The sequence below is a fragment of the Panthera tigris genome, chromosome B2 (assembly GCF_018350195.1).
Source record: "Panthera tigris isolate Pti1 chromosome B2, P.tigris_Pti1_mat1.1, whole genome shotgun sequence".
NCBI lineage: Eukaryota > Metazoa > Chordata > Mammalia > Carnivora > Felidae > Panthera > Panthera tigris.
This window is the reverse complement of record NC_056664.1, coordinates 24,656,873-24,728,961: the sequence shown is the minus strand read 5'-3', so window position 1 is coordinate 24,728,961 and position 72,089 is coordinate 24,656,873. Positions and strand designations below refer to the sequence as shown.

Here is a 72,089-nt window from a genome sequence, read left to right as displayed (position 1 = left end):
ACTAGGGCATGCTTTTCTGAAGAATTCTCTGATTAAAATGTAGGAACGACAGATCTCTGGAAACTGGAAAAAGAAAGCAGGTGTGTGGAACTGGCAAAGGATGGTTGGCATATGTAAGTTAGGCACTTTGGGCACATTTCATGCAACTATCACATTTAATCTTCCCCGAAATCCTATAAAAGAGTTTGTATTTCCCAAATAGAGAGTTGAGGCTCAGAGAGGTTAAGTAATCGACCAAGATTTAATCAAGATCTATCTGCCTTCCAGCCTGTCGTCTTTTCTGCTGTGCTATGTGGAACTCTGCATGGGAGCTCAGATAAGGCGGTGACATCTGATGAATGAGGCAATTAAACAATGGTTTCCCAATCTTTAACTTCTCAAGAAGCAGGAACCCTGCAGCCATCCATCTTCTGCCCTGGGGTAATGGAATAAGAAGCTTTGGGGAGCTCTGCCCTTTTCCAGCTGGGCGGCCTCAAATGAAACACTCCCAGTCATCATGAGCCATCAGCTTCCTCAGACCCAAAATGGGAATAACCACAATGCTAAGATAAAAATAGTAACAATGAAAAGCACCAGAGAAAGAGGGATAAAAGCTTAGGTTTTAGAGTGAGGTAGGTATTTGTAATCCAAGGTTGACCACTTACAAGTTAGGTGACGTTAGGGAAGTTACTTAAATTCTTTGGGCTTCAGTTTCCTTATCTGACATCTGGCAAAAACAATAGTTCCTCCCTCGGAGTAGTGTTGCAAGGATTAAAGTCATGAATAAATGTATGCAGGTAAACAGTGAGCACAGTGATTAGAAGGTTGTAAGGATTCAATAAAAGTTAGCCACCGTGATTACCCACACAAGGATATTGTCACTCTTGAAACTTAGAGCAATAACATGTATGGGAAGGTGTTTTGTAAACTGTGAAGTTTTCTCTCTCATGTTACCATTAGAGGTAGTAATAGTTGTGGTTGTAGTGTGCTTACTATTAATACTTTTTCTTCGTAGTTATGCTCTGAGAAAGACCAAATGAGTCAGCTACTACTTGCCGTGGAAGATAGAGATGTCAACCAAGTATATGTGGGTACCAGGAGCAAAACTAACACCATACAAGGTAAGAGTCAATTTACCGGGAGTGGCCATAACAGGTGAAATGAACATTGAAGAAGAAAACATTGGATCTTACCCATTACACAGTTGATCTTCTTCCCCAGCCAGTGCTGGCATCACCCAGCATTCATTCCTAAACCAAGGATTCATTCCAATCATTTCAGCTGGAAAAGCATGCCAAAGAACAAACTGGACATCTAGAAGAGAACAACTCAGAGAGGTGATACATGTGTGAGACACACAGAAGCTCCACGTCCACAGCTGTCCCCACTAGAACTACATCAGTGTACCCAGCTCTCCCAAAGTTGGCTGAAATACTTTGCAAGGAAATAAAACAGGCTGATGCCTTTCAAGAATTGGTATGGCAAAGTGCTACACGTGTGCAGAGACTGCCTTCTCCTATTCCCATGGCAGACCTCACTCACTGATGGTCTCACCCTTCCCTTCCTGAGGACTTCAGGATCCTTCCCAGCAGAGAGCACCAGGCATATGGTGGTGAAAGACCAAGGTTTTCATACAGGGTTAAATCCAATGGTAATCCCACTTGATAATATCAGCCTACTAGGTATCCAACATTTCTGTGGATGGTGGCAATAGCAGACCCCACTGGTTGTCTACCTAACAGCTATTCCCCTATTTTTCCTCTTTCTTGGCAGAGTCTATATTGCATTATGGAGGTTGAAAAATATCAGTTTCCTAGCCTCCTCTGTGGTGAAGACATCCGTATTTGTTCTAATCCTGGACAAAGGGACACTAGGGGATGTCTCCTGTATAACTTCCAGTGAAAGCTCTCCTCCCTAATAAAAGAGATATGCAGAGAGAAACACTCTTTATGCTTGAGCCTTGCTTGTGTGGAGATGTAATATCACAGGCTGTCAACATGGTCTTGTAACCGTAAGGGGCCAAACCTAGAAATGAAAACCAGTGTTCTGTAGATGGCGGGACAGAGAGATGCAAAGCACCTGGGTCTTTCATAGCATTTTTCATGGCTAAGTTTGCCAAATTTGGGAACCACATACTTCTGCCTTTCTTGTGTTATGAGAATATAAGTCCTTGTTTGAGCCACTTTTCCTTGGTTATGCCGTTACTGTAGCCAAAAGCATCCCCTACCTTAAATGGTAGAGCACACCTCCCAATAAAAATGCTGAATCTGCCAGTTGCTCATTCTCTCAGCTTCCTTCACTGTTCAGAATGGGCATATTATTTGGGCTCCACCCATGAATATGCACCCATGCCGAACCTTGAGTTGAAAGCTAGTGGCATAAAGAAATAGCAATGGTGAAGAGTCCATGGTAGTGAAGGAGGCAGAAGCTAGTCCAGTGTCCACAGGTGCAGTGCCAGTGGCTCCAGCTGCAGTGGCATCTGAGGTCCAGTGATGTCCAGGTCACTCAGGAGTGCCTCAGGTGCAGCAGCAGTGGCATTGTTTGGAGCAGGTCCAGGAAGGGAGTGCCTGGCTGCATAGCTCCAAGCTTGACTCTCCACCCTTCCAAGAGATTTTGAGCTTCTCAATATCTTTTTAATCAATTCCCCTTTTGCTTAAAATAGCAAAATTCGTTTCTGTTGCTTACAACTAAAATACTGACAGATACAACAACGCCCATCCAGTGGTAAGTATGGATGATACTATGTAAAAGGAGCCCATTGTTAGCAAACTGCCCACTCCCTGCCATCTCTTTTGAGCATATAAACAGATAGATCTCTAAGTCTTAGTGTGTTAAAAAAAAAAAAAAACAAGAACATGTTTCCTTTTATATATTTGGATTTCCATGGTGAGGGAGCTATAAAATTAAATTAATCATTAAGATCACCCTCCCAAAACACACATGAAACAATATTTTCTACTTCCTGGAAGGAAACAAGAGCTTAGCTTCTCTCTCCTTTGTGGTTGCTCAGAATGTCCACAGTGACCCAGTTACCATAGTGAGAGCTTCCTTTTCAAAGCACAGTGGAGAGGCAGCCAGTTCAGAATGTGTTCCAACAGTCATGTGATTCTTTCCTGCTCCCATAGACACCAGTTTCATTGTAAGCTGTACATACTGTTGCCTCCTTCCTTTATACTGACCTTATGCTATGGAGGCTCCTAAACCCTTGGTGTAGGGCCAGCTGAGGTTTTGGAAGCAGCTGTTTTTTCCCCTGATCCTATTTTGAGTTCCTTGAAAGGCAAGGCTCTGAGTGAAGCTTGAAGACACAGGGAGAAGATATGAAATCCAAGGGCAAAACCAGGATTTTAAGCTAACTGGGCCTCAGTGGTAGACCAGATGCCTGGCACTGGCTCTTTTGGTCAGGGTAGTGATCTCTAGATGGAAACTCCTGCCACGGGCTTACTTGCCTCAAATCCTAATTTCCAGCTATTCTCCCCATCTCCAACTTCTTTATTCTTCAGTTTATCAGTGATCATAGTAATAATAATAGCCACTTTTTTATTAAGCATATAATATCAGCCTTACTACAGGCGAGATGCTTTATATACATTATTTAATGTAATCCTCTGATCTCAGCAAAGTATTTTTAATCCCCATTTTATGGATGAGAAAACTAAGCTGCAGGGAGGTGAAGAAAACACACAAAGTTCACTTCCAGAGGTCATTATTAGTTATCTTTTCATATGTTCACATTTTATCTCCCAGAGAGACTCCTTGAAGACAGGAATCAAGTCATACTGATTTTTCTAGAACCTTTGGTGTTAGAAGTAATGCACTTTGGTAAGTTGCTCTGTCTTTTAACACATCCTAGTATAGAGGCATGAGAAAAATTGACTTTGGAAGGGAGTTAGCCAATGGTGCACTGGGAAATGTTTAAAAAAAAAAATGGCCCTTCCAGGGACAAAGACTTGATTTGTATTGTTTGTCTATTTCTATTGAGCAGATACGCCCACTACAGCTGGTTTCAAGCTAGTGTGAAGGCTCAGGAGGAGACATGCACATTGGCTCTCAGGAGATAGTAGAGGCTGGCTCCAGCAGCTCACTGGCTTCTGGAGGGTGTATGGGGCATGTAGTCCCAAATGTTCTTTGGCTGTTTGGGTGGCATTTTGGCTGTGTGATCTGCGAACAGGTTCTCAAAAGCATGGTGCCTTAGAAGCGTTTGGAGCTAGTAGATAATTTACCCAAATCGTACCCTGACGCAGAGGTTCATTCTGGGTGTGGCTGTGCCAACTTAACACAGGGCACAGGAGCTTTGTGCCAGTCCAACGGAACACACACCCACGTAACGTGGAGTTATGTTTAGACAGAGAGAAGCCATGTGACCAATGGTAACCCTTCTTTATAAAAGCAAACAAATAAAGCAAAGCCTTTTTGCTGTGACTTAGACTAACAAGGAGAAGAATTTCTTTCAAGAATGATTAACTCCAAAGAAATGCAAAAAATGTCTGACCAAACACAAGGTTTAATGATATGATATTCTTCCTGCCGGTCAGCAGGTTTTTTCGTCATCACCTATGTCTGAGAAACTCCTATTTAAACAAAAAACAATAAACCTCTAGTTTAAGCCCCTGTCAAACTTACCACCAGGAGGAACGTGTTTTAAAATGCTTACAATAAGAGGTGATGGATTTTGTGTTTCTGAAATAATTGTATATAGAACAATAAAGAAACATGTAGATGTGTTGTTAAAAGGGAAACAGATTTCTGAGTTTTAGCACGTCTAAAAAGAGCTCTAGGGGCGCCTGGGTGGCGCAGTCGGTTAAGCGTCCGACTTCAGCCAGGTCACGATCTCGCGGTGAGTTCGAGCCCCGCGTCAGGCTCTGGGCTGATGGCTCGGAGCCTGGAGCCTGTTTCCGATTCTGTGTCTCCCTCTCTCTCTGCCCCTCCCCTGTTCATGCTCTGTCTCTCTCTGTCCCAAAAATAAATAAAAAAAAATAATAATAAAAAAAAACAAAAAATAAAAAGAGCTCTAAATCTTTTATTTTAAGTTAGTGAAATTGAAAACAATACTTCACAGCTCAGCAATAGGCTGACATCATAGGTATGTGTGGTTGGACTGGGGGATTCATTCTTTCAACAAACTCTTATTGAATGTTTTCTATGTGCCAAATACTCGGTAAGGATCCGGGGATTTTAAGAAGAAACCACACAGGTCACTGACCCAGGAATGAGGTTGTTGAAGAAGTTTTCCACGGGCTGACAAACTGCATCCTGAGGGCCAAACCCAGCCCACAGCCTAGGGGTTACTGGAGAACAGTCACATCATTTATTGACATACTATCTATAGCTTCTTCTATAACAGCAGAGTTGAGTAGTTAGGACACAGACTATATTTCCACAAAGCCTAAAACCATTACTATCTGGCTCTTTACAGAAAAAGGGCCAATCCCTAGTCTAGGAAGAGATACTACAGGCCTACACTAAGATCCCGACAACAGAAATAAAGATGAGGACTTATAGTCTGGTGAACTTTAGAAGGCAGCATCTATAGGGAGGAATGGGGGCCAGAGAAAGGGAGCCAGACCAGGCGTCCACTTTACCCCTGGGGCCTAGAGGGAGGAACCTTCACTTCCAAGCCATCTCTTTCCCACCCCATAGGCCCTGAGTGCAGATGCCCAGCATTTTCTGGTGCCCAGTAGGGCAAACTGTCTATATGTTTTTCAAACAAACTCCTATATTAATGGGAATGACCTTTTGTTCTAGAGAGGCTGGGACAATATGCTTGAAACAAACACCTCTTTTTTTGACTTAATAGTTCCTTGATATATTGTTCACTACTTTATCTAATGCTGCCATAGAAATCAAAAGGAGGCCAGCCACTTAAATAAAATATAGCAATATTGAACTTGGCAAGTTAAAATCTATAAATGTGTTTTTCATAATTGTTATCATGACTATACTAATCTAAAATAAAACACTATCAGATAATTTAATCTTTAATAGATAAAAATTTAATGAAGTAGTGGCTAAGTGACTTGACAGTAAATCTTTGCTTTATTTCTTTATCTTAATGACAGAATTAATGATAGGTTCAAGGTAGATAAAGAAGTCTGCTATGGGGGCAAGATCACCTTGAGGAACTCTTAACTGTAGGCCTCGCTCTTACCCCCATGGATCTGTGAGAATGTGCAAAGTACATCAACCTTACAAAACGTCACGGATCATGCCACGTTAAGTCCATCAGTGCAAAATAAACTTATCATTGACTGTTCAACTCAGCAACAGTATCAGGGCCTACTGGGTGTAAGGCATGGCTGCGTCCTGCTCTGGGGTGGCAGAAAGACCATGAAGACCAGGTGTTTACCCTGAATGAGCTGTGAGTCCAGCTGGAAAGGATGGAGGGTCAGTGTGTGTCTAAGTCAAATGTGATCTATTCTTAGTAGAGGTAGAACCATATTGTCATTTATAGCTAGTGCTTGGTCTACCCATCACAACTTCTTAATTCTCCAACAGCACCACCTCCCTCCTGCCCCTGCCCTACTGTGTTGCTGCCAAACAGAGCACCCTGGCTCTGGCCCCCCACCCCAATCCAAGTGTCTCTGTCTCCTGGCCACTGTGAGGGGTCCAGAGTCCTTACCCAGGCTGGCTAAGTTGTTGGTGGGAGGGCACAGCCTTTTCAACCTGGGTGCAAAGTTGGAGGTACAGTCGGAACACGGCCACCATGTGCTTTTCCCGTGGATGGAGTTTTGGGCACTGACGCTGATGATGCTCACAGAGAAGCCAGGAGTGCTATGACCTCAGTCAAATCTCTGCTTCCTGGCATCTCTGCCCAGCCCACAGTTTGCCTTTGAAACCAGTCCAGTTTTGTGTAAGTCTGAGTTGAGTTTCTAGCCCCTGCAAAAAATTCTGACTAATAAAAATGTGACCACAGAAGCCGAGGAGAGGGAGTGGTTGATTCTAGCTGGGGTACTGGGGGTGAGAACCTCCAGCTGAGGCCTGAAGACCGAGTAAGATTTCTATAGGAAAAAGCAAGAAACAGCACAACAGCCAGCAGGTGCCACACATGCAAAAATACAGCAGGCTGTGGCTGGCTCAGGAAATAGGCCCAGGTCTGATGTGTTTGGATGAATGCGAGTAGAGGGGGGGAGTTGGCTGCAGAGAAAGAGAAACAACTAAAAGGCAGAGTGGGGCCAGAATATTTGTGATGAGCTTTGAATGCCTAAATGTGAGGAGTTCCTAAGATCCAAGGTAAGGAGTGTCATCTTTTTAGCCTGTTTTTAAGTAGAAATTACTCTCAAGCAAGTGGCAATCTGTAGGCCAGCATCAGAGAGCTGAATGCCACATTGGGCTGGTTTTTCTCTCATTACAGACCTCCCATTTCTTGGTCCCTCTGTAATCAGGGCTTGCTTACCTGTGCGTGATTACCAGTGTCAATGACAAGCTGTTTGGGAGAAATAAGCCATTTAACATGCACTCTACTCTGAAATATGGTGTTTTGGTTGGGTTTTAATTTGCCTGTGGCTGCAGCTGGAGATTAAAAAAAAAAAGAAAACAGCATGAGTCTGGCATAGAAGCTAAACTTGCAAAGTGTGGTTGTATGTGCTGTTCTCAAATGATCGTAGCCCTTCACTAAATGTGAAGGCATCTCAGTTTCTCGCATGAGTTGATTATCTTTGTTGAAGCAGATCTTAAGTAAAAGGTAGTGCTTAATTCTTGAAGGCAGCTCCTAAGTTCCAGAGTCCTACAAAATACTGCAATAAAAAATGAAAATGGGAGCAAACACAGGACCTCTTTGTACTATTTTTGTAATCCCTGAGAGACTATAATCATTTCAAAATAAATTTTTTTTTTTAATGGAACAGGGTCTGTGGTTAAATACATTGGGGAAATGCTAAGCATCGTGTCCTTATGGTGGAGATTTTTAAAAGCACATGGTTTTCCAAAGGTTCTGAGAAGTCCTGCAGCAAAATAACAATATTCATTTGGAAGCTGGGGGTGACATAGACCTAATTTCACATATAATAGATACATATGACATGGGTTGAATTGTCTGTTTCCTTAAGGGGGTCTAGACCAAAAAGAAAGTTTGGAGAGGCCATGGGTGGACATCAGAATTCAGAAGGGCTCTTAGCTGGCCCTGCTGAGAAGTATGTTTTAAGCCAGTCTGTCCTGCCAGGCAGAGACCATCCATAGATTCAGACACCTAGCATCTTACCTATTGCCCACACACCACCTGGGAGGCCTGGAAACCCTGTGGCCCACTCTACCCTCTACGGACATGAGTGGGAGTGAGTAGGGCACATGTATAGGACAGGGTGGGGGACAGAATGGCTGGACCATAGAAGAAAACACCCTGAAAATGTAATAGGAACACAAATCAGACCGGTAAATAATGATGTATATATACAGTGAAGTGCTATAGGGGACTAAGATAGTGCTTGGCTTTATGAAGCCTAATATTTAATTGATTGGGTGTATTAGGATGATTAGACCAGGATGTAATGAACTATATTGGAAAGAAGTATCTGAGTTACTTATTGGAGCCAAATATATCACAAGAATTCAAAAAAAAAAATCTTAATTGTGTGGGGGCAGACTATCTTGAAAGGCACTCGAAAGGAAATTGTTTTAAGGAGGATCTAGAAGAATGAGTAGAATTTCAAAAGTGACATCCATTATTATATCAGTTAAGAGTGTTGTAATTGCAAGGAATAGAAAATCCAACTGACAGCAGTTTAAGGGTTAAAGATGTTTCGTTATCTCATGGGAAGTATGGAAGCATAGACCCATAATATTCCCTAACTGGTATATCTGGTGAAAGGGCATGAACAAATTTAGCACTCTTGACATGTACTGAGTGGCATATTCTTTTGATTGTCCTCAAGGATGACAAATCATCACCTTGGAAAGGTAGATTTTATTTTTAAGTAATTGAAACTCATGTGGAGCTACATCTCAAGAATAAGGAGACATGTCTTAGGAATGAAGAGACAAGCAAGCTGTGGAATGCTATGTGAGTATTATGACCAAACTTCCTGAAAGTTCCATGAACTGCTTCTAAAAGCAGTTTCAGAATAAGGAAACTCCAGCGTTGCTCTGAACAATCAACAGCATATGTGTAAGGCAACCTCTTTAAAGAAGAGTTCTTGAGGTCCCTGGTTGGCTCAGTTGGTTAAGCATCTGACTTTTGATTTTGACTCAGGTCATGATCTCACAGTTCATGGGTTCAAACCCCATATAGGGCTCTGTGCTGACACTGTGGAGCCTGCTTGGGATTCTCTCTCCCTCTCTCTGCCCTTCCCCCACTCGTGCTCTCTCTCTCTCAAAATAAATGAACATTAAAAAAAAATAAAGAACATTTCTCATGCAAATAGAGAAATTCCATACAGTTGCTCCTTTGCTAATATATCAGTATTAAAGCTTCATAACTTAACATCTTGGCTATGTGTGTCTCTATATACTGTATAAGGCTGATTTCTTTCTATGCATATGGGATACTTATTTACATAGCTACTACAATGACTTGGCATAGAGGGGAAGGAAGGGAAGAATTTTCTGGATTCACTACCACACTCTCATTACAACTCAGTGCCAAGGCATAGAACCCATGCCTGCAGGAGCTGCTCATCTTGGGCATGAATCGTTGGGCTGTCACTGCCAGGTATGAGTCACCTGGGAGTTTTACATGGGTGAGTGTCAGCCCTCAGGGAAGCTGACACTCAGCACAGGGCTGTCTCCTCCCAGATGCGTGTATTAGTTTGTAAGGACATCAGTCATATTGGTTTAGAGGCCCACCCTATGTCAGTACGACCTCATCTTAATTTCCCCTGCAAAGACCCTATATCCAAACAAATTCACGCTCACAGGTACCCAGATTAGGACTGTAATCTATCTTTTGGGAGGACACAATTGAACCCACAATGACTCTGCTTTCTTTGTCCCAGTTAAGCCAATTTTTAACAATTTCTGTGAAATTTTTATTATAAATGCACATCAAGTATCAGCCTCCTGATTGATTCTGTAAATCCTGATTGATGAGACAATCATTAGTTCTCAACTGGGGGCAATTACTCCCTTCAGAGCCAGTTAGCGATATCTGGAGACATTTTTGGTTGTCATGACTGTGGAAGGATGCTACTGGCATCTGGCAGGTGGAGGTCAGGGGTACTGCCAAACATCCCACTGGTCACACAACAGCCCCCATCAACCACGTGTGGTCCAGAATGTCAATAGTACCAATGCTGGAAAATCCTGATCTAAACCAATCCTCCCCTATAGGTTAGAATTTCAACATTCCTTATAGAGCACATGATTCAATCCATCACATCTCCCACGGGATATCATTTTGGCCTCAACCCCAAGACTGACATCTGAGTCATTATCATGAAAATGGAAGGTTGCTCAAACACAAGTCAGGTCTTACTCTGGAAATGGGCGAGAACTAGATGCAACAGGAAATGAGAAAGATCTATTTTAAATTGTGAATATTAATCACTGATATTTATCAATACAGGCATTAAACAAAAACCAACAGTGCTGAGAGCAGATGCAAGAAAAAAGTGTAATACCAGGTCACGTAATCTGGAAAATGCCACTTAATTTGGAATAATGTCGTGTTCTATGAAACTGTGGACAATGTCTGTTCACCACAGTATTGCCAGCATGCAGAATGGTGGCTAGTACATAGTAGGTGTTCAGTAAATACTTGTTTGGTGACATATAGTGTCTTGGGGAGGAGTTTTGAGGAAAATCCTTTCCTCAGAAGCCTCACCCTTTATTACTGAAAACATTTTGAAATGACTCCAGTTACATTTCCTGAATGTCCTAGAAACTGTGTTTATAAGTGTGAATTGCTATGTGTGAAGATTATAGAGTAGAAGTGTGTGTGTGTGTGTGTGTGTGTGTGTGTGTGTGTGTGTGAAAAGTATAAAGTATTAGTCATATACCCATATAAATATGTATAAATAATCATATAGTGCTCAACTTTGTAAACTTCCTACAGTAGTAGTGAAGAGAGTGTTAACTACCAATGTGAAGCCTAAGCTGATGGCTAAGGTGGAGCCCGGAGGAAAACTGTGAAGTAAGGAGAACAATCTGTGAAGACAGGACCTGGGGTGCACAGAAGGTGGCTTAGGAGGTCCCATAAGTGAAGAAGCGTGTCCTGCCCGACTGACCACCAAGTGGGACTAACTGTGGAAGCTGGGGCTCATGCTCCTGGCCAATTCCTTCTGTCTTCTGAGCTGGTGTGGGGCCCCTCCCCACTCACCGTTCCCTCTGGGTTCTGGTCGGGGAGGCCAGCCCCGCTGCTGGAGGGGAGCTGCTGGTGCCTGAGGTGCCCACGCAGAGGGCCCTTCGCCAGCCCCGAGGAAGCCAGCTGGCACCTTCTCTCTTTCCCTGCTTGTCTCCTTAACGCTCTTTAACTCAAAAGGCACCACAAGGAAAAGGTAAGGGCAATACAAGAGACTTAGAGAACCCAAAAGCCTTTGCCTTTGTATCCATTAATTCTGAACTGGCCTTGGGGAAATCTGTCTGCAACAAAGTCCACTCCACATAAAGAACTTTCCCAGTGATGCGCTGGACAAGAACTTTAACCTAAAATAAACACTTTAATAGTGGGGTTTTATAAAGCAGGGCTAGGATGCCCCTTGGAAATGTCTGCAGGAGACAGTCTTTGCCTATCATATCCCATTTCAGGTGCCCCCACGTGCCCCCACTTGCTCCCAGAGGCACCCTATCCTTACACCCGGCAAACAGCAGCTCTCTCATTGCCCCACCCCTTCTGCCATAGAGCCTCTTGTTCAAGATTTAACCCAAAGCTGACTCCCCTTGGAGTGCAGGTGGGTTCTGACCTGGGGACAAGGCTGACAAATGGCTGTTGGTGGGGCAGCCCCTTAAGTCTTGCGTCTGCTGCAGCCTCCTCCCAGCTGCTCCATTAGGCCCTCCGGCCAGGAATTCCAGCCCTCAGCCCTCACCCCCCTGAAGGAACCACCCCCAAGTGCACTGGGGCTTCTGAGCTCCTCCTTAGACTCAGTAGGGCTCCAGGGACAGAGAGGCTGAGGCATGTTGTTTTGCTACAATACTAATAATAACAATAAATGTAACTCTAATTATGTGCCAGTCACTGCTCTGAGTACTTTACCTGCATAAATCCATGTAATCTCCCCAATAATCTTATGAGACATACACCCCCCATTTTACAGGTGATGAAACTGAGGCAGAAATCAACTAATGCCCTGTGCGACACAGTTAATAAGGTACAGATAGATTAAATATGCTTTTGTGAATCTGTTTGAAAGGTTAATCCTTCAATAATGATACTATTTCTGTAGAGAAATGCTTCTATAGAGAAATGTTTTTTCATTTCTGAACAATTCCTAATAAACCTTTAAACACAATCAACCTCAGGACTTCCTAGAGACATTTAAAATTTTTTTATTTTTAATGTTTATTTTTGAGAGACAGAGAGAGACAGAATATGAGTGGGGGAAGGGCAGACAGAGAGGGAGACACAGAATCAAAAGCAGGCTCCAGGCTCTGAGCTGCCATCACAGAACCCAATGCAGGGCTTGAACTCATGAGCCGTGAGATCACGGCCTGAGCCGAAGTCCTACGCTTAACCAACGGAGCCACCCAGGTGCCCCATCCTATCAACATTTTAATAGTGAGGTTTGGGGCTCTGTAGGACCTTGGTGGAGTCCTACCTTCCTCCCTGCCCCTCATATCCCACTACACAGGCACTGCCTCCTCCCTCACCCCCACCACCCCCACACCAGGGCACACTTTCATAAGAAAGAAAATACTTGAATGTCTTCTCACTCAGTTACCTTTTTGTGAGAGCAGATCTTTCTTAAAGGAAGACATTGCCATAAAGAATATCCCCAGTTTGCCAAAATTTTGATGATGTAAGAGTCACTCAATTGCTGTACAATAATAGGAGTCTGGAAACAGTAGCCCCTGCTAGGTCATCATTAGTAAGAGAACAGCAGGCAGAGTCCTAGGTGGGCAGGGAGAGCACAGATAGAAGAAATCTGGTTGCAGACATGTCCAGTAGCAAGATGGGCTGAGGGCAGAGTGTCTGAGTGTAAGAATTCCTGAAATGGTGAGGGAGTTTCACGGGAATGAGTGTAGCATGGCACCCAGTCAGCTGGGTCAGGTTTTATTCACATTGTCCTGTGTCAGAAAGTCTGATCCATTATTTTAACGGAATCAATAAAATGGCACTTGACACTATGGGACCCAGTTTTCTTCAGGGTAAAAGGAGAATTGTGCCCACCCCTGGGGCTTTCAGTCCTAGATTCTGTGAATCAGAGGAGTTTGTCAGTGTGCAGAAACATCAGCAATAAGCCACATGCTTAATGCATTTTAATTGTGTTTCAAGAAGGTACCGTTCACCTGTGATGGCTGCAAAGTCAGAGCACAATTCCCAAGGAGAAATGATTTAGTACAGTCATGAGAAAGAAGCAGAACCCTTTTTACGACTGGCGGTGCACTGAGGACGTCCATCCAAGCGGCTCTGGAAGGAGCAGCAGGACGCTGTCCATACTAGCCAGAACCGATTTGTGAAATGTTTGGGGGGTGTGTGCGTGCGCCTGTGTGCGTGTGTCCGTGCTCGCTGTTAGTTGTTCACTATGGTGCTTGTTTATTTTTCCCAAATCTGTAGCTCCTGGGTCAGTGGCCTGAGGAGCCAGAGTGGTCTGCAGATGATTTTCCACGTCTGGGTCCTGGGGCCTCCAGATACGCCAAGCTAGCGTCCAGCCACTGGTGACTAAGCAGGGAAGAATGTGTCCAGCTGGGTGTGCCTCTCCTGGCAGATGTGGATAGAAAGAATCGGATTCTCTGCCTGCAATGCAAGCCTGTTCTCAGTCTCCAGGAAAGTGGTTCCCCCTCAGGTGTGTTCAGTGGTGAAACTCTGGTATGGGGGAGAGCTGACGAGGGGATGTTCTGTAGCATCACAGGAGACCTTCTTTAGGCTTTCCAAACCAAACAGCATGGTCAAGAGGACACGTGTCACCATCACCCAGACCATCTAGCCAGTTTCTGTGTTGCTATAGACCTGTGCCCAAAACAGATTCTAGAGCACTGCACCAGGTCATGTAGACAAGGCCACAGAAATCTTCTCTGAGGCTGAGCATCCCACCTGCTTGTGGCCACAGAGAAGGGGGGAAAGAATGACCTCCTTTGCCTTGTTGTGGACCCCCATCATGTCCCTCAGGCCTCCACACTCACAGCTGCTCAGCCCTACAGGTTCTGAGCCTGAGCTCCTGACCTCAGGCTAGGGAGTTCAGGAGTCATAGGCCAGGAGCTCAGGGATTCAGGCCCAGGGATCTCCTGCTTCTGGTTCCATCCAGAACCTGGGCCCCAATCTTAGTGGCCCAATCTTGCCTTGTTTCTTATACCAAAGTTCCCAGTTATGTTAACTGAGGCCCAGTGAAGTTTGCCACTACCTGAGATCCTACCTGAGATCCCCTGCTCTTGTCTTGCTTCCTAGAACCAGCTTTGCCACTGACCAGATTTCCTATGTCACTTGCTATCCCCTGGTGTGCTTCTATCTACTCCCCTGGTCCCTCCTAGTCTTGTGTGGGACACTGACCACTCCCTGTTCCTGCGTGTTCTCATGAATCCTGCTCCAGCTCAATGCATCATCTGCCCTTTTGGCTTCTACTGTGCTCTGGGGGGCCAGACTTGTCACTGGTCTTGCTGGTCTGCCACACCTTCCCTGTGGTCCTAGCCAAGGCTGACTATACCGCAGCCTCTGCAGCAGGTCATGCTGTCTACACCATGTGTGCTGGTCCTCAACTCAGCTCCATCTTGGGTTCCCCTGCAGGCCAAACAGGGCCCTGAGGATATTCTGCACCTAACACAGGAGCTGCAGGGGACAGGTATGCCACTAACCTCTGGTTCTCCTGCCAAACTGGTCTTCCTGTCCTGACTCACTATGACACGGGTCCTCAGCAGGGCAGGCTCCTCCAGATCTCAAGCTGGAGATAGTAGCTGAGCTGAAGCCCCTCTGCCCAGTCCCATCTGCAACCAGTCATCTGCCTCACTAACTGGAGATCTGCCCACTCACCTGTTTCTGCCCCTGTCCATCCCCATAGGCACAGGCTGGGTTCTGCTTCATGAAACAATATGCTCACAACAGACAGACAGACTAAGCTAAGAGCACAGACTCTGCAGCCAGACTTCCTGGGGCCATGATCCTTCTTCTGCTACATACCCGCAGCATGAGCCAGCCCTCTGCTTAACTACTCTCTCCTTCAGGTGGTTTGCTTGGTTTCTTTATCTTCAAGATAAGGAGAAGAGCAGTACTTACTTTATAGAGTCATAATGGGAATTAAATGTGTTAATACTTGTTAATCACTTAGAGTAATATTGGTACCAACTCATCAACGTGATAACACCCCCCTCCAAAAAATCTTCATGAAAACATTTTCTCTCAATGAAGCTTAATTTTCAAGACTTTCACCACAACATCCTATTTTGGCCAGAGAACATGTTCTTGCATGTTTTCCCCCTGCCTTACCAGCCCAAAACCCACTCCCTGGTACCCTCAACACCTGCCTCCACCCCAGCAGCTCCCACTATGAGGACCACAGGTATCTCAAAATGCCATTAATATATTTTAGAAATATTTCCCCCTATGGATACATGTATTAAGTGAGACTTTCCATAGAGTAGTTTCAGGTCATTATTGAAAAGAGAGGCAGTGGTTCACTTTTGAGCAGTACTGCCAATCTTTCAAGCCTCAGGCTCTCGATGGAAATCCTTGTTTGGTGTTTCCAGATTGCCTTTTCTCTTTGCTTTTCTTCCTTGACCAGTTAATTCCTCCCTTTGAATATATCTGCTGAGTGATTTATTGAAGCAGAAGAGCTTCATTTCTGTTTCCATAGATTGGAATCCAAATACCAGTTCTTCCTGTCTCTTAACCAGCAACACTGAGGCAGAAGGTGAAAGACAATCCCAGGGAAGGAATTTCAGAAGACCCAAAAGAGAGATAAGGAGCACAAAAGGACCAGGAGGTGCTTGGCCTTCACTGTGGCCACTGCCTACAGGTTTGGAGAACCCTGAGATGCCTCCCACCCCAGGAGATACAGGATTTCAGTAAGAGCACCCAAGTAGAGGGCATGCTAGATTCTCCCTTCCACTACTCCTTGATCTGTGTCCTTACTTTCCTAATAGATTTTTATATGGTATCAAGAGGGATGGTCCAGAATTCAAGGTGGCCACAAAGCAGCTTTCCCGCAAGTGACCAGGAAATCTCAGGTGTGGTGTGGAGTTGGGGCTGTAGGAGACAGATCTGAATTGAGAACCAGGCTTTACCTTTCCCAGCTATATGACTTTAGTCAAGATCCTGAGCCTATAGGAGCCTCCGTTTCCCCACCTGTCAAATGGAGAAAATGATGTTGTATTAGTGTTCTCAGACTGGGTGGTTAAGTGACAAAAATTTATTGCCTCACAATTCTGAAGGCTGGAAGTCTGAGGTCAAGGTGTGAGCATTGTTGGGTTCTAGTGTGAGCTCTTCTCTTGGCTTGCAGATGGCCACCTTCTCAATGTCTTCACATGCCTTTCTTCAATGTACACGTGTGGAGAAAGAGAAAGAGAGAAATCTTCCTTTTCTCGTATCAACACTAATCTTATCATGAGGGTCCCAACCTCATAACCTCACTTCTCCCTATTACAGTGGTCCCCTCACTTATCAGGGCTTTGGCTTTCCACAGCTTCACTTACCACCATCAACCACAGCCTGGAAGCAGGTAATCCGTCTCCTGACTTATTGTCTGAAGGTCAGTAGTAGCCTCCATCATAACACCTGTGTCATTCACCTCACTGTATCTTCTCATACAGACATTTTATCATCTCACGTCACGACAGGAAGAGGGGTGCATAGAGTAAGATATTTTGAAAGAGACCATATTCACATAACTTTTATTATAGTATATTTAACACAGTGTATTATTACAGTTATATAGCACATAACTTTTATTACAGTATATATGCAGTATACAGTATATTTATTACTTTATATTCTATACAACCCACATTATTTATTACAGTATATATTATTGCAGTATATATACAGTATACATAATTGTTCTGTTTTTTATTAGTTATTGTTCTTAATCTCTTACAGTGCCTAATGTGTAAATTAAACTATATCATAGGAATGTACATATAGGAAAAAATATAGTATATTATAGGGTCCTATATACAATTTCAAGCATCCACTGGGTCTTGGAATGGATCCCCTGCAGGTAAGGGAGGACTACTGTACCTCTCAAAGTTCCCATCTCCAAATACCATCACATAGGGAGTTAGGGCTTCAGCATATGAATTTTGAGGGGAACAAACATTCAGTCTCCTCCACAAGGCTGCTGTGAAGTCCAAGAGAGACATAGAGAGTCTGGCCTATAGCAAACATTCAAATATTAGCACCCTTGTCCCATCCACCAGTAAGTGAATATTTTTTTAACTTTATTTATTTATTTTGAAAGAGAAAGAGCATGCATGCACATGAGGGTCGAGGAGGGACAGAGAGAGAGACAGAGAGCAAGAGACCCAAGCAGGCTTGGAGCTGTCAGCATGAAGTCCAATGTGGGACTCAATTTCACAAACTGTGATATCATGACCTAAGTTGCAATCAAGAGTCAGTTGCTTAACTGACTGAGCCACCCAAGCACCCACAGTAAGTGAATATTAAACATTAAAACTTAGCTCAGTTGGAAGCGACACAAGTATCCATCAGTAGGGGACTGGTTAAGCAAGTTAAATTAGCTGAACAAACTCAGTGGATAGCATGTGGCTGTAAAAAGGAATAAACAATTCTGTGTGTGTACTGACTAGAGCGGTCTTCAGTAGACATCATCAAGTCAGCAAGTAAAGGTACAGAATGGCACACACAGTCTCTATAGGGACAGATAAATCAATTTCCAACTTATATCATGTGACAACTTCCAGAAACCAGATGCATAGGAATGAGAAGATCTGTTGACCAGATCCAACCACGGAGCTCTATGACAGCTCCTCCACTCTTGGGCAGAGCAGGCGAGGCCTGTGTTGTTTATCTTTCTCACTTCTCCAGGAGTTACCTGCCCTCTGCTGGCCTGTAGGACCCCTCAGGATGCAGATGTTTCCACCCCTGGCTCATTTCCTTTGGCAACACAGCAGAAGGGAGAGCTTCTGGAAAAACAGCTCCTAGAGTGAAGAAGCACCAGGGAAACCAAAACCCTGGCTGTCAGGAGAAGCACCCTCTGTTGGTACCTCATAGATAGAGCTCCCAAAATGAGTTTTCAGCTTTCTGCCAGTTGGGCACCCTAAAAATTTCCATTGGAAAATGCCTGAGAAGCCATCGAGATCAGGGCTTCTCAAACTCCAAGTGAACTCGAGTCCCTTGGGGATCCAGTTACAATGCAGATTTGGATTCAGTAGGTCTGGGATGGAGCCTGAGACTGTGTGCTCCCATATGATGTCTATGCTGCTGGCATCTCCTTCTCAACTTACAGATGGGGGAGAGGAAGCCCCATAAGACAGATGCTTCACCACAGATTTCACATCCCGTCTCTGGCCTCTCTGCTGAGGGCGCACTTTTCCCATTGAGTCAGCATACCCTGAACTTGAATAATAATGGACCCCTTTTAAAAGAAAAAAAAAACAAAAACTCCACACTTACATTCTCAAGAATGTGCCTTATTCTCTATTCTTTATAGACTATAAACTTTTAGCCTATTTTAAAGTCTTACTCTATAAAAATGTCTTTCAACTGCTAATTACTATTCCAAGGGAGAAGTTCTCTTTTTATAACTGGTAAAATATTTTTTATTGTCATTGAAACAAAAGCACAAAATTAAAAGTTCTCATAGAAGAATGATGTAAATTTCTATACAAACACAGAAAACTCCCCAAGGTTTTTTTATTTAAGAGATAAAGTCAATACAGAAAAATACAGCATTTTCCATTTATGTTTTTAAAAACTCACAAGCTCATCTGTATATGTCTATGGGAATATACAGGAAGGTGTGTGTGTGTGTGTGTGTGTGTGTGTGTCATAAAAAAAAAAGACCTAGGACAATGTACACAAGTTTATAACAGCAGTTACCTTTTGGGAGCAGAATGGGATTAACCAATAATTAGAAGAGATTTTGGTTTTATCTGTAATATTTTAATTTTTTACAATGAGAATGTATTCACAAGGTATTTATATAATTAAAATAAATATAAATATTTAAAGCAGCAAAAAAATTTTTTTCATAGAACTTGTATTCTCCTTGTACAAACCTGCAGACCCCAGTTCAAGAACACTCTACTTCTCCTGACCCTGCCTTCCTAGTGGCTTAGCTCTCTCCTCTCCCTCTCCATCACCCCATTACACAGAGTGATATACGAGAAGAACAGGGGCTCCTGGAACCAGACAAACCTGGCTTTAATTCAAGGGAAGTCAATTTACCACTTACAGGCTGGGAAACTTTGGATAAGTTACTTAACTTCTTTGAGTTTATTATTTTTTTATTATTTTTTTTTAACTTTGCTGGGTCTAAACTCTTTGCTGATCAAATGAAGATGATAGCTCAAGCATCATTTCCTTTCTGACCATTCACCTTCCTTCATTCCACCCTAAGCTGGGCCAGGATCATCTATTAGAAATTTTCCCAAAATGTCTCCTCCCTTTAGGATACTATCTTAGATTACAATTTCACGTACATTCATTGACCAAGGTCCTCTTCCTCCCCTGGATTATGAGCTCCTTGCTAATTACTGAATTCCCTACAGCTAGCATAGTGATGGGCACCTAGGAGAGGCTCAATAGATAGTAGTTAAAACATGAATGAATAAATAACCTACTTTACCAGGTAATTGGGAATGGTAATTGTGGTGGATTAACAGTAGCTGCAAATTTCTTATCATTTTTTCCTCCCCTTGAATCTGGACCAGCCCCTTCATTCACATTGGTCAGTGGGATAAAGTGGATATGACACTGTAATTTCTGAGCCCAGACATCAATATATTTGCAATTTCCACTTTTGTATACTTGTAATTCTTCTTGGAATCTAGCACACCTGATGTGAGAAGTCCACACACATGACACAGCCATGTGGAGGAGAGCTGAGGATCCAGGGACCACAAGTCTGGCTGAACTCCCAGCCAACAGCAGAGCCTGATGTGGAGCTTAAATTCATGAACTGTGAGATCATGACCTGAGCTGAAGTCAGACACTCAACCAACTGAGCCACCTAGGTGTCCCTGGATGGCTGGCTTTCTTTGGAGGAGCTACCCTGACATTGGTCAAGGCCCATGACCCCAAGGAGCACTGCCTGCAGATCCCCCTATCTGTTAAATGTGACTGCTTTAAAGACATAACAACTGTAAATTTTATGCACCTAATGTGGAAGCACCCACATACATAAAACAGTTAATAACAAAATCTACAGTAATACAATAATAGCAGGGGACTTTAACATCCTACTTACATCAATGGACAGGTCATACAAACAGAAAAATCAATAAGGAAACGGTGGCTTTGAATGACATATTGGACCAGATGGATTTATCAGACATATTTGCAACATCCTATTCTAAAACAACAGAAATACACATTCTTTTCAAGTGCACAGGGAATGATCTCCAGAATAGATCACATATTAGGCCACAAAACACAAAACACTCTCTGGACACAACGCTATGAAACTAGAAGTCAACCACAAGAAAAAAATCTGGAAAGACCACAAATATATGGAGGTTCAATAACATGCTACTAAGCAATGAATGAGTCAACCAAGAAATCAAAGAAGAAATCAAAAAATACATGGAGATAAATGAAAATGAAAACACAATGGTCCAAAACTTTGGGATGCATCAAAATCAGTTCTAAGAGGCAAGTTTATATCAATAAAGGCCTACCTGAAGAAGCAATAAAAACCTCAAATAAACAACCTAAACTTATACCTAAAGGATCTAGGAAAAGAAAAATAACAAACAGCAGAAGGAAAGAAATAATAAACAGCAGAAGGAAAGAAGTAATAAAGATTGAAGCAGAGATAAATGACACAGAAACTAAAAGAAACACAATAGAACAGATCAATGAAACCAGGAGCTGGTTCTTTGAAAACATCAACAAAATTGATAAACCTTTAAAAAGAGAGAGACAGAAAGAGACAGAGACAAAGACAGGACTCAAATAAACAAAATTCAAAATGAAAGAGGAGAAATAACAACCAACCCCACAGAAAGGATTGTAAAAGAATATTATGAAAAACTATATGCCAACAAGTTGGACAACCTAGGAAAAATAGATAAATTCCTACAAACATATAACTTCCCAAAATGTCAACAGCATTGTTCACAGAACTAGACTAATCCTAAAATTTGTACAGAAACACAAAAACCCCTCGTAACCAAATCAATCATGAAAAAGAAAAACAAAACTGAGAGTATCACAATTCCAGACTTGAAGTTACACTACAAATCTGTTGCGATCAAAACAGTATGGTACTGGACAAAAGTAGACACATAGATCAATAGAACAAAATAGAAACCTCAGAAGTAAACCCACAGTTACATGGTAAATTAATCTTTGATAAAGCAGGAAAGAATATATAATATATAAGCAGTCTCTTTAACAAATGGTGTTAAGAACACTGGACAGCAACATACAAAAGAATGAAACTGGGCCACTTTCTTACACTACACACAAAAATAAGCTCAAAATGGATTAAGGACCTAAATGTGAGACCTAAAACCATAAAAATCCTAGAGGAGAGCACAGGCAGTAATGTCTCCAGATGTGTCTTCTGAGGCAAGGGAAACAAAAACAAAACTCAGTTATTGGGACTTTATCAAAATAAAAAGGTTCTGCACAGCAAAGGAAATAACCAACAAAACTAAAAGGCAATTATTAAGTGGGAGAAGGTATTTGTAAACTAATTATAGGGTAAAGGGTTAGTATCAAAATATATAAAGAACTTCTACAACTCAATACAAAATAACCAAATAATCCAATTTAAAAATGGGCAGAAGATGGGGTGCCTGGGTGGCTCAGTCGGCTAAGCATCTGACTTCTGCTCAGGTCGTGGTCTCACGGTTTGTGAGTTCAAGCCCCACATCGGGTTCTGTGCTGACAGCTCAGAGCTTAGAGCCTGCTTCTGGTTCTGTGTCTCCCTCTCTCTGCTCCTCCTTTGCTCACGCTCTGTCTCTCTCAAAAATAAATAAATAAATAAATAAATAAATAAATTAATTAATTAATTAATTAAAATAAAAATGGGCAGAAGATATGAACAAGACATTTCTCCAAAGAAGACATACAGATGGCCAACAGACACATGAAAAGATGCTCAGTATGACTCATCATTAGGGAAATGTAAATCAAAACCACAATGAGATATCACCTCACACCTGTCAGAATGGCTAAAAGCAACAACACAAGAAATAACAGGTGGTGGTGAAGGTGTAGAGAAAATGGAACCCTGGTGCATTATTGGTGGGAATGTAAACTAGTGCAGCCACTGTGGAAAAGAGTATGAAGGTTCCTCAAAAACTTCAAAATAGAAACTACTCTATGATCCAGTATTTGTACTACTGGGTATTTACTCAAAGAATATGAAAGCCCTAATTCAAAGGGATATATGCAGCCCTATGTTTATTGCAGCATTATTTACAATAGCTAAATTATGGAAGTAGTGCAAGTGTCCATTGATAGATGAATGGATAAAGAAGATATGCTACAGGGGAGCCTGGGTGGCTGGGTGGCTCAGTCAGTTAAGCATTGGACTCTTGACTCCAGCTTAGGTCATCACCTCACAGTCATGAGCCCCAAGTTAGGCTCCCGGCTGGGGGTGGACCCTGCTTAGGATTCTCTCTCTCCCTCTTTGTCTGCCCCTCCCCCAATTGCATGTGCTCTTTCTCTCTCTCGCTCAAAAAATTTTTTAAAAAAAGAAGATCTGGTGTATATACACAATAGAATATTATTCAGCCATAAGAAAGAATGAAATCTTGCCATTTGCAACAATATGGATGGATCTAGAGAGTATAACATTAAGTATAAGTCAGTTAGAGAAAGACAAATACCATATGATTTCATTCATATGTGGAATTTAAGAAACAAAACAAATAAAAAGGAACAAAAGGAGAGAAACCAAAAAACAGACTCTTAGCAAACTGGTGGATGCCAGAGGGGAGGTCAGTGGGGGGACGGGTGAAATAGGTGAAGGGGATTAAGAGTATACTTATCATGATGAGCACTGAGTGATGTACACAATTGTTGAATCATTACTTTGTACACCTGAAACTCATGTTAACACTGTACGTCAACCACACTGGAATTAATTTTTTTTTTAAATGTGATTGCTTTAGTCTCAAGTATGTATAGCTCCTTGAGGGAAGCGACCAGAGCACTCAACACTCTCTTTGGCTCATAGTCAGTGTCCACAAGTACTTTGTCTTCTATTTGGCAGGCTTCTCCAGGAAAGGATTATCTGGTGACCTGAGGATAAAAGCACTGAACTCAAAGTGGTTTCATCACAAACCTGAGGTCAGTGAATCAATGCTAGTTTGTTTCTTGGACCTTAATCTCTCACACTTCCCACATTGACCCTATGCTGGGAAGGATAAAGCAACCATGAGCTCACGTACCAGAAACCTGCAAGGTCTGGATAAATCCACAAACAGATCAAACTAGAGTAACCAGGGTGGTCTGCATTGTCAAGCCTTTTCCTCACACTGCTCTAGAACAGTACAGAAGGTCATCTTTACTCCTGCCCTGTGTCAAGAGCCTGAGGCACTGATGAAGGTTGAAGTCAACTGCCACAATTTTTCCTGAATAGGTAACAAACACTTTTATTAGAACTTTCTGATATTCTCGGGGTGCCTGGGTGGCTCAGTCAGTTAAGCATCCAATTTTGGCTTGGGTCATGATCTCAGTTTGTGAGTTTGAGCCCTGTGTCAGGCTCTGTGCTGACAGCTCAGAGCCTAGAGCCTGCTTCAGATTCTGTGTCTCCTTCTCTCTTTGCTCCTCCTCCACTCGCACTCTGTCTCTCAAAAATAAAATGGAAACATTAAAAAAAAGTTAAAAAAAAGGAATTTTCTGACATTCTTTTTTGAACTTCATGTAAATTTGAAGTCACTGAGTATCTTTATGACAGTTCATGTTGGACCCACAGTGGCTGTGGGTGCTGAAGTCTCAAGGAACCTACCACTCTGCCTCATTTTGTCAGTGCTTGTGACCTATGCCCCTTCTCCTAGACTGTCCAGCGCTGGACTGGAGTGCTTGGGTGGGTTCTAACACACCCACGGGCTTCCCTGGCAGTTCTTCCCACCTAAAACATGTATCTTTGTTCCTAAAATAATTGGTTCCTTGCCATATGTCAAACATGCTGGATATTGTGGATACAGAGAGGAAAAGACATAGTTTCTGTCACTAAGGAGCTTTAGTCTGGTGGGAAGGCATACATGCCCAAAATAGTATGAAATAGGGGCAGTTTTCGCCTAAGAATGCCAGGGCTGCAATGTCTAAGTGGTACGTACAGGACCATGAGATGGAACCAGAGTCTCCCCTCTTTTGCTTATAACTGACTCCAAGCCAGCCTGGCATCCTCTAAAATACAGGTGTCCAATCCCAGACACAGGGAAGGTTGTGGCCAGGGTGGGGATCTGAAAGCCAGGAACCAGAGTGATTGCTGAATCACTGAATCTCATGTGTACTCACTCAATTTATTTATTTTTTTTTTGAAAAAACATTTTTAAATTTTTTTAATGTTTATTTATTTTTGAGAGAGAGACAGAGCATGGGCAGAGAGGGGCAGAGACACAGAATCAGAAGCAGGCTCCAGGCTCTGAGCTGTCAGCACAGAGCCTGATGTAGGGCTCAAACTCATAAGCTGTGAGATCATGACCTGAGCCGAAGTTGGATGCTCAACCGACTGAGCCACCCAGATGCCCCTGAAAAAATGTTTTAATGTTTATTTTTGAGAAAGGGAGAGAGAGACAGAGCGTGAGTGGGGAAGGGGCAGAGAGAGAGGGAGACTCAGAGTCCGAAGCAGGCTCCAGGCTCCGAGCTGCCAGCATAGAGCCTGACGTGGGGCTCAAACCCACAAACTGGGAGATCATGACCTGAGCTGAAGTTCAGTGCTTAACTGACTGAGCCACTCAGGTGCCCTGTATTCACTCAATTTAAATAGGGACCCTGGGGCACCTGGGTGGCTCAGTCAGTTAAGTGTGGGACTCTTGGTTTCAAATCAGGTCATGACCTCACGATTTTGTGAGTTCGAGCCCTGCATTTGGGCTCTGTGCTCACAGCAGGGAGCCAGCTTGGGATTCTCTTTCTCTCTCTCTCTCTCTCTCTCTCTCTCTCTCTCCCTCTCTGTCTCTCTCTCTCTCTCTCTGCCCCTCCCGTGCTCACGCTGTCTCTGTCTCTCTCAAAAATAAATAAATAAACTTAAAAAAACTCAACAGGGACCCTAACAGGAACTGATGAAGTTGAGAGCATTCCAGCTTGCGTGTGTGCATTCAGTGCTGCAGAGCACGGGGTACTGAGGACCGGCTCAAGGACTTGGCCTCCCCCATGCTAGCAGAAGTAGGGCAGACCAACGTCTTCAGGTGAAGCTGGTCCAGGACCACTCTTTCCCTTTGGTCCTACACTTGAGTGTGGAGAGGATTTGACAAAGCCCTGCCCCTGAGGGGCGGGGCCTCATATTTCAGTCCAGATGGAAACCTAACTGCATAGCCCTGAAAACTAAGAGTCTCTGATTTTCTACTTTTGTTTGTTTCAGTTTCCTCTCTTATGGATTATGACGCATTTACTTTTTGCCATTATTTTATTATGCACTTTTATTAGGCAGGAAATAAACAGATAAAAAGAGAAGGAGGGAGGGAGCTATGATGGACATACAGACAAGTGTTGATAGATAAATGGATGGATGGAAGGAAGATAGCTTCAAGCTGGCATGCAGAGAAGAGGGTGAGGGATGAGCAGAAGAAAACAAAAGAGAGAGACTCAACATGTCAACATGACAACTTTGTGAGCTTGTATTCACCCCCAGCTCTGCCCTCAGGAACTTTCCTGAGCATTCAGCTCTTGAAGGCAGCTGAAGCCGCCCACTGCTGCGTGCCAGGGCTTGGCCTTTCCATTCCCCGTGTGCAGGCAGCCCAAAGCTATGCTCACAATGGAGGCAAACGAGTAGCCAGCCAAGGTGTCCTAAGTGCTCATCAGGTGGGGCAGCTCCTGGAAGTGCGGCAGGTACTGTCAAATTGGCTTCAGGACAGGCTCACAGCAGCCCCACCAGTTGAAGTGGAGAGCTGGCAGATATCACTAAAGCTGACACCAAAATTTGAAGGCCATTCCCCAGAATCATAGAACCTCAGAGCTCCACGGTCACACGTCCCAGGGAGATGGTATGATTTTGCCTGGGTCAGGATACATGCTGCTATTTCATACTTCGCTATTTTGGCCACACACATGCACAAATCTGGATGGTTTTGTGATGATGTCCTGAATGGCCAAGGAAATTGTACAAGAGTGAGTCCTGGTTTTGAGTCTTGAACTAATGTTTTATCCTGTGTTTAATGAATGCCTATTGGGTGAATGAGCGCCTAGATATATACAATAATATACACACCTCTGCATTCCAAAATCCTGAACAAATTACTTTTGATTTTATAAAGTCACAATAGAATTGGTTTTTAATATTTCAAAATCTGGGTTTCAATATCTCAGAACTTCCCATATTGACACCCTGTCCTCTCTCACAACCTACCCCTTCCTCTTCTGAGGAGTCTCATCCCCCTACTCCCTAAGTCTCTGTAGTTTGTAACATTTCTTACCAAACAATTACTTAAAATTATTATTTTCATGGACTCCATGATTTGAAAGTTTTTGTGTGACAAATTATATTTATTAAGAAATAATTTCTTTCCCGAGATTGAGGGGTAAAAATGGCCCCCAAATTCCTTTTCCATCCCTTGGATGGGTGGGTTGATTTGACCACTAGGATAGAGTGAAAGAGAACTTTTGAAATTTCTAGATAAGACCTCAAAAAGCCTTGCAGTCTCCACTTGTGCTGTCTTGGAATATTGCTGTCCTTATAAGAAGCCCAGGTTCTCCTTCTGGAGAGCCTATGAATAGTTCCAGCTAACCAGCAGATGTGGGAGTGAGGCCATCTTTAACCAGCCTGAGTAGACCCTCCAGATGGCCACAGCCACATGAGTGACCCCAGACAAGACTAGAAGAACAGGCTAGCTGAGCCCAGACTAAATGGCAAAATCTTAAGCAAGTATGCAACTGTTGGTTTATGGTACTAAATTTTGGGCAGGCATGTTATGCTGCCTTAATAGATAATAGATAGTGAAATTATTACCAGAAATGAGGTACCTGCATAATAAAAACCACAAGTATATGGTGTCATCTTTGGGACCAGACTGAGTCTGGAAAAAAAATGAGGTAACACATGTTATGTAGTGGTGGAACAATGGGGGGAAATGTCATGTGTAGCAACTTAGAAAATAGAAAATGTATTTAATAAGCTTGTAGCTCTGGGCAGGAACATCTCTACATAGAGTGCTGAAATTCAGTTGAGTGTTTTTGCTGAGTAGAAAAACATACTGCGAAAGCAAGGTGAGCTGAAAGAAATTGTGAGTTTGCAAACAGAATTCACAGCGAATATGGAGGGCCCAGGACTTACAAGGTGGGAAAATCAAAGTCAGCCAAACAAAAAGGCATTGTCCCAGAGCAGCCTGACCCAGTAGCAGATCTGTCTCAGGACACATGGACAGGTGTGGCTCAAGAATATCAGAATCATGGGGGCACCTACGTGGGCCAGTCGGTTAAGTGTCTGACTTTGGCTCAGGTCACGATCTCATGGTTCATGGATTCAAGTCCTGTGTCAGGATCTGTGTTGACAGCTCAGATCCTGGAGCCTGCTTTGGATTCTGTGTCCTCCTCTCCTGCTGCCCCTCCCACACTCGTGCTTTCTCTGTCTCCCAAAAAATGAATAAACGTTAAAAAAATTTTTTTTAAAGGAATATTGGATTCATTGGAAGCCCACAGAGTCTCTAAGAGAGTTGTACTGTAAAAAGCACCAACAGCTCAAACAGACAATGGCTGAGACGGGGCAAACGCAAAAGATCTCTAGATGCCCAACTTTCCATGGGCAGGAATCAGACTGAGAGAGGGGCTAAGCTACCACCATGGACCCTTGCTATGGAAAACGAAGGACTTCTCAGTGAGTTATAGTGAGTCCAGAGGGCTGAGCCAAAAGGCCAGAGAACAGTGGCCATCAGATCCACTCCCAAGGAGCAGAACTAGGCCCAAAACACCAAACATGCCCAACCCCCACTCCCAGCTGGACTTCAGAACTTCTGTGTGTACCCAACTGCCATGTGCCCCAACCCTCCCCCTTTTAATGTGAGGGCCCTGTTTCCCCATTATATATTGGGTAGTAAGGGATAGGGGATTCAGTTTTTACCTCATAACTCTCCAGATCCAAAGAAACTGCATCTGACAAGCTGCCTCCAGGGAGGCTCACGTGTATCTGGACCTGCTCCAGAGCACGAGATGATAGGTTCTAAGCCCAGTGCCCTGAGGGGTGAGCCTTCAGGGACTCTCAGGCTGAGTGAGTGCTTTTCGGGTGTGGGGACAATGTAAATAATTGTGGCCAAAGAGCTGAATGGGTGGATTAAAAATAGCCACAAATTCTTTGCAGCTCTTCCCATCAGAGATGGAGTTTGTGCCCCTGCCCCTTGATTCTGGCCTGGCCTTGCCACCAGCTTTAATTAATAGAAAGTGCTGGAAGTGACACTGGACAACTTCTAGGAGCGGCTGTAAGAGACCTTAGACCCTGCACTCCTGCTCCTGTGGAATCTGCAGCTGCTGCCTCCACATAGGAAAACCACTCCCACCTGGCCACATGCGGTGGAACCAAGGCTCCCCAGACAACATGGCAGCTGACTGCCAGACCTGAGACCATTGCAGACCACCCACCCAATGGCCACCACTGTGAAAGTGACCCCAGGTGAGACCATCAGAAGAACTCCCAGCCAATTCCAGCCCAAATGGCTGAAACACAATGGTTCAAATAAATAGTGGAATTTGAGCAAATAAATTGTGATTTATGTGAGCAATAAGTAGTTGTTATTTAAACAAACAGTTATTATTTTAAGCTACTAAATGAGGGAATGCTTTGTTACAGGGCAAAAGATCATGAAGGCACAAGAAAATAACCCCTGTTGTCACAATGGAATCTATTTTCACTGAATCCAAAGAACCATGGTACTGCTGTCAACACTTGCAGGATTTCACTTCGGCCCCCGTTTCTATCCCTGAGGATGTGGGGACTCCGGGGAGGCTTGGAGGGAATCATCACCCTCATTCTGATACCTCAGTTTCCCAAGGTGTTGCTTAAGGGGCTCAAGGCACCATCCTTCTCCAGGTCTGGCAGTGTGGGCATGCTGTGAGTCTCAAATGTTGAGGCATACTAGAAGTAGCCATCCAAAGCCATGCTTCTGGAACTTTACTGTCCAAGTGAGTCACCCAGTGCCCTCGGTTAACATGCAGATTCCTACTGAGAGTCTGCCTTTCTAACTGGCCCCCAGGTGGTGCCGGGTGCTGTAGGGCCACAGCCAACGACCTGAAGTCTCAGCCCCATCGTGTATTACAATTGTTTGCAGAACTTCACAAAACACGGGTGCCTTGCCCCCATCCCCAGAATTTCTGACTTAATTGGCCTGAGGTGTAGACCAGGATGGGAGTTTTGAACATTCCTTGTTCACTGCACTGTGCAGCCTAGGTTGAGGATGGATTGCTCCTGGCACCTGGGGAAGGGGGTGCTACCCATACAGCCAGCCACTGCCATTTCTGTGAACACTGCCTGACCCCTCCCCTGCAAAGGAGCTACATTCAGCCCTTACACGTAGTTGGAACCAGCCAGAAGGCTGCCAGAAGCAGCAGGCTGTCATGGCCAAACCATGTGCCAGAGTGAAGTGCTGCTCAGGGCTTAGAACACAGATGTGCTGTGCACAGCTGTGTGACCTTGGTCCCAGCTCTGAGCCTCTCTGTCTCACCTCTTCACCTGTGAAGAGAGTCTTCAGGCCATCTTTTGGAGTCAGTAGGTTGGTGAGAGGCAACATATGCCAAGCACTTGGCTCTGTGACAGACTCAGTAAATGGGAGCTCCTATTCATAGATACAGAAGCAAGAGCCTAAACAACCAGGGACAGAGTAATTGAGAGGGGCTGATAGCTGGGGTCAGTGTCTGCCAATGGGAAATAGCCAGATTGGAAGAGATCCCTCTTGGTAAATGCCAGGCCCTTCCATTATCTGTGATCAGTTCGGTATATTAGCTCTGCCCTGCCAGGGAGCCCAGGACCTGAATGACTTCCTTTGAAAGACTCCAAATGTGAAAAAAAATGAACTATTTCAGAGTTTCAGGTCCTCTTTGGAATGTACTTTTTCTGTGTTTGGGGTAAAAGAAACGCATTTTTAAAAACAAAACAACCTTCATTAGATAGGGGGGAATGTGGAATAAACTCCACATCAACAGGAAGATCCCAGATGGCAGATTTATTTGTTCATGTTAAAAAGGCAACTTTGTAAACAATTCTTGTGAGGTTTGGCTTTGCTCTGCTGCTCACGAAATATTAAGGTCTGTCACTTGAGCAAGACAAACAATTCCAGAACCCAGGACCTTCCAGACACTGGTCTGGGGTTGCTTTTGGTTTTGCAGGGGGTGTATCATGATAATGTTTGCTTTGGTGGTGGTGACTATATTGAAGAGGATGGAGAGAGGGGGGAGAGGGGTGAGGGAGAGAGAGGTGGGGAGAGAGGGAGGGGGGGAGAGAGAGAGAGAGAGAGAGAAAGAGAGAGAGAGAGAGAGAGAGAGAATGGCAAGGAAAAGTAGACTACAGAAGATAAGGAGAAGATTTTAAATGGGACTATGCAGAGTCTGGGAGATGGGGCTCCTGTACCTAAGCCCTGCTTCCTCCCCATACTTTTTCCTGCTTTCCCTCCACTCCTGTCTTCCCTCATACTGCTAAATTACAAAAGTATCCAATATTGTATATGTCTAAAAGTAGAAGGTGAACATTCTCATCCTACCCAGTTCCTTGAACAATGGTTCTCGTCTTTTAGTATGTATAAGGATCACCTTGGTTAAAAACCCAGGTTGAAAAGCACATGTTCCTGGGACCCACCCCCAGAGGGTCTGATTTACCAGATCTGGAACAAGTCTGAGAATCTTCACTTAGAGCAAGCCCCCAGCCCACCCCAGTGATTCTGACGCTAGTGACGATTGAACTCTGCGTGAAGATGAGGTGCTTCAAGCTAACTAGTGCTGACTGCTGTCGGGAACTTGATGTGTGCCTTTGACACACAAGCTTGCAGGAATGTACACGTGACATGCGGCATGGAAAATGCACTCACAACACACAGACACACAGACACAGGACTGTACTACATATGGTATATGCTTTTCCCTGCCAGCCGACACAGCCATGAGCCAGGGCCCCCATCTGTCATAAAACCAGCATTTTACTAGACAAATTAAGAGAAGGTTTAGAACATGCTTGTAGACTGCTCTCTCTACCTTGCAAAACCTGCCCACGCAGAGTCAAATAAAGCCACGCCTTGTTGCCAGTGACATTCTAGAGTTGCTGGCTGGTCTTTATCTGCAGCTGGCAACAGATAAGGCTTTCTGCTGCCCTACAAATAGCCTTTAACCTATTCCCTGTGGTCATGAATATTTTCTGGTGAGCAAATACTCTGATGAGTGTTCTCTGTGCCTTGCTGGTCAGAGTATCATGACTGGTTTTTGATGGAACAAACTGTATCACCCCCTGAGGACTGTGGAAAGAGCAAAGATCTTGATGTCAAACAGGACTGAGTTCAATTCGATGCTCCCTTTTATCAGTGGTATATGTTTGGGCAAGTCAATTAACCTCTGAACCTCAATTTTCTCATCTGTTAAATGGACATAACAACGCTTGACTCACAATAGTGTCATGAGGATTTCAATCAAATGACACAGAGAGAACGTGACCCACAGTAATCTTTCCGCAAATTCATTCCTTCAGCTAGTATTTATTTTATGCCTGTTTATTGCACCCTGATGCATTGCTTAGCCAGACCTTCTTTCCTTTGCCACAAGCAGTGTTAGATGCAGCCGTGGGAGCTGGCACAGAGGCAGAGTGAACAGAACTGACAAACGTGCCTGCCTTGATGGAACTCATGTTCTGGTGGTGGCTGTCATTTTCATCATTATTATTTCATGGCCATCTACCACAATAATGCTGTAAATTAATTTTGTCTTTGTGATGGAAGTAAATGATGAGTTGGATGTATAGGCAAGATGTCCAGGCAACTTCTCTAGGGACCAGGCTGTAGATGTGTCTAAACCCTATTGGAATAAATCACAAATAATTCAGGTTTACATGTATGACCCTTCAGCTAAATGGCTATATATAAATTAGTCTTACACCCACCAAAGTGGCTGATTCCTTCAAGTGGAAAGCAAGACAACCCCCCTTGAATATGCTCATCTTTCTTGGTTAAGGGACTATAGCCAAACTCAAAACCAGCCAGATGAATTGTCTACCTGGTCAACTGAAACCAAATAATGCACACTATGGGGATATTTCCTGGGACTGAGTGGTTTGTTTTATTGCATAAATTTTAGACTGTTTAGTATGTATTCAAGAAGTTGTTGTGTCCAGAAAATTTCAAAAGAAAACCCAAGAGAGAATCAAAACCCCAGAAAAATGAGGAATGTTTTTGGGGTAATGAAAGCCAGGAAAAATAATTTTTAAAGCTGTTTTGAATAAGACTCTGTGTTATTTCAATTCTTTGCGTGTGTGAATGACTAATTGTAATTCAGTCACAAGTGACAGAAAAAGTGAAAGACAATTCCGAGCACAGTAAGTTTAGACGCTATGTTATATGCAATGCATCTAACAAACCCCTTGCTGGAAAGAAAGACATTTACAATTTTTACCCAAGGAAAATCTGTTTCTGGGGTACCTGAGTGGCTCAGTTGTTAAGTGTCCAACTTCAGCTCAGGTCATGATCTCACAGTTTGTGGGTTTGAGCCCCGCCTCTGTGCTGACAACTCAGAGCCTGGAGCCTGCTTCAGATTCTGTGTCTCCCTCTCTCTCTGCCCCTCCGCCACTCACACACTGTCTCTCTCTCTCTCTCTCTCTCTCTCTCTCTCTCAAAAATAAACATTTAAAAAAATTTAAAAAAAAAGAAAATCTGTCTCTTCCCACTAAATAAACACGGAATAAACATTAAAAGAATATTGGCCTGGAGGTGCCAGCGTGGCTCAGTTGGTTCAGCGTCCATCTCTTGATTTCGGCTCAGGTCATGATCTCTTGGTTCATGGGACCGAGCCATATGTTGAGCTCTTGTTGATGGCACAGAGTCTGTCTGGGATTCTCTTTCCATCTTTCTCTGCCCTTCCCCTGCTCACACACTCTCTCTCTCAAAATAAGTAAATAAACTTAAAAAAAAAAAAAAGAATATTGCCTTGAAGGAGGGGTACATTTGTAGTTTCCCAGAAACCCTCATGCCTGGGTCTAGTACTGTTGGAATGAGGTTCTGTCTTTGTGGGATAAGGGTCTCATCAGATGGGATTAGGTCCTCATTTATTTATTAATTAAAGAATGTTAACCCAGGGGCACCTGGGTTGCTCAGTCAGTTGAGCATCTGACTTTGGCTCAGGTCATGATCTCACTGTTCGTTAGTTCAAGCCCGGCATTGGGCTCTGTGCTGACAGCTCAAAGCCTGGAGCCTGCTTTGGACTCTGTGTCTCACTTGCTCTCTGCCCCTCTCCCACTTGCATTCTGTCTCTGTCTCTCAAAAATAAACATTAAAATAAAATGTTAACCCATTTTTTGTGCACTTCTTTATTAATTAAAATCAATTTTTTGAGCCCTTATTTTAACGTAGGTACTAGGAATGCAAAAGCGAGTTAGCCTCACCCGGCCCTCACCTAGCTCAGAGACTCAGGAAGTGAGAACTACAGAACAGTGTGGTACTACAGGATTCGTGAAAACCCAGCCCAGCTGCAATGCCCAGCAGAGGCTGGCAGAAAACTGAGAGCGCAGCCCAGGCGATGCATTATTTAGCCAGACCTCCCTTCCCGCTGCCATCAGTCAAGTGTCATGTTCTGCCAAGGAGAAGAGCCAGCAGGGTGGCCACACTGTGAGAGAGTAGAAAGCTCTTAGGGTCTGTAACAGGGGGGCACTGACACGAGAGGGGACTTCCCTCTCCCGGCAGCTCTCTTGTTTTAGGCCAGGGGTTGGTAAACTTTTTCTGTAGAGGGCCGGATAGTAAACATTTTTACCTTTGTGGGCCATGTGGTCTCTGTAGCAACCACTCAACTCTGCCTTTGTAACATGAAAGCAGGTCACCTAATGGATATGGCTGTGTTTTGGTGGAACAGCATTTACAAAAGCAGGGCTGGCAGGGGCCTACGGGCTGTGGCTCTCGCACTCCTGCTCTGGCCCCTGACTCACAGTTACCAAGTGGCTTCACTGTCCCCTGCTCCAGGCCTGTTTATTTGCTCACACAGACACTCTAGGGCCCCACAGGCTTGTGAAGGAAGAAAGCAGCATTTCCTCCATCTATCTGCCAGATTTATGTGCACAGCATGTATCTCGAGAGTCCCCTTCTGTTTGGCCTTCAATTCTGACATCAACTTTCACTAGCCGTCTAACTTTGGGCAAAGCACGAACCCTGTGAACCTTGTTCCTCCTCTGTGAATGGAGATAAAAATACCATCTGCTCCAAGTCAGACGGCAAAGGCTCACGTCAGCTTTTCTTCCTTCCTCTGACAGCACCCCACCTTCTCTCCTCCATAAGAAGTATGCCCAGGGGTGCCTGGTGGCTCAGCGGGTTAAGCATCAGACTCCTGATTTCGGCTTAGGTCATGATCTCACGGTTCATGGGTTCGAACCCCGTGTCAGACTCTCCACTGACAGTGTGGAGCCTGCTTGGATTCTGTCTCTCCCTCTCTCCCTGCCCCTCCTCTGCTCTCTCTCTCTCTCAAAATAAATAAATAACATCAAAAAATGTGTCCAGAAGATGCCAGTTCTCAGGCTGTGAGGTCAAATTACCATTTGCCCTGGAGTAGCCCTTTATTCAGGAGGAACTTTATAAACATCAAGAAACTATTTTTCCAAAACCCATCTTAAAAAAATCCCAGTCACAATAAAAGCACATTGTGCTCTTCAACGTTTGCTTTGAAGAAGTGTTTTTCCACTGGTGTTTTAACTGAAGGGTTTTGTTGCTTCCTTCATTTCTCCTAGTGGTGCTTGGAGACAGAGCCCACATACTGACTTGTCACCCTTGACTTGCTCTCATGGATAAGACTTCATTGCCCTTGGGAGTTGGCCAAGCAACCAAATAGCTTCTGTCTCCTGTGTCTCAAAATCCTCAAGGCGGTGCAAGCTGCATTTTTCCAGGACCGGGACAGGATGCCAAAGTGATGATGTCACGGCCCCGGCAGCCGGCCCCTCCGTTTCCTGTTTCTTTCCTCCTGACAGACTCATGAATCATATCAGCTTTATCATTTGACTCCGAGCTCATTTCCCTGTTCCACAAACGTTGGAGTTCGAGGAGGTGGGAGCCAAGTGTAATCAAAACATGAAGTCCCAAGTTGCTTTTTCCTTGTAAAACTGGAACCCATGTTCTCCCGTCTTGAAAGAAAGCACAGCATCTGGCTTCATTTGGAGTTTTCCAGCCAAGCACTCAGCTCCCTGGGTCAGACGGTGGTGATCTCATCTGCAAAGCTGGCCGCTCACTGTGCCAGAGGCGGGCAAGGTCCCGGGCAAGGTGGCAGCAGGGACCTCGTGCATGGCACTTGGCGGGTGTGTGTGCAATGGGGAAGGTCTTCACAAAAGTAAATCCAGGAGTAGGTAATAAGACTTTTACAAATGCAGACACAATCTGTGATCATGGTTTGCCCTTCTCCCAGTAACATTTCTCCTCTGTGTCTGCACCGTGGTGCCTCCACATCCCTGCCCTCATATAAACGTGTTAGTAGGAAAGAGAAGTCTACCCATGAGTTTGACACTGACACACCAATGTCTTGTAAATTTGAGGACGGTCTAGGGAGGGTCAGACACAGGAGTTACTCAGGTACTCAGCATCCTGGAAGGTGCTAACTTGCTTGCAGGTCATTTATCCCATAGTGTTTAATTTATTCAGCATGTATATTGTGTGAGCCTCAGGCTCCACTCTGAGGGTTTTACTTCAATTTGTTTTGTCTTTGTAAATAACCCTACAAGGTGGATTCAGTTGTGGTTGCCATATTGCAGAGGAGGAAACTGAGGAACCGAGAGGTAACTTGACGAAGATCACGTCCCAGAGTCTGTCTTGATGTGGAGGATCCTGAACACTGTGGGTGGATGCGTGCCATGGTGTAAGATTATAAGAACATCAGTTTCTAAAATGCGTGTACATAGCTCAGAAATTCCATGTATATTTTAATAAAATAACATTTGGTGTCATGAGAGTTGCCGTTTATGTTTACTGGAGCCACATTGATGTGGCGTGAAAGTATACAACTTAGTACATAGACAATGTAAATATGCCTTATGCAAATAATATTACTGCTTAGCACTCCAGGAGCCTCTGTGTCCCAGGCTGGGGCCTGCATCCTTGACTGGTTCCAGAATGGACCCCTCAGCAAATGCAGGAGTTGCATGTGAAGAGGGAGTGAAATCTTTTATTCCTAGTTATGATTCCACAAGCTGGCCCTCCTGGGCTGCGAAGGGACTTTGACCGAATAATGCTATTTTCTGCAAATGTTGGTGAGGCCAGGCTTGTATCCATTTAATTGGCTTTCTCAAATCTTCTTTGGAGTATAGCGATTTTGAGAAAGCTTGTGACTACTGAATTCTGATTCACCCTGCACCTATCTAAGAGGAGGAGGGATTTACTGGCCAGGAAGCCTGTGGAAGTCAGACACTAGCTTACTTTAACTCAGGGACTGTGAGTCGCCTTCAAGTGACCAAGTGACCAAGCTCAGTGAACCCTGCCTTTCAGCTCCCTCTTCCCCCCACAACCCCTCCGTCCTGACATCTATGCCTCATCTTCCAAAAGGAAGCAGGCTGAATTTAATTTTGACTTTAAATGAGAAGCTGCAGATCATAAGTATATGTTTTGTGTTTATTTCTTGTGTTTATTTGAACATATAACATTAAATTTACCCTCTTCATCACTTTTAAATTTACAGTTCTGTGCATTATGTACATTCACACCACTGTGCAATCATCACCACCACTCCAGAACTTTTACGTCTTCCCAAACTGAAACTCTGTCCCTATTAAATACGAAATCCCCCCACCCCAGCCCCTGACACCCCCCACTCTACTTTCTGGCTCTATGAATTTGACTGCTCTAGGGACCTCATATAAGTGAGATCATCCAGTATTTGTCCTTTTGTGACTGGCCTATTTCATGGAGCATAATGTCCTAAAGATTCATCCATGTCTTGGCATGTATCAGAATCTCCTTCCTTTTAAGGCTGGATAATGTCCGACTGCATGCATATATCACATTTTGTTTATTAATTTCTCTCTTGATGGACACTTGGGTTGCTTTCACATTTTAGTTATTATGGATAATGCAGCTGTGAGCACTGATGTACAAATATCTCTTCAGAATTCTTCTGAGTATATACTCAGAAGTGGAATTGCTGGATCATACGGTCATTCTATGTCTCATTTTTTGAGGAATCCCATTGTGTTTATTTTTTAAAAAGGCCATGGAACATGGATACATGACTTCTCACATTCCTATCATCAAAATTTTTTTAAAAATCACAATAAAGCTCAGTTTCATTAATTACTTCAAATCTGAAGTAATTCACTGATAGGGCTGCAGTTTTGTCTTTTCTTCCTCATCCACTTCTGTGAGATATTTTATAAGCTTCTTCTCTTACCATACTGTCTACATTAGCATATACTCAGCATTATAATATAAAATAAATAAGAGCTCTACTAGACTTACTCCTTAAAGAATATTCTAAGCAGTAGATTATTGCTTTGCTTTCTATCCCCACAGCACTGTTTACTAAGACACAGTGTAGGCTTTCATTTTCCTGGTCATTTACTCACTCAACAAATGTTAGGCCCTTTGCCATCTGTTGTGGGCACCATTAGTCACCATTGAGTGTCTTAATCCGTGAGGACCCATGCCTGTGCATTATTGCTCTAAACCCATACGTTGCCTATGCAAATGGCCCCAGAAATTGGAGCAGGATGAAGATGGGCCTAAGAGCTGGGGAGGCCATGGAGACTTAGAGAGCCTGTGTCTTATTGGAGGGACAGCCACTTGTTTATTCTGTGGGAACGCAGACCCAGTTTTCCAAATTGTTCTAACTTCCAGGAGTGGCAAGAAATCTAGATTTTAAACGGTTTAATTTTTTTTAACATTTATTTATTTTTGAGAGAAAAAGACAGAGCATGAGGGGGAGAGGGACAGAGAAAGAGGGAGACACAGAATCGGAAGCAGGCTCCAGGCTCTGAGCTGTCAGCACAGGGTCCGACACGGGGCTCAAACTCACAAACCGTGAGATCATGACCTGAGCTGAAGTCGGTTGTTCAACCGACTGAGCCACCCAGGCACCCATAGATTTTAAATGTTTTAAAATGCTAACCACTTAGGAAAAAAAGTTAACACAGTGCACAGGCCAAATAAAAGCAATTTGCAGGTCAAATGAAGCTCATGGGTCACTAACTTTGAACTCTCCCTCAGTTGAAATGCTTTCCTGCATCACAAAGGCCATATATGAGGAACATCTTGTTTTCCCAGAAGGTATGAATGAACCAAGAAATGAAAATAGAGGTGGACTTCCATGAAGCTAATGGAGCTCTACTTCTCTCAGCCCTGTACTTGCCTGGGCCCCTTCTCTGGGGCTACGTATTTAGTGTTTTCCAAAGTAAGAAATTTCTACCACAAGAATTGCTCTTTCCATTCTGACTTCCCCTGTCACATTTCCCCTCATCTCAGGTGGCACTGGACTGGCCAAGGAGATGCTTGAGAAACTAGCAAGGGGAAGTTGAGTTGAAGGTACATTTAGAGTTAAGAGGGATGTATTTGTGTGGTGAGGACAATGCTCATGGGCCACAGCAACACTTCCCCACTCTGACCTTTGACTGGCCCTAGGGTGAGAAGTCTGCAGGACCAAGTCATTAGACCCGCCCCTGGGCCCAAGCCCCAGATTCTATACCATACCTTGGATCCTGCAATTTCCTGCTAACACCTGGGGTTTGCTTTGGCCTCTCATCTGAATCTACCCTCTTATGGATGGTCAACCATCACTGAGTGTGCTCCCCTGGGAAGAAGGGCTATGAGGTGGCTGTTTCCAGGGAGTATGAATGGAACATGAGCATACATATGTGTGAGGCCCTGAAAGGTGTTGCATAGAGTCTGAGGTGGGTGAAGAAAGGCAGGAACCAGCCTTCAATGGGAATCCTAAATCCAAATCTAGTTTTCCCAGTCACTATGAAGGTATATTTTTCAAAGAAGAAGAAAACATATCTATTCAATAGTTTATTAGTGTGATTTCTAATATTTAACCTTTCTAATACAAAACCTTTAAATATTTAAACATTTAGACCTCCATTTGTACTCAAGCCTGGGACCCCACAATATTAGGAGTGTACCTGGATCACAGTAACTTTTATCCATAGTTGTTTAGGTCATTACTGTTGTGCAGCTATTGTTCTAAAACTTAGTGTCATAAAACAACCATCTTATTATGCTCATGGATTCTGAGGGACAGAAATTTAGACAGGGCACAGCTTGTCTCTGCTCCACAATGTCTGGAACCTCATCTGAGGACACTCCATGGTAGAAGTGACTCTGGAATAGGGTCTGCTGGTTGGTGCCGGCCGTCAGCTATGGTCTCAGCTGTGCTGTGAACTACAGCATCTAATGTGGCCTAGGTTTCTTCAAAGGATGGCAGCCACAGTAGAATCAAACTTCTTGTATGGTAGATCAGGGCTAGAATCTACCCTGGGGTGCCAGGGTGGCTCAGTCGGTCAAGCGTCTGACTTCAGCTCAGGTCATGATCTCTTCATTCCCAGGTTCTAAGACCACATTGGGCTCTGTGCTAGCAGCTCAGAGCCTAGAGTCTGTTTTGGATTCTGTGTCTGCTTCTCTCTCTCTGCCCCTCCCCTGCTCACACTCTGTCTCACTCTCTCACTGTCTCAAAAATAAACATTAAAAAAAATTAAAAAACAAAAAGGCAAGAATCCCTGAGAACAAAATGGTAGATATAGAAGTATTCTGTTGGTTACAACCAAATCACAAGCCCACCAAGATTCAAGGGGAGGAGACATAGACTCCATCTCTCAGTGGGTAAGTATCAAAGAATCTGGGGGCTGTGTTTTAAAACGATCACTCAGGTTGGGGCACGTGGGTGGTTCAGTTGGTTAAGCATCCACCTTCATTTCAGATCTGATCTCAGTTTGTGATTTTGAGCCCTGGGTGGGGCTCTGAGTTGACAGTGCAGAGCCTGCTTCGGCTTTTCTAGGCTTCTCTAACTCCCTCTCTCTCTGCCCCTCCCCTGCCTCTCTCTCTCTCTCTCTCTCAAATAAATAAATCAACATTAAAAAAAAACCCACAAAAACTTTTAAAACTACCACTCAGGTTAAAATATCGTTAGCCATTCTGGTGTTTCAATATCTTCCAAGAATATATCTACTGGCAATTGAAAGAGCATTCCAAGGACACTTGATATCTCTTTGAAATGTTATCTCAAAGTAAAGGAAATACAGTACAGTTTTTCCTCATTTCCTCACTTCAACAGAAATCCTAAAAATTTGTGTATCGGTCATGAATTTTTGAAGCTAAATTTTTCTAAAGTATCAATGATAAAAAAAATGCTTTTGATAAACTATGTTATAGGAAAGAACGAATTATATCTTTCTATTCTCTATATCAAAAACATCATGAAATTTTACCATCCGAAGAGACAATAAAGAATGTGCTGCCCAAAAAGTGCAGGTGTTTTACACTGTTACATCATTAGCACATCTTTAAGAATATTCAGGACACAAAGTGGTAATTAATCCCAAGGAAGGAAAGACCAACATAAGTTAAGTGTAGTCCAGGATAACTTCAGGGAAAATGAGGGAAAGATAGGATTTCAATAGGTAGAAGAAAAATGGAGGCTGAGGGCAGAGCTGAGTCAGCTGGCCAACCCATATTGTCAGTTACACCTGACATCAGGTCTGATTGGCTCAGTCTCCACTCTGATTGGTCAGTGACTGCTACAGCAGTTGGTAAATGTTTTGCACATCATCCCTGTCAGTTAGAAGGGACAATATTAACAAAGACACAGAGAAGAATAATCTCGGCCTATTTATAAAACGGTAAGGAAATTAGACCAGCTTGAGTCCAGCTGGGATAGTTATGGGGAGGACAGCTGTTTAATTACGGTAAAACCAATTGTGAAGAATATTGAATGTCAGTCAAAGGTTTTGTACATAATTCTGCAACCAGTGGAGGGTAGTGAATGATTCTGTAAAGTAAGGACAAAAATGGAGACTATTTTTTGTATTTTAGGAAGATTGCAGCAGTAGTTGAGTGAGGGGAAAACTAAGGCAATCTTTTTAGGAGGTAGTTATAATAATTCAGGCATGAACTTATCAGATGTTAACTAGGGGACTAGTAATTTGGGCCTGTTTGTGTATCACTTCTTTAACTTAAGTTTTGTATTATTGGCTTAAAATGGATTATGTATTGAAGACCTCTACTTAAAATGCCTCACTTAAAATCCTCTGGTCCCACCTCCTTCCAGCCACTGATGCTGATGCAGTGAGCAGTTCTATTCAACCAGCTTTATGCTGAAGCACCTTTTGAGTGCATCTTTTCTCTTCCTGTCCCTGGTTTCTCTGATGCAGTGGCAAACTGGGGTGCCCAGCCAAACTACTGGGCACTCACTTATGTACAACTAAGAAATGCAGGGTTATTAACATCTTATGGCCAACCATCAACCACTGGGGATGTGCGCCGTAGGGTAAATGCTTTCCCTTTTCTCCCCACCCCACAGTGATATATTTCATGGAGCTTCCCAAAGTTCCTGTGGGGTCAAACAGTCACTATAGAGATGGCTACCTGGATTATACTGGCTTTCCTTCTAACTCTCCCACCTCGTTCTAACACTCCCCTCCTGCTCTCTGTGAACACATCCCCAAATAAATCACCCATGCCCATGCATAAGCCTTTGTATTATGCTCTTCTTTGGGGACGCCTAGGCTGAACTAGAACAGGATCTTTACTTCCGGGTCTTTTGAAACCACCATGGTGGAACCTCACATCATGCTCTGCTCCCATTAGAAACATCAATATGGCCAATAGCTAATAACTCCTTTTGACCTTTTAAATTTAAAACTTGAGCTTGTAGAGCTGATTCAGTCCCATATACTAAGCAGCAGTTTTGTTTGTTGTTGTTTTGAGAGAGAGAGCATGAGCAGGGGAGGGGCTGAGAGAGAGGGAGGGAGAGAATCTTAAGTAGGCTCCATGCTGAACTTGGAGCCCAATGCAGGGCTTGATCCCATGACCCTGGGATCATGACTTGAGCTGAAATCAAGAGTTGGATGCTTGACCCACTGAGCCACCCAGGCACCCTCTAAGCAGTGGTTTTAAGCAGACAAGGAGGTAATTCGGAGTCCTGGGAAAAACAGAGAATCTCGAGTTATGAGATCTGGATTTAAGCTTTGCTACTTACTAGGTGAATGAGCGAGGCAAATTATATAATTCTAGTTTTCAGTCTCTCCATCTATAAAATAGGAACTTTAGTAACTACTTACCTTCTTAGGGTTCCTATAAGTACCAAACAGGAACAAGGTATGTGTGCTACACTTTTGCTAATTTGAGTGCTCAACTTATATTCTCCCTTCCTCTTGGGTATGTGATCCCAATTTCGTTTGGATGAATATTCACCATTTCCCAACACATCCCATGTTTCACACCTCCCACCTCTGTGCCCCACACTAGGGTAGGCTCTGATTGACCAAATACCAAGAGATTATTTGTCATTTTCCTGGAAATGTTGATTGGAAAAAAGCAAGACATGAGATTTGGGAGAGAAACTCCCTCACTCTTCTGAGAGAGTAATCAAAAAAAAAAGAAAATCTCTCCTTGCCCTGAATATGAATGAGACAGCACATAACTCCTAGAAATCTGTAGACATCATCTAGTGGCCCTAATGAGGATAAACCTAAAGATGAAACAGAAAGGAGCTGTGGTGAGATTACTGAACTTCTGAACCAAGCCACATCCAAAGCCTACATGACCTTTGATCATTTCAGATAAGTGAATCATTTTTTTTTTAAATAAGTGAGTCAAATATTTTATTTAAGCCAGTTTGAGTCAGGTTTTTCTTTTACCAGGAATAAAAGAATTCCCAACTCATAGAGTATGTAAATAAGCTTTATAACTTGCAACTCACTATAAAAACATTAGTTTGTACTGTTTTTATTATTACTAGTTAGCAAAAATACCTATAGTCCATGCAGCAGATTGAGAAAAATTCTTTTCCTGTTTTCATTTTAATCTAGTACAAACTTTTGGGAAGAAATTTAAATGACTGCCTTATGGTGATTTCAGAAATAGATCCCAGCTAGGATAACTATATATATAGAAATAAGCAAATTTAAAAACAAAAAAACAAAAAAAAACAAAAAAAAAAGACGCTATAAAACTGACTGAATTTTAAAAAATATATTAAACTCACAAGTCATAAAAGAAAAGACTGTCAGAATTAGCTACATAAAAATACAAAAACTTCTATAATTCAGGGGAAAAAATGACTATAAACAAAGTTAAAATGCAAAGACAACCTGGGGGAGATGTTATACAGTAGATAAACTCCCAATATATAAAGAGTTCTTATAAATCAATAAAAGGAAACTGCCTCAATAGAAAGATAAGTAAAAGGCTTCATCATGAAATTTAAAGACCATAAGAAAAGATGCTAAACTTAAGATCAAAGAAAGTCAAGGGTAATCTTTAAAAGATATTACTAATAATTGTGATAACTAACACATATTAAGCACCAGGCACTATAAGAATTCTTTCACAGAAATTTAGGTATAAGAATAATCATCATAGAGTTAAACAAATGAAAACAACTTGAATGTCAAGCAATAGAAAACTGGTAAAATACATTATGATACATTCCTATACTGAAATACATTGGCGCCATTAAAAGGGATCCAATAAGCTCTTAAGTGTTAACATGGAAAGAAGTATAATACATTGTTGAGTTCATCAAACAGAATGATCCCATTATATTAAAGTACATATTTACATATACATTTATGGTCTAGAAGTAAATGGCAACTATTAATAATGATTATCTCTCAGGGGCACCTGGGTGGCTCAGTCGGTTAAGCTCCAGTTGGGCTCAGGTCATGATCTCACAGCTCGTGTGTTCAAGCCCCGTGTTGGGCTCTTTGCTGACAGCTTGGAGCCTAGAGTCTGCTTCAGATGCTATGTTTCCCTCTCTCTCTGCCCTTCCCCTGCTCACCCTCTGTCTCTCTCTTTCAAAAATAAATAAACATTAAAACAAAACAAAACAAAAAAATAATGGCTATCTCTCAAGTATAAGATTACCTAGGGACCATTTTGTGTAGTTTTTATAAAATGTATGTAGTATAAAAATATTTTTATTTTAAAATAAATAATTAAATGAGCATGAATCAGAAAGAAATCTGGGTTGGGTAATATGTGGCCACCTTGATGGCTGAATGCATTCCTCTTGTCATCAGCCTTGAATGCTGATGAAGCGTCTGGCAGATGATAGTGACTATCATGTTTAGAAAGAGTGGAAGGCAAGAGGAGGGGCAGCATTAAGAGCTACACTCCACTGTCCCAAAGTTGTGCATACAGCAGCACTGGTGGGTTGGAGAGGGCATGAGGAATGGCTTCCCAGGGAGGTATGAGCAAAGAAAACAGAGCTTTCCCAACCAAGAAACTAGGAATGAAGAAATTTCACAATCAGCTCCGGGTGAAGGAAGGGATTTAGCTTTTTTGTGTTCGTTCTCCTAAATGCCCACCTACAGCATTCAGAATTGGCTCCTTGAAAACTATGAGAAGTAGTCATTTTCCAGGTTCTGGCTGTGAAGGCCAGAGGCTGTCCCATCTCCTCTGCTACCAAACCAGGAATCTCTTGTACCTGATCTCATCCCTTCCTGGTTCTTTGGAGTTGCCTTTGGACTAATTTTGATAACATGTCAGCACTGCTATGAACAGCCAAAGCCTGGTATGATCCTATGAGGTAAGGCCCTTGGCTGAGTTGACATCTCCCTGCCCCTGTAGCAGCATTCTCACACAGAGTCATGATACCAAGACTTTTCTTTCTAGGAAGCAACTTTATTTGTGCCAGCACTGGCTCAGTTGGGTTCATACCCAACACCCCTGAACACCAAGTGGCATAGTTTTTTATATATTTTCAACTTTCTTTTGTCTCCCATATATGGTAACACACAAACATGCAATCTGATTAAGTGGTCTCATGTTACAAGGTCATGAGGAATATCACGTAGGAATATAGCCAGGTTGCCTTGAGGTTTTTTTAGTTTACATTCCTTAAGGAGTGGACCCTACCACACCTCCACCTCCAGAACCTGGAGTCTGGAGTTCTAGATAACAAGCACAAGGAGGAATTACACAAACAAATAAGCTTTATGCTCTCTTAATCCATGCCTTGTCACTGACTTAGATGAATTACGAGAAAGTTCTTTGGTTGAATCCTAGGCCTTATAACTCAAAAGGATCGGACAGTATCAGTGTGTAATTTTTTAGATGAAAAAACGGAAAACTTAAATGTTACCTAATTCTTCCGAGGCCATGACAAACTTTAGATCTGACGGGAGAATCCAGTCCTCCTCTCGTAGCATGATTTCCACTCTGCCATGCCACATTTTTGGCTGCCACATTTCCAGCAGCAGAGTTTCAGAGTTCCAGGGATTTATAAAGAGTAATCTTTTACATCTTCACTCAAAATAGTGAATTGGAAATGAAGCTGTAGGACTGAACACTTTTACTGTAATGCCTAGTGTTGTTAATAACAAGAGTACTTAAGTGTAATACAGTCAAACAATGTGACATTTGTTTACTCATCCATTTATGAAACATTTATTCAGCATATACAACATGCCAGGCCCTGCTGCAGGAAAAATGAAAACTTACAGCAGTAGCAAGGAACCACATAACCTGGCAATAATTTTAAGCCATCCATCCTTATCCAGTCAGTCTGGTCCTGCCCATTAGATCCCTGACCATTGGTCTTGGCCACCCTTGAACAAATAATTAGTACATCAGTGCAAAACACTCAGTTTCTTGAAGACCCTCTGGCAACATTCACTTACAATAAACTCTTGGATATGGTCCCTGTGGATGGTAGTCCAATGGAAATCTCTGAAAGTCAGGACATACAGAAGTTTTTACTTCTTACATTTCATCTATCACTGGGATTTCTGCATCCTTTACAACATTTACTGGAAGTCCTGCCAGGTAGACAGGACAAACTGCATCATCAATTAAACAACAAGACCCAGTCCTAACCCCTGGAATGATTTTAGACAATTGCAGTGGCTCAGCAAAGACTCCAGCTAGTAAATTTTGGCTACAAAATAAGCATGGCTATATGTTAGTAAACTCATAAACCACCACATCTTATGGACAGTTGTCTGAGAATGGGCTTTCCTTGTATCAGAATGGCTACCTGTACATTTCCTGAAATGTGTGGAGAAGCACCAAGGCAGGCTGACCATTGACATCACTAACAGCTGGTTGTGTTGCAAGTGTCTCAACATGTGCCAAAGAGTCTGTGTCTACTGAAAGAAAGTGTGCATTGAAGTCAACGACAGCAGGAAGCATCCTGTGGGAAGCTCTCTCATCTGTTACCTGCAGTCCCTAAAATCACCTTCAACATACTAAAGGCAAAAATCCTGTCTCCACCACAGATTCACATTACGGAAAAGTTACACACTGATTTTTTCTTAAAATCTAGGTGACAAATTGGTCACTTATAACCAAGAATGAAGAAAGTTCTTTACATAAAAGGGAAATGACACCAGAAGGAAAATTTTAACTTTAGGAATGAAGGAAGAGAAATGGAAATGGAAAATATTTGGGTAAATATAATCTATTGAGTTCTTTTCCTGAATTCTTTAAACTATGGGTGATGGTTGAAGGCAATAATTGTAACATTATCTAATGGGTTTTCAACTCATGTAGATGCAATGTACACAATAACTACAGGGAAGAGTAAAAGGACATACAGAGTGATGAAGTTTTTGTATTCCTCTTAAAGTAACAAAGTATTAATTCGAATAAACTGAAAAATAAAGGATATATGTCATAACCCCCAGCATAATGACTAAAAATCTATAAAAAGATATAGTAAAAGCCTCAAAAAAAGATATGTTAAAGCTTCAATAGATAAACTGAAATTGAATACTAAAAAGTAATCAAATAATTTAAAAGAAGGAGTAAAGGGAAAACAGAGGAATGAAAACAGGTGGAAACAAGAGAAAAATAACAAAATGATAGACCTAAATCTTAACGCTTCAGTAATAAATACAAATGGCTCCAAAAAGACAAGGAACGCCAGAGTGGTTAAAGAAAAAGAATCAACTATATGCTGTCCATGAGAAAATCACTTTAAATGTACTGACATAAGTTAAAAGAAAAAGATGGAAAAAGAAATTACATGAAAACACTAATCAGAATAAATCCAGAATTACTATAATAATATAAGACAAGTAGACTTTAAAGAAAGGAAAATTACTGGGACAAAGAGAGACATTTGATAAATGGGTCATTCTACCAATAAGACATAACAATCCTAAGTGTATATGTACCTAAAAACAGGACTTTAAAATACATTATTTAAAAATAGGTACAACAGAAGGGAAAAGTAGAAAAACACAATTATAATTGGAGCCTTCAATACTTCTCTTTCAGGAGCTGATAAAACAAGTGTATAGAATAGAAAATCAGCAAGATATAGAACTGAACCAACTGATCTACTGACATTTTTAGAACACCTCCAAGGAACAACAGAAGAACACACATTCATTTCAAGTGTACATGGGACATTCACTAACATAGACCATATTCTGGGTTATGAGAAAATCCTCATAAATGTAAGAGAATAAAAATCATGCAAAGTATGTTTTCTGATCACAACAGAATTAAACTAGAGATCAATAACAAAAAGATGACTAGAGTATCTCCAAATCTTTGTAAATGAAAACACACACACTTCTAAATAAATAATACATGAGTCACAAAGACTCTCAAAAGAAATTAGAAAATAGTTCTTGGGGGGTTTTTGTGTTTTTTTTAGAGAGTGCACATGCACACATGCATGTATGAGTGAGTAGGAGAGCGGCAGAAGGAGAGGGAGAGAGGAATCCTAAGCAGGTCCCATGTTTAGCATGGAGCCCAACGCAGGGCTCCAACTCATGACTGTGAGATCATGACCTGAGCTGAAATCCAGAGTCAGATGCCTAACCAACTGAGCCACCTGGGTGCCCCTAGAAAATATTTTGAATTGAATGAAAATGAAAACACAACATATCAATATTTGAGGAATCCAGTTAACACAGTGCTTCAAGAGAAATTTATAGGTTTAAATACTTAAATCAAAAAAGAAGAAAGATTTTGAATAAGTAATCTAAGCTTCTACCTTAGGAAAAAGGGCAGGTCAGCAAATAGAGGGAAGGAAAAAATAAAGATAAGAGCAGAAATTAGTGAAACTAAAAAGAGTAACAAGAGAAAATAAAAGAAAAAAATTGTTTCTCAAATAGATCAATAAAATTCAGTAAACTTCTAGACAGACATAAAGAAAAAACAGAGAAGATACAATATAAAGAATTAAAAAAAGTAAATCACTGTAAATTCTATAGACAGCAAAAAGATAATGAATAATACAAAACTATGTACATAACTTTGACTGCTTAGATGAAATGGACCAAGTCCTCAAAGGCCACAAAGTATCAAGACTCACCTAAGAAAAAAATAGGCATCCTGAATAGTTCTATCTATATCTGTTAAATAGATTGTAGTTTAAATCTTGCCAAAAAAGAAAAATCTAGGCCAAGATGGTTATATTAACAAATCTTGCCCAATGTTTAAAGAAAAACACCCAATTCTGCACAATCAGCATCATACAGGAAATTCTAGTCAATGCAACAAGGGAAAGAAAGAAAGAAAGAAAGAAAGAAAGAAAGAAAGAAAGAAAGAAAGAAATGACATATAGATTTAAAAGGAAGAAATTAAATTGTCTCTGTTCTCAGACCATAGCTGTTGTTTCAGGAAACATGATGTCTATATGGAAATCCCAAGGAATCTATAAAAAACTTGTAGAATTAGCACATGAGTTTAGCAAGATGGAAAGATACAAGGTCAACAGAAAAAAATCAATTTTATTTATATATATTGGCAATGAGTAATTTGAAATCAGTTTATTTTTTTAATGTTTATTTATTTTTGAGAGAGAGAGACAGAGTGCAAGCAGGGGAGGAACAGAGAGAGGGAGACACAGAATCTGAAGCCGTCAGCACAGAGCCTGGCATGGGGCTCCAACTCACGAACCATGAGATCACGACTTGAGCCAACGTAGGAAACTTAACTGACTGAGCCATCCAGGCACCCCTGAAATCAGTTTTTTAAAATGCCATTTATAATAGCTCTAAAAAAAAGATAAGTAGTTGAGTATAAAGCTAACATGCAGAATCTATGTGCTAAAAATTACAAAGTGCCAATGAAAGAAATGAAAGGAGACCTAAATAAATAGAAAGCCACACAATGTATGTAGCCATACAACGTTCATCTCAACAATACAGTTAAGATGGCAAATCTCCCCCAAATTGATCTATAAATTTAATGCAATTCCAATAAAAATCCAAGAAGGACTGTTTATATAGACTAGGTGATTCTACAACTTATATGAAAAGGCAAAAGGACTAGAATACCAGAAAGTTCTTGAAAAAGGATTAAGCAATTTTAAGACTTGCCATAAAGTTGCAGTATTCTAAAATAGTGTGATATTAACAAAGGAATAGACACATAGTTCAATGGAACAGAACAGAGTCCATAAATATACCCACACAATATAGTTAATTGATTTTTGACAAAGGTACAAAAAATATTAAAAACAATAGTCTTTTAACAAATTGTGTTGGAACAATTAGATGCCAATATGCATACAAATTAACTTTGACCTAAACATTGTATCATAAACAAAAAAATTAACTAAAAACTAGACTATATGGGTCCTTTCCATAATTTGGCTATTGTTGATAATGCCGCTATAAAACCAAAAAACAGACTCTTAACTATAGAGAACAAACTTATGTTACCAGAGGGGAGGAGGTGGGGGAAGGGTAAAATAGGTGACTGGGATTAAAGAGTGAACTTGCTGTGATGAGCACCAGGTGTTGTATGTAAGTGCTGAATCACTAAATTGTACACCTGAAACTAATATTACACTATATGTTAACTAACAGGAATTTAAATAAAAACTTGGAAGAAAAAAATATATAAAATGGGTTTCACAACCAGGTAAAAAAATTATTAAAGTGGGTTTCCTGTAAAAAATTTAAAATAAAAAATAGACCATAGATCTAAATGGAAAATGTAAAACTATGAAATTTTGGGAAAAAGCTTAGGATAAAATCTTTGTGACCTTAGATTAGGCAAAGAACTCCTAAATAAGACATCAAAAGCATGATTCATAAATGAACAACTGACAATTTTGACTTCATCAAAATAAAAAACTTATGCTCTGCAAAAGTCACTTAAAAATGAAAAGAGAATCTACACTTGTAGAAACTACTACAAATCACATATGTGGTAAAAAATTTGTATCCAGAACCCAACAAAACTTAATACTCAATAGTAAGAGAACAACTCAATTAAAAAATGAGAGCAATTAGGCAAGAAAAAGAAATAAAGGACACACAAATCAAGAAGAAAGAAGTAAAACTGTCACTATTTGCAGATGACATAATATTATATGTAGAAAATCCTAAAGAATCCACTAAAAATATTAGAATAAACAAATTCAGTAGAGTTTCAGGATACACAATCAAAATTTAAAGAAATCTGTTGTGTTTCCATACATAAATAACAAACTAGCAAAAAAAGATACTAAGAAAACAATTCCATTTATAATTCTGTCAAAAAAATAAAATACTTAGAAATAAATTTCACCAAGGAAGTGAAAGATCTGTATACTGAAAACTATAAGACACTATGAAAGAAATTGAAGAAGACACAAGTGAAAAGATATACTGCGCTCATAATTGGAAGAATTAATATTGTTAAAATATCCATGCTTCCCAAAGCAAATTTGGGAACAAACAAATTCAATGCAATCCTATCAAACTTCCAATAGCATTTCTCACAAAAATAAAACAGTCCTAAAATTTGAGTGGAACTGTGAAAGACCCAAAATAGCCAAAGCAAGCCTGAAAAAGAAGAACAAAGCTGGAAGCATCACTCCCTGATTTCAAACTATATTTCAAAGCTGTAGTGGCAAAACAAACAAACAAAACAAAACAAGACAAAACAAAACAAAAATAAAAAACAGAGACACATAGACCAATGGAACCGAGTAGGGAACCCAGAAATAAGCTCATGCATATATGGCCAGTTAATTTACAACAAAAGAGCCAGGAATATAGGATAGGGGAAGAACAGTCTCTTCAATAAATGGTGCTGGGAAAACTGGATGGCCACATGTAAAAGAATGAAATTGGACCAGTATCTTACACCATACACAAAAATTAACTAAAAAGGGATTAAAGATTTGAATGTAAGATCTGATACCATAAAACCCCTAGTACAAAACATAGGCAGTAAGCTTGACACTTGTCTTGTGAGAATATTTTGGATTTGGTAAAAAAAAAATTTTTAAATATATTAAAAATAAATAAATAAATAAATAAATAAATAAATAAGTTGGGCTACATCAAACTAAAAACCTTCTATACAGCAAAGAAAACCATCAGCAAGATGAAAAGGCAACCTAATGAAGGGGAAACAATATTTGCAAATCATATGTCTGATAAGGGGTTAATATCCAAAATATATAAAGAATTCCTATAATTCAATAGCAAACAAAGAAACCAATTAAGAAATGGGCAGAGGACTGTTATTCAACATAGTATTGGAAGTCTTAGCCTCTGCAATCAGACAACACAAAGAAATAAAAGGCATCCAAATCGGCCAGGAGGTCAAACTTTCACTCTTCAAAGATGACATGACACTCTATATGGAAAACCCAAAAGATTCCACCAAAAAATGCTAGAATTGATTAATGAATTCAGCAAAGTTGCAGGATATAAAATCAATGCACAGGAATCAGTTGCATTCCTATACACGAACAATGAAGCCACAGAAAGAGAAGTCAAGGAATCGATCCCATTTACAATTGCACAAAAAACCATAAAGTACCTAGGAATAAATCTAACCAAAGAGGTGAAAAATCTATATGCTGAAAACTATAGAAAGCTTATAAAAGAAATTGAAGAAGACACAAAAAAATGGAAAAAGATTCCATGCTCCTGGATAGGAAGAACAAATATTGTTAAAATGTCGATACTACTCAAAGGAATCTACATATTCAATGCAATCCCTATCAAAATAACACCAGCATTCTTCACAGAGCTAAAACAAATAATCCTAAAATTTGTATGGAACCAGAAAAGACCCCAAATAGCCAAAGCAATCTTGAAAAAGAAAACGAAAGCAGGAGGCATCACAATCCCAGACTTCAAGCTATACTACAAAGCTGTAATCATCAATACAGTATGGTACTGACACAAGAACAGACACTCAGATCAACGGAACAGAATAGAGAACCCAGAAATGGACCCACAAACATATGGCCAACTAATCTTTGACAAAGCAGTAAAGAATATCCAATGGAATAAAGACAGTCTCGTCAGCAAGTGGCGCTGGGAAAACTGGACAGCGATATGCAGAAGAATGAACCTGGACCACTTTCTTACACCATATACAAAAATAAACTCAAAATGGATGAAAGACCTCAATGTAAGACAGGAAGCCATCAAAATCCTTGAGGAGAAAGCAGGCAAAAACCTCTTTGATCTTGGCCGCAGCAACTTCTTACTCAACACGTCTCCAGAGGCAAGGGAAACAAAAGCAAAAATGAACTACTGAGACCTCCTCAAAATAAAAAGCTTCTGCACAGTGAAGGAAACAATCAGCAAAACTAGAAGGCAACTGACAGAATGGGAGAAGATATTTGCAAGCGACATATTGGATAAAGGGTTAGTATCCAAAATCTACAAAGAACTTATCAAACTCAACACCCAAAAACAAATAATCCAGTGAAGAAATGGGCAAAAGACATGAATAGACACTTCTCCAAAGAAGACATCCAGATGGCCAACCAACACATGAACTAATGCTCAACATCACTCATCATCAGGGAAATACAAATCAAAACCACAATGAGATACCACCTCACACCTGTCAGAATGGCTAACATTAACCACTCAGGCAACAACAGATATTGGCGAGGATGCGGAGAAAGAGGATCTTTTTTGCATTGTTGGTGGCAATGCAAGCTGGTGCAGCCACTCTGGAAAACAGTATGGAGGTTCCTCAAAAACTAAAAATAGAACTATCCTACGACCCAGCAATTGCACTAGTAGGCATTTATCCAAGGGATACAGGTGTGTTTTTTCGAAGGGACACATGCACCCCCATGTTTATAGCAGCACTATCAACAATAGCCAAAGTATGGAAAGAGCCCAAATGTCCATCAATGGATGAATGGATAAAGATGTGGTATATATATATATATATATATATATATATATATATATATATATACACACACACACACACACAATGGAGTATTACTCGGCAATCAAAAAGAATGAAATCTTGCTATTTGCAGCTACGTGGATGGAACTGGAGGGTATTAGGCTAAGTGAAATTAGTCAGTCAGAGAAAGACAAAAATCATATGACTTCATTCATATGAGGACTTTAAGGGACAAAACAGATGAATATAAGGGAAGGGAAACAAAAATAATGTAAAAACAGGGAGGGGGACAAAACAGAAGAGACTCATAAATATGGAGAACAAACTGAGGGTTACTGGAGGGGTTGTGGGTAGGGGGATGGGCTAAATGGGTAAGGGGCACTAAGGAATCTACTCCTGAAATCATTGTTGCATGCTATGCTAACTAATTTGGATGTAAATTTTAAAAAATAAAAAATAAAATAAAATGATAAAAAAAAATAAAAGAAGAAAAAAAAAAGAAATGGGCAGAGAATGTGAATAGAGATTATCCCAAAGAATATATAAAGATGGACAACAGGTACATGAAAAGATGTTTAACATTACTATATGTCAGGTAAATGCAAATCAAAACTACCAAGATAACACATCACATCTGTTAGAATGGCTATTATCAAAAAGACAAGAAATAACTGTTGACAAGCGTGTGGAGAAGAAGGAACCCTGCGCACTGGAGGTGGTAATGTAAATTGGTATAGCCACTGTAGAAAACAGTATGTAGCTTCCTCCAAAAATTAAAAATAGAACCACTTTATGATACAGCAATTCCACTTCTATGTATTTGTCCAAAGAAAACAAAAATATTGACTTAAAAAGATGTATGTGTGCCGTGTTTATTGCAGCCTTATTTATAATAGCCAAGATATAGAATCAACCTAAGTGCCCACTGATGGATGGATGACTGAATACCACATTTTCTACATATATGTATATGTATATACATGTATGTACATAATGGAATTTATTCAGTCATTAAAAAGAATGAAATATTGCTATTTGCTACAACATGGATGGACCTTGAGGGCATTATGTTAAGTGAAATACATCATGTAGAGAAAGAAATACCATATAATCTTACTTATATGTAGAATCTAAAACAAAAAACAAAACAATAAAGCAGTGAGCTCATGGAAACAGAGAACAGACTGGTGGTTACCAGAGGTGGAGAATGGAGGGGTGAGGGTGTGAAGGAGGCTAAATGGGTGAAGAGAGTTAAAAAGTACAAATTCCTAGCTACAAATAGGTCATAGGGATATATAGGGATGGGGGTCATAGGGATATATAGCATGGGGGACAAAAAGGAAAAAAAAATAAGCAAAAGATTTCAAAGAACACTTTACTGAAGAAAATCCATAATGGCAAATAAACATGTGAAAACATGATTTTAACACCATTTTCCGCTTTGTGAAATGCAAATTAAAACCTAACGGCATACCATTTACATACCCCTATTAATTAGAATAGCTAAAATTAAAAAATAAATAAGAACACAATACCTACCTGGCAATCCTATACTTAGGGAGAGAAATGAAAATTTTGTTCACATAAAAACCTCTACATGAATATTTATAGCAGCTCCATTCATAACAACAACTGGAAGCAACCCAAATGCCCAAATGCCTTTAATCCAAATGGCTTAATAGATAAAGAAATGGTGGTGAATCCACAGGATGGAATACTACTCAACAATAAACAGGAATGAACTATTGATACACATAACAACATGGGTGAATCTCAAAAGCATTACAATGGATGAAAGAACTCTGACTCAAAGCTTACATATTGTCTGAATCTATTTATGTGACATTTTGGAAAAGGCAAAAATGTAAGAATGAAGATCAGTGGTTGTAAGGGGTAGAGATGGAGGTGGGAGTGTAACTACAAACGGATGGGACAGGGAGTTTTCTGAGGTGATAGTTTTCTGTTCCTGACTGTAATGGTGATTGCGTAAGTGTGTTAAAACTAAGAGAACTGGTATACAACATTCAACTTCTCTATGCTATGCTCACCACCAATGTAGGTATCACTCGTCAACATGCAAAGGCTATTACAATACCATTGACTATATTCTATACCTGAAACTAATGTAACATCATATGTCTACTATATGCAAATTAAAAAAATAAAATAAGATAGTCATGGGGATGAACAGTACAACATAGAGAATAATCATAAAATTATAATGGCTTTGTACGGTGATGGTAACTTACACTTAATATGGTTGGTATTTTGTAATGTAGATGATTGTTGAAGCTGTATGTTGTACACTTGAAACTAATATAATATTATGTGTCAACTATACTTCAATTAAAAATTTAAAAAATAGGGGCGCCTAAGTGGCTCAGTAGGTTAAAGTGTCTGACTCCTGATTTTGGCTCAGGTCATGATCTCACGGTTTCTGAAATCAAGCCCTTCATTGGGCTCTGTGCTGACAGCGTGGAGCCTGCTTGAGATTCTTTCTCTCTCTCTCTCTCCTGCCCCTCTCCCCCTCTCATGCTCTCTTTCTCTCTCTCTCTCTCCAAAATAAATAAGTAAATAAATAAATTTAAAAAAATTTTTAAATAAAAAAATAAAACAACTCAGAGAACTGTATAAGCAAAAAACAGAGTCAAATTTACAGTTTTTAAGTTTAAAAAAATTAAAAACGACTTTGGAAAGAGTACCTTATAGCAGGGCTTCAGCAGTGTCTCACATATATTCCCGTAGTTAAGCAACAACAGTTATCAACAAAATATCCTCCTTCCCTCCCCACCCCTCCCCCACAGAAGGTTGAACTATCAACCAAGACATTGGGACAATGCTTGGGTCAATAGTTTCTTCTAAATAATAAGTCTTGGGCCAAGACTTTCTTCTAAGTAAGTGCTAACTCAATAACAAAATGTGGCATTATGGCCAGGGCTATGGTATCACAATATGTGAAGACAAAAAAGTCCAAGATCTAATCAGCTCATGTGTGCACCTCCCCTACCCCAAGGGACAGAGTCAAAAACCATGTTCTATGGACCTTAGCACTCTGTGTGTCTCACATTTTATCATCAGGAAATCAGTCCAGTGGGGACTTCTGAAGCTCGTGCCAACTATAATTAATAACACAGATTTTCTATCACATGTGCCCTGACTAGTGTCTCTGGAAAAGAAAAATGTTATTTAGAATTTGTGAAAATTTGTAGGCATTAGGTATTTGTCAAAACTCATATAATGGCACACCAAAAAGAGCAAGTTGTATTTTGTGTAAATTAAAAAAAAAAAATGTTAACCTTTGGGAAAAGCCTATCTCAAACTGTAACGTAAGACACATTTTAAGTGACTATTTCACGTCTTTTTGTTTATTAGAGCTCAAATTAAAGTGATAGGTGGCAAGAATGTATACCATGAGGTTGGTTCTTTTGTGGTTTAGTTTATTACCGGAAACAGAAAATACAAGTCAGCAGAGAGGTCAAAAATGGAGGGTGGGGAGAGTCTGACCTGTTAGGAACCTAACAGGAATTAGGAATTGTTAGGAATTGTTCTGTTTATGTATTTCACAACCATCCTATTAATGGGGTAGTATCTTCCATGTTTATAAGCTGTTTAAGGACTAAATCCTAATAGTGATAGATCAAGTGAACTACATAATGGTGATCACAGGTGATACCAAAACTCCTCTGGGGCTGCTGGAACCCTGGAAGATCATAATGGCTTTAGGAAAATTATTAACTAGTCTGGCTTTCCATGAGATCTAAACCCACCAAGTGGTTAGCACGTTTGGAGTGTGAGTGCATTTTACAGAAAGCTCCAAGGTGCTCCAGGGTGGTGGTTCCCTGGGAAGCAGAGTGGACATCCAGGAGCTTTGGCTGGTATGAAGGAGTTCTCCAGAAAATGACTGATTAAGAAAAGTTCACATAGAGTTAAACAGTACATTCTGTCGGCTGTAATGATGTTGTCAAGGACACCATAAATAATCCAATGAATATATTAACACCATAAGTGAGATTTCTTGGTTTCTGGTTTGCATTTACTTCAGCGTTCCTTAAGGGTGTGGTCCTTCCCTGTTCACCCAAAGTCAACACTAGGTTCAGATATTTTCTTACCTCAAAATTTCATTTTCTGAATTTATTGAGCAATCATTCCCCATTCACCTCCAGTGCCAAGAAGTGGGTATCTCAGGGTAATCTCCCCTCAACTAGCTTCATTATCTATGAATCCTCTAAACTATCTTAGAAGCAACCCCAGGAACAGGTTTAAACCTGTTGTAAACCCAGTGTCCCCCAACATGCTGGACCCCATGGCACTAGTGGGTGTTCAGTGTTGGCTCGGAACAGTGTCAATTATGGCTGTCATTGAGCTCCAGCCAAAGGTCCCGCAAAGTGACAGATGCTGCTCTGAATGATGAATTCTTCATCCCATGATCACTCCCAGTGGGGAGAAAATAAATGGCTTTTCATTTTTTTAAATTTTTTAAATATTTATTTTTGAGAGAGAGAAAAAGGACAAGTCAGGGAGGGGCAGAGAGAAGGGGACAGAGGATCCCAAGCAGGCTCTGTGTCATAGACAGTAGAGAGTCTGATGCAGGTTCAAATTCATGAACTGTGAGATCATGAACTGAGCTGAAGTTGGACACTTAACTAACTGAGCCATGCGGGCACCCCCAAAATAAAGGTTTTGAGAGAATTAACCAATCTCACTACTGTCTCTTCACTATAATCTGAACCACCCATTTTCAGCAAAGCAAGAAGAGTGGGGTGGCATTTAGATACCAATAATCTCCATTGACAACATTATAAAAAGCAAGAGGAGACACTGACCAAGGACCAGAGTTGGCTCTAACACCCACATGGCTGGTGATGGAACTAGGCCAACCTCTGATTTGGAGCTGTCTTCTGAGGTCAATGTAAAAAGCCACATTCACTGCACTTTCAAAAAAAAAAAAAATATCCTTGGAAAAACTGTGAGTGACAGTGTAGTATTGTAATGCCTTCTACATGTTTCTACACAAAATAACACTTCCCTTTACTACTTTTCCTCTAAGTGTTCAGTGGGAGAAGATACAATCCTGATTAGTTTAGAGTATTTTCCCTTCTGAGTAGACAACTGACTTTTTATTTTTCACTGACTTTTTTCTATAGGTATGAGCTCCTTGCCACCCCTCCCTCACCCCTGTTATCTGTCACGTCCCTTCACTTCTCTGGCAATACTTCTAAAAGCTGTGTTTCAAGTGACACTTTGCAATCTTAAACAAAAGATGTGTACCTTTTGAAAAAAAAAAAGAGAATCAGAGCTTCATCTCATATTTGCCCTTCACCCCAGTTTGCCTCCACCCAGCCTGCAGCCATGGAGGTACAGGCCAAAACTCACCACAATTCCATTGCTGATTAAACTGTAAGGAACATAGGGGTGCCTGGATGCCTCAGTTGGTGGAGCGTGGGACTCTTGATCTTGGGGTCGTGAGTGTGTGGAGATTACTTCAAAGTAAATCTTCAAAAAAAAACTGTAAAAAACATAAAAGTATATTATTACATATGACATTTGCCATAGGTTTCTCAAAAATGCCTTTTATCGAGTTCAGGAAATTCCCTTCCACGTCTAATTTGCTAATTTTCATTTAGTTTTATCTGCAGGTATTGGAGATGTTATTAACATGGTTATTACGTAGGTAGATATTTTAGTATCAAACTATCTTTGAATAGGGCCTACTTTCATATGCATGTGTTCATAAACTGCTGGATTCAATTTGTTAATATTTTGTTTGAGATTTAAGATTAGCATATAATTTAATTCCTTGCATTTTTAAAATCTGGTTTAAATATTAACAACTTCCATAATAATGCCTTCTTCCTCCGTGAGTTGGCCAGATACTTCAATTTATTGTAGGGAGAAATTAAATCTTAATCCACCATATGAAGAAGTCAATAGATAAAGTAAAATTGATTAGCCACAAAATAGCAATGTAAGAATTACTGAAGAATAAGAAAGTAAATATGAGAAGAAACATCTGATGGGATTGGAAGGAGTTGCTTCTAGAGAAAAGAGCGATAAAACTGGGCACTGCTTGATTTGCTTTTATTTTATTTTGTTTGTTAAAATAATCATTCTAGGGGTGCCTGGGCACCTCAGTTGGTTTAAGCGTCCGACTTTGGCTCAGGTCATGATCTCACAGTTCCTGGGTTCAAGTCCTGTGTCAGGCTCTGTCCTGACAGCCTGCTTCAGATTCTGTCTCCTTTTCTCTCTGCCCCTCCCCCACTTGTGCTCGGTCTCTGTCTCTGTCTCTCTCTCTCTCAAAAATAAACATTAAAAAATTTTTAATAAAAAAAAATAAGCCTTTTAGGGGTGCTTGGGTGGATCAGCTGGTTAAGCTTTTTACTTCGGCTCAGGTCATGATCCTGTGGTTCATGAGTTTGAGCCCCACATTGGGCCCTCTGCTGTCAGCACAGAGCCTGCTTCAGATCCTCTGTCCCCCTCTCCTTCTGCCCCTCCACTGCTTGCTCTCTCTCTCTCTCTCTCAAAAATGAATGAAGATTAAAAAAAAAGTAATAATCCTTTTAATATTACTTTTCTTTTAAAACCATGAATATGCATTACTTTGATAAAAACTAAGGAGCAGATTTAGTTTCACAAAACTCAGAGACATTTATGGTGCAGAATCTATTTTGAGATCTGTGACACCTTCTTCCTTTTCTCTAGTGAACATATATTAAAGTTGTGGCTTGTTTGTCCAAGCTCTTTCCAGCCAGTACATTTTGCATTTCCCTCTCTCTGAACACGTGAAACTTCTTCCCTCCACCTTGCAACATCCCCAAATATTGGATTTCTCCCAAGCAAACGTTGGAAGACATTTTTAACCCCCTCCCCCTATTAGAAAGCATGCAATAAAATCATTTTTATATTCATTTAAAATATCCTACGAAGGACTTCTGGTCTGGTGACAGAATTCTGTAGAGGTCAGGCACTGGTTGGTTGGAGGTTTTTTTTTTTTTTTTTGGCATCTGGTTGAATGATAGGTGCTGTGGCTTTGGTTGGACAACTAATTCAGTATACACTGATGGATGCTGGAGGGATCCTTGAGTGATGATGCTGTCAGGAAGTACTTCCTAGACCCAATTTGGGCTGATTGGGAAGTGTTGCCCTTTACAGACACTGGTCCACCAACCAGTTTCATGGTAAGGCTGACTCTGGAGATGAGCTTATACACGCCACTTGTTGGATGATCATTTTAAATCAGAATTAAGACTGATGAGAGGTAAACTGCAAACCAATCATGACAAAAGGTATTCCTTTGTTGATTTGTTCTTTTTGTTTGTGATGGAAACTGATTATCTTTTTTTTCTGTTAAAACAATTAAAGCAGTAGCTTTTGAGTTTTGTGGGATTTTTAAAAATTGGCGCCATTGGTTTGCATATTTGCTTTATTTTGTTGCTAAATGGGAAGGAGGTGACATTTTCTTTAAATTAAAATTTGCATATTTAATCAGCATTTCAGATTCCTTGGAGCAGACTGTTGCTCCCTTCCATCTATTTGTGTTATTGTCATTGTTGAGACAGTGGAAGAGTTGAAAACAGTAGACTTTAGCTTGCTGGGGTACTTTTCATTGAGGATTGAGATCACAAGCAACTATCATCTTGGGACCCGTGGGGTGGGGGGAGTTCTTAAAATCAGGACTTCAGACTCTAAGAATAAAACTGCTTCCTTCTGTTATTTGTTTTTCTTGTCAACCTTTTCGAAGAATTTAAGACTAACTCTCTTAATTCTGGAGGCTGACTGGCTATGGTATTTGAAGACTGTGATTGAGTTAAGACAACGGATGCTAGATAACAGGAAGAGGAAAGACGAGGTTTGGGGACTATATTGACATTTAGATTCTGATTAGATTGGAAAAGGGCAATTATAGTTGATGTGGTCATATTATATTTGATTGGATTAAAGTGTGGCTGGTTGGATTATCTAATTGAAAAAGGAGGTGGCCAAGCAATCTGATTTATGTTATATCTAATAAAGGTAATCACACAGGGATCCTGGAGAGAAGAGGGTATCAGTAACTTTGTATATCTGGGGGTGGCAGGGGTGGGGTCACTGGAGGCTGCTAGAGGTTTTCTATAGGGGATAACCCTGAAGATGATCTTGAAGGCTGGCACAGTGGACAGCAGGCTTCTAGGAAGGGTATGTCCAAAGGAAACAGTTATGAAAGGGCATCTGGTACTTAAGAACACTAAAATGTTCCAGGTGGCCACTGTATGGTGTGGAGTGTTGGGAAATGGGTGGATGGGTTTGGTGATTAGGGACCTGGTAGGAAAAAATTTAACATTCCAGTTTTATCTCAAAATAGAGAGTTGGAGGAGATTTTCAAGAAAGGGAGTGACATTATCAGATGTATTTTTTATGAGGACCACTGGATTATTTATAGAAGATAGACAAGAATGAGAATACGCTGGGGCACCTGGGTGGCTCAGTCAGGTAAGCCTCCGACTTTGGCTCAGGTCATGATCTCACGGTTCATGGGTTCCAGCCCAGTGTTGGGCTCTGGGCTGACAGCTCAGAGCATGTAGCCTGCTTCAGATTCTGTGTTTCTCTCTCTCTCTGTCCCTCCCCCACTCATCCTCTGTCTCTCTGTCTCTCTCTCAAGAATAAATAAACATCAAAAAAGTCAAAGAAAAAGAAAAGAAAAGAATGAGAATATACTGATGATAGGGCACTGATGAGGAGGCTTCAGGTGGAAAAAAAAGCACAATTGTTATCTTAAGGCCAGTGGTAGGAAAAGAGAGAAAAGGAAAACATATGAAATATTTTCTTTTAATTGGTTATGTGTGGAGGACAGTAGTCCAGGAAAATGCTTAGAATTCTTGTTTGGCCAATTTGGTGAGTGGTAACACCACAATATTTTCTCCTTGGCACATAGGTGCCATATTTTACTATCATATGAGAAAAGGTTTCTTCTTGAGGTTGTGCTCACAGGCATCACTGCTTTTAGAAGGACGTGATGAAAGTCTGGCATATATTTCACAGCCAGTTTTTCTAAACGTGGTTCCTTGAGGCACTGGTTTTGAGAAAAGTAAACAGATACTCTGTAGAGGAAGAAATGTTGAATAATCCAAAAAACTTTTGGGAAACATGAAATATTACACCCCCCTTGGAGAGTCACAGTGGAAACATATCAGAGACTCACAGTAAAAAGACTCTTAAACTTTCTTTGACTCTGACTTTCCCGTATTTACTTGAGTTTAGAACTCCTTTTTCACAGAACACATATTTGGGGGGATTTAAGTAGACCAAATGCAGTGTTTATGTTATGAAATTTGGGTAGGATTCGATTATCCACAAATAACTGTGTTTGAATCAGAAGACAGAACTGTATCCAGTGGTGTGCTGCTAAATGTTTACTGGCCAAACTAGGGGAGGTGGGGGAGGTAGGAGAGAGTGGAGGTGTGAGAGATACAGAAGGAAGCACAAAATAGTTGTCTTGGAGAGCAAGACAGCAGACTCCCTGAGGCAGCATGATAGAATTACCAGGCAGTTTTGAATCCCCATTGGAGGGCTGAGGTCATGAACTTCAAGTGAGGCTAGCCAACAATAGCAATGCTGTTTTCCTCAGCCCTGCCGTTTAGGAGTTATGAAGACAGGGGCTACATTTAACCAGGATTAGAGCTTTTCCAGGCAAGAATAACAGGAAGGAAAGGAGCATGAGAGATGAGAATCCATGCAATGTCTGGTGGGTAAGGAAGGAGTAAGCAGAGGGGGGTATGATGGAGAAGTGCTTTGGATCAGAGGTCTCGAACTATCAGAGGACAGTTGGAGTTAGGTTATTTATTCCAAGAGTAAGCAAACTGAAAGGAAAGGAGGTTCTAGAGTTCAGATTTGGGAAATGGGGCACTTGCTCATAGTGATAAGAGCTAGGGCATGGCAAAGGAAGAGGCCATCAGAAGTGAGAAGGTCTAGGTGTCTGGTAGGTTCTGTGGATGACATCCAGGATTATGACGAATAGAGGATGGAGGAGGACGGCAGTTGAGCCAGGTGTTAAACCTCAAGGATTCTGGAGGAAAGGGAATTCCAGAGATGACAGCAACAGCTGGGGTAGTATCACTGGGTTGCATGAGCTTCAAGGAAGCTAGGAGTTCTAAAAATGTAGAAGAAATGTTTTTGAAACTGCAAAGACATCCCACTTTTAGAGTGTGAGATGATGTGGATGTCAGAGGACATGGATGTGGATGTGATGTAGATGTCCTCTACTTTAGGAGAAATGGTCTCCTCAGGGAACAGCCGGCTTCCAGCATGAGACAAGAAGGTAAAGGGAAGGTCCCAGAGGTGGCTGAGGATTTAGGAGAGTTTTTTGATGAGGAGTGTCTTTCCAGAGGGTAGAGTGGAAGAGTTTGGGAGGGTGGGGATGGTTGGATGAGACCTTGTCTTGAGTTTGTGGGGGTGAGGCTCCAGAGGATGACGAAGCTGTAGTGCATGAGGCAGGATGGACTGGTCTTGAGGGAAGATGGTTGATTCAAGTTGAGTCCAATAAAATTAGGGAGAGGCTTCATTCCACTTTGGCTGAAACACCAAGAAGCATCCCTAGATGCCTCGTTTTCCACAGCAAGCAGGGCCATACCTACATTGCTTTTGCACACTTTAGTACTGGGCATTAGGTGGACTCAACAAATACTCACTGCAGAAATTATTCTCAAGGGACAACAACTAATACGGTCCTGCCTCACTTCTAACATATTAATAGGATCTTAGCTAACATTACCACCCTCTAGGAAAGTACTAAAAGATGCTTTTGTCTGACCCTTCTCCCCTCACTCACTTACCTCCTCAAGAAGAGTGGTGTATCTGATTGCGGGGACAGGTGCCTTCTCCTCCAGGGCCAACCTGGACATTTTCCTCTCAGACTCTGCTTTCCTGTGGTCAATACACCCAAATCCAGTCCCAGGCCCATTGCAGGCCTGCTTTCTTGGTTCCCCAACTCTTGCTTGATGGGGGTACCCAGACAGATAAGGGTACCTGGACGGGTGAAAATTTGCTCTGTAAACCAACCCTCTCCACGTACAGCTCTCAAAACCCAGCTTTGCAATGTCCAACATGGGAGCTATTAGTCACATATGGCTATTTAAATTTAAATTAATTAAAATAAAAGTCATTGTCTTGATGGCACTAGCCACATTTCAAGGGCACAATAGCCTCACATGGCTACACATCGGTCAGCACAGCTACAGAACACTTCCGTCATTCCAGAAAATTCTAGTAGAATGCACCTCTCTGAAACATTAATCAAACCATTGTTATTGGCCCCTTTCTAAGTCAAGTGTTTTTCATTGCAGCAGAATCCATGAGCTAGCCCGGAAACTCCCCGGCATCAGACAGGAACTGGAAACGAGAGTGGGCGTGCCGAGCTGCCAGCATGGCGCAGTACAAGGGCACGATGCGGGAGGCCGGCCGGGCCATGCACCTGATCAAGAAGCGGGAAAAGCAGAAGGAGCAGATGGAGGTGCTGAAGCAGCGGATCGCCGAGGAGACCCTCATCAAGTCGAAGGTGGACAAGAAATTCTCGGCTCATTACGACGCCGTGGAGGCCGAGCTGAAGTCGAGCACGGTGGGCCTGGTGACCCTGAACGACATGAAGGCCAAGCAGGAGGCCCTGCTCAAGGAGCGGGAGATGCAGCTGGCCAAGAGGGAGCAGCTGGAGGCGCGGCGGCTGCAGCTGGAGGCACTGCGGAAGAAGGAGCGCAAGCAGGAGCAGAAGCGCAAGATCTGCAGCCTGTCCTTCACGCTCGACGAGGGCGACGAGGGCAACGTGGATGAGGAGGTGGCGGCTAGGGAGCAGCCCACGTCGGCGGGGCTGAGCAAGAAGAAGAACCTGGGGAAGAATCCAGATGTGGACACGAGCTTCCTGCCTGACCCCGACCGCGAGGAGGAGGAGAACCGGCTGCGGGAGCAGCTGCGGCAGGAGTGGGAGGCCAGGCGCGAGAAGGTGAAGCGCGAGGAGATGGAGGTCACGTTCAGCTACTGGGACGGCTCCGGGCACCGGCGCACCGTGCGCATCCACAAGGGTGGCACCGTGCAGCAGTTCCTGAAGAGGGCCCTGCAGGGGCTGCGCAAGGACTTCCGTGAGCTGCGGTCGGCGGGCGTGGAGCAGCTCATGTACATCAAGGAGGACCTGATCCTGCCCCACTACCACACCTTCTACGACTTCATCATCACCAAGGCCCGGGGCAAGAGTGGGCCGCTCTTCAACTTCGACGTGCACGATGACGTGCGGCTGCTGAGTGACGCCACCATGGAAAAGGATGAGTCACACGCGGGCAAGGTGGTGCTGCGGAGCTGGTACGAGAAGAACAAGCACATCTTCCCCGCGAGCCGCTGGGAACCCTACGACCCTGAAAAGAAGTGGGACAAGTACACGATCCGATGACCCCCTTCCCGCTCCTCTGAGGCTCCCTGTCATGTCCCACCCCCACCTCGTCCTGCATATGGAGCCTTGGCGGCCCCCTGGTGACCTCCTGCCCACACCGAGGCAGCGACAGCCAGCAGAGGAAACGGTTTTGTGTACCCTGGAAATTCCAACTTAATTTGGTGACCTTCATTTCTTTCCCGAAATTTAATAAAGAGCCGAAAGTTCTCGTGATTCAAGTGTTGTCATTCTGTTGCTGATGGTTACTTTTGGTTTGGTTGTTTTGCAGGGGGTTGGGGGCGATTTTTAATGTTACTGTGTGAATTCATGATATGGCCACGTTGAGCTATATTGGAACCATGACTGGGCATACCATGGGACACAAGTGAGAGCAAGGGGTGCATTTTTGATCTGGGTCACGGTATTTAAAGAAGTACTCATGGGCATGGACTTTGGAGCCAAACTGCCTGTGTTTGATTCCCAATTTAACTTCTTTACCTGCTGTATAATTTGGGACAAATTAATTGAACCTCTGTGCCTCAGTTTCCTCTACTGTAAGTAGGGTAACAATATCTCTTATGTCATAAGATCTCTTTGGAGATTAAATAAGTATTTGTAAAGCACTTAGAACTCAGTAAATGTCTGTTATTCTTATGGTCTTGGTTAATTTATTTAAAGAACCACTATGACGCATTTCAGAACCATGTGAGGACAAAAGGTTGACCTGCCCACAACTTTAACCAAGATCAGGGGAGTTGGGAGGGGGCAGTGGCTCACGAACTGGGAGAGCAGACCCTTTTGAGTGATCCTTAGCTGGATTGTTTAGCCCCAGGGATTGGGAGTTAGTTAGTATAGCCTAGAGATCAAGATTTCTGTTTGCCTTTTGCCTCAAGCTCCAATATGGCTCTGCACAGTGCTGTTGAAGATCCTGTCTTTATTTGCCTTAAAGTTTTGATACTTGATTTAGTGTGGATTTCCTTGTGTTAATGTTGATTATTTAAAATATTGCATTAGGGGCGCCTGGGTGGCTCAGTTGGTTGAGGGTCAGACTTCAGCTCAGGTCATGGTCTCCCAGTTAGTGGGTTCTAGCCCCACATCGGGCTCCGTGCTGACAGCTCAGAGCCCAGAGCCTGCTTCAGATTCTGTCTCCCTCTCTCTCTGCACCTGTCCAGCTCACACTCTGTCTCCCTCTCTCTCAAAAATAAATATTAAAAAAATCTTTAAATATTGCATTAAAATATTTATCTTCATTACAGAGTTTTTTGGGTGTTTCCACTCCCCACCTCCAACATTTGCCTTAATGCCCAAGGGAGATGCCTCACTCACTTTACCCCAGTCCCAGCTTGGAGGGTAGGAGGGACCCTTCTTTTCTCAGAGTTCTTGACTTAACCCATAAACAAGAACTTCTGCCAGAATGTTGGCCCTCTGGACTGTGGGTCCCAGCATTGGGACTATTAGGATCATTGGGGAAGCTTTTAAACCTTCCAATTCCCAGGTCACATCCAGAGTCAGGATCTCAGTGGGACGTAGACATTAGCATGTTTCGAAGCTCCCCAGGATTCAACGTGCAGTCAGTTTTGAGAAGGAATGTGTTAGGGTTGCCTTCTCTCTACCTCTTACTAACTCCTTCCCTGAGATTCCAGACCATACGTACACCTGGGTCAGAGCTCAGGACAGGCTGAGGGCCTTATCTCTGGACTCTGATTTACTTGGTGGTGGTGGTGGGTGTGTGTGTGTGTGAAAGGGTACTACCCAAAGTGTGGTCCTTGGAGTGGCAGTGTTAGCCCTTGGCAGCTTATCAGAAAGCAGAATCTCCGGTCCTACCCCACACCTACTGAATCAGAATGTGTGCTCCAACAGGATCACCAGGTGATTCATATGCACAGTAAGATTTAAAAAACCTGTAGCCGGCTAGATGTCTGTTCTATAGTCTACACTTTTTTTTTTTAATAGTGATTTATCTTTGAGAAAGAGAGAGAATGAGTGGTGAGGGACATAGAGAGAGGAAGACAGAATCCAAAGCAGGCTCCAGGCTCTGAGCTGTGAGCAGAGCCTGACTTGGGGCTCAAACCCATGGATCGTGAGATCATGACCTGAGCCAAAGTTGGTCACTTAATCGATCGAGTCACTCAGGTGCCCCTCTATAGTCTGCACTTCTAACATCTTAACTCAAGACCTAGACTTAGAGGGTGCTAATAGTAGGACCCCACATCTTCGCTTGCAGGTCCAAGCTACATTTTCTAATCCAGCTTTAATTTGAACATTGATATCCTGGCCACAGTCCAACCCTTGCATCTGTTTCTTAATTGGTTTGGTGTTACTTAGACTCACTTAGTTACTTAATCCTTCCATGCATGACAAAACCCACAAAGTTCACAGTGGCTTAAGCAAGCTTATTTCTTTTCCTGTACAAATCTAGAGATAAATTTGCATAGCATCAATCAAGGACCCAGGCTACTTCCATCTGTTCTTTTACCAAAGTGGTCTCCATACCCGCAGATACCTCATGATCCAAGATGGAAGCTCCAACTCCAACCACCACATACACATACCAGGAAACAGAAAGAAGGTAAGGGGAGAAGGAAAGCCCAGAGGCATAAAATGACTGTCTCTTAAGGATACGTGTAAACTGACAAATAATACTTTGATTTAGATCCCTTTTGCCAGAGCTTGGTTCTTTGGCACACTTTGCTGCAAGGAAAGCTGGGAGACGTAGTCTTTTTTTTTTAATTTTGAAGAAAAAATTATTTTTTAATTCAAGTATAGTTAAGATACAGTGTTATATTAGTTTCAGGTGTACAATATAATGGATCAACAATTCTAACATTACTCAACGCTCATCATGATAAGTGTACTCTTTAATCCCCTTTAACTATTTCATCCATCCCCCTACCCACCTGCTCTCTGGTAACCATCAGTTTGTACTCTTTAGTTAAGATTATGTTTTTTGGTTTGTCTATTTTAATTGCTCATTTGTTTCTAAGATTCCACATACGAATGAACTCATTATGGTATTTTTCTTTCTCTGACTTATTTTACTTAGCATTATACTCTCTAGCTCCATCCATGTTGTTGCAAATGGCAAGATTTCATTCTTTTTCATGACTAATATCTATATCTATCTATCTATCTATCTATCTATCTACATACATATTAACATATCTTCTTTATCCATTCATCTATTGATGGACACTTAGGTTGTTTCCATAATTTGACTATTGTAAATAACGATGCAATAAAAATAGGGCTGCATATATCTTTTTGAACTAGTTTTTTCATATTCTTTCTAAAAATTTTTTTGTTTTTTTATTATTTTTTTAAATATGAAATTTATTGTCAAATTGGTTTCCATACAACACCCAGTGCTCATCCCAACAGGTGCCCTTCTCAATACCCATCACTCACCCTCCTGTCCTTCCCACCCCCCATCAACCCTCAGTTTTGTTCTCAGTTTTTAAGAGTCTCTTGTGTTTTGGCTCCCTCCCTCTCTATCCTTTTTTTTTTCTTTCCTTTTCCTCCCCCATGGACTTCTGTTACATTTCTCAGGATCCACATAAGAGTGAAAACATATGGTATCTTTCTCCGTATGACTTATTTCACTTAGCATAACACTCTCCAGTTCTATCCACATTGCTACAAATGGTCAGATTTCATTCTTTCTCCTTGCAAAGTAGTATTCCATTACGTATATAAACCACAACTTCTTTATCCATTCGTCAGTTGATGGACATTTAGGCTCTTTCCATAATTTGGCTATTGTTGAAAGTGCTGCTTAAACATTGGGGTACAAATGCCCCTATGCATCAGTACTCCTGTATCCCTTGGGTAAATTCCTAGCAGTGCTATTCCTGGGTCATAGGGTAGATCTATTTTTAATTTTTTGAGGAACCTCCACACTGTTTTCCAGAGCGGCTGCACCGGTTTGCATTCCCACCAACAGTGCAAGAGGGTTCCCGTTTCTCCACATCCTCCCCAGCATCTATAGTCTCCTGATTTGTTCGTTTTAGCCACTCTGACTGACGTGAGGTGGTATCTGAGTGTGGTTTTGATTTGTATTTCCCTGATAAGGAGCGACATTGAGCATCTTTTCATGTGCCTGTTGGCTATCTGGATGTCCTCTTTAGAGAAGTGTCTATTCATGTTTTCTGCCCATTTCTTCACTGGGTTATTTGCTTTTGGGTGTGGAGTTTGGTGAGCTCTTTATAGATTTTGGATACTAGCCCTTTGTCCGTTATGTCATTTGCAAATATCTTTTCCCATTCCGTCGGTTGCCTTTTAGTTTTGTTGATTGTTTCCTTTCCTGTGCAGAAGCTTTTTATCTTCATGAGGTCCCAATAGTTCATTTTTGCTTTTAATTCCCTTGCCTTCGGGGATGTGTCAAGTAAGAAATTTCTGTGGCTGAGGTCAGAGAGGTTTTTTCCTGCTTTCTCCTCTAGGGTTTTGATGGTTTTCTGTCTCACATTCAAGTCTTTCATCCATTTTGAGTTTATTTTTGTGAATGATGTGAGAAAGTGGTCTAGTTTCAACCTTCTGCATGTTGCTGTCCAGTTCTCCTAGCACCATTTGTTAAAGAGACTGTCTTTTTTCCATTGGATATTCGTTCCTGCTTTCTCAAAGATTAGTTGGCCATACATTTGTGGGTCTAGTTCTGGGGTTTCTATTCTATTCCATTAGTCTATGTGTCTGTTTTTGTGCCAATACCATGCTGTTTTGACGATTACAACTTTGTAGTAGAGGCTAAAGTCTGGGATTGTGATGCCTCCTGCTTTGGTCTTTTTCAAAATTACTTTGGCTATTCGGGGTCTTTTGTGGTTCCATACAAATTTTAGGATTGCTTGTTCTAGCTTTGGGAAGAATGCTGGTGCAATTTTGATTGGGATTGCATTGAATGTGTAGATAGCTTTGGGTAGTATTGACATTTTAACAATATTTATTCTTTCAATCCATGAGGACGGGATGTTTTTCCATTTCTTTATATCTTCTTCAATTTCCTTCATAAGCTTTCTATAGTTTTCAGCATACGGATCTTTTAAATCTTTGGTTAGGTTTATTCCTAGGTATTTTATGCTTCTTGGTGCAATTGTGAATGCGATCAGTTTCTTTATTTGTCTTTCTGTCGCTTCATTATTAGTGTATAAGAATGTAACTGATTTCTGTACATTGATTTTGTATCCTGCGACTTTGCTGAATTCATGTATCAGTTCCAGCAGACTTTTGGTGGAGTCTATCGGGTTTTCCATGTATAATATCATGTCATCTGCAAAAAGCGAAAGCTTGACTTCATCTTTGCCAATTTTGATGCCTTTGATTTCCTTTTGCTGTGTGATTGCTGATGCTAGAACTTCCAACACTATGTTAAACAACAGCAGTGAGAGTGGACATCCCTGTCATGTTCCTGATCTCAGGGGGAAAGCTCTCAATTTTTCCCCATTGAGGATGATGTTAGCTGTTAGCTTTTCATAAATGGCTTTTATGATGCTTAAGTATTTTCCTTCTATCCTGACTTTCATGAGGGTTTTTATTCAGAAAGGATGCTGAATTTTGTCAAATGCTTTTTCTGCATCGATTGACAGGATCATATGGTTATCTTTTCTTTCATTAATGTGATATATCACATTGATTGATTTGCGAATGTTGAATCATCCCTGCAGCCCAGGAATGAATCCCACTTGATCATGTTGAATAATTCTTTTTATATTCTGTTGAGTTTGATTTGCTAATATCTTGTTGAAAATTTTTGCATCCATATTCATCAGGGATATTGGTCTGTAGTTCTCTTTTTTTTTTGGTGGGTCTCTGTCTTGTTTAGGAATCAAAGTAATGCTGGCTTCATAGAATGAGTCTGGAAGTTTTCCTTCCCTTTCTATTTTTTTGAACAGCTTGAGAAGGATGGGTATTATCTCTGCTTTAAATGCCTGGTAGCATTTCCCTGGGAAGTCATCTGGTCCTG

General features: G+C 41.7%; 1 protein-coding gene across 3 annotated transcripts; it reads left to right on the top strand.

Annotated features, from left to right (window-relative positions):
• The first annotated feature begins 41,219 nt into the window (after positions 1 to 41,219).
• On the top strand, positions 41,220 to 66,373 carry FAM50B (family with sequence similarity 50 member B). Of its 3 annotated transcripts, none has more exons than XM_007073149.2 (2): positions 41,220 to 41,309; positions 65,073 to 66,373. In XM_007073149.2, exon 2 carries the CDS (start codon positions 65,150 to 65,152, stop codon positions 66,158 to 66,160), a length of 1,011 nt encoding a protein of 336 aa, XP_007073211.1. In that variant the 5' UTR covers positions 41,220 to 41,309; positions 65,073 to 65,149; the 3' UTR covers positions 66,161 to 66,373. The 3 variants fall into 3 exon arrangements, with proteins under 3 accessions (XP_007073211.1, XP_007073210.1, XP_042841199.1); XM_007073148.2 differs by having other exon boundaries at positions 65,070 to 66,373; XM_042985265.1 differs by lacking the exon at positions 41,220 to 41,309 and adding an exon at positions 62,118 to 62,220 and having other exon boundaries at positions 65,070 to 66,373.
• Positions 66,374 to 72,089: the final 5,716 nt, after the last annotated feature.

Bases quoted from the DNA above. Each gene is read 5' to 3' on its own strand.
- FAM50B (XM_007073149.2), top strand. From the start codon at position 65,150: ATGGCGCAGTACAAGGGCACGATGCGGGAGGCCGGCCGGGCCATGCAC.